The sequence below is a fragment of the Diadema antillarum genome, unplaced genomic scaffold (assembly GCF_040938485.1).
Source record: "Diadema antillarum isolate AM-2024a unplaced genomic scaffold, OU_Dant_1.0 seq00000687_RagTag, whole genome shotgun sequence".
Classification (NCBI taxonomy): Eukaryota; Metazoa; Echinodermata; class Echinoidea; order Diadematoida; family Diadematidae; genus Diadema; species Diadema antillarum.
Window position 1 is genome coordinate 334,922 of NW_027271592.1, and position 57,907 is coordinate 392,828.

The window sequence follows — 57,907 nt, forward strand, 5'->3', positions numbered from 1 at the left end:
ATTTTGTCGTTCATTGCCCAGATTTTGCTTCTAGAGAACATACCCGTGTATACTGTAACTGAGGATGACTAGCCACAACAGTTTATGTGATTTCTGTATTGTATGACAGGTGTCCATTTTCACATATTTGTTAGGAGTTGTACGTGTTATAGAAATTCACCAATATCTTACATATCATTCCTTGGTTTGGATAACATAGAAAGCTGGGATTCATTATCGACTACATGAACAGCTCACAAATTGTTTCGTGTTTCTTGTTTAAGTTGTAAAATTTTGATTGTTGAAGTAATATAAGTTATAATAGCCGTATGATCAATGTTTTATCTCCAAATACATATTTATAGAGTGTGTAGAAAGGCTGATATTAAATAGATTATTTATAATCACACTTTTAAACAGTGTCATAAGTCCTATTTATTTGTTTTTCTTGTCTGCACAGTGAAGATACATACCGGTCTATTAATAATGCGAGTGTGAATGTGTATGTAAGTTATGTGTGTGTTTGCAAATATTTATTTTTTTCCCGCAGCTTTATCTTGTGAAATTCAGGTCTAATTTTGCTGTAGATCTATAATCATTTCTATTGGAGATTACCGTTAATTTAACCGAGTATATTGTGTTTGCAAAAAATAAGATAGAACTGCGTAGAGTCATTAAATATACACAAATCAAAACATACTCAAACATTCGCCAATTTCAGATGGAGACAGAATTTTAATCTTCTTACAAGTGTCACCAATGTAAGGCTATGTTATACCAGTATAAATTAATACATTGTAGTGATGTAGACTAGATGCAGTTGTATAGGACTTTGATATCTCAAACCAAAATAACGCTGCTTTCTGACCTGAATAGGCTTCAAATCAAAGAGTTTCTATTCTACCTCAAATGAAATTGAAAAGATGGAAGACAAGTTAAAGAATAACAAACAAATCCTGTAGTATTGCATAGCACAGTCTTGTTTTTTTTTGTATAATACATGTATCATGATAAAATTTTAGAATACTTTTGCACTTGAAGCTTGACTTTCGCTTTCTTTTCTTGATTTTTTCTTTGTTCATTTTATGGTCACTTACGTAAAACACTTGAAATATTCTTCTTCTTCTTCTTCTTCATCCTCTGGTTAAGCCTGACTCCTTCAATTTAAGATTCTTTATTACCAACATATATAGCGTATTTACCAAAAAATGTTCAAACGCTTTGCGTTGTCGATAACAAAAACTATCGCCGATAATCTCAGCTTTATACAGAAGAGCACTACAGGCACAAAACCAGATACATTGTACATACCAGGTGCCAGGTAAAAATGTCAGAGGTAAAATGTAAGAGGTAAAAATGTAAGAGGTAAAAATATCAGAGGTAAAAATGTAAGAGGTAAAATATCAGAGGTAAAAATGTAAGTGGTAAAAATATCAGAGGTAAAAATGTAAAAGGTAAAAATGTAAGAGGTAAAAATGTAAGAAGTAAAAATGTCAGAGGTAAAATGCCAGAGGTAAAAATGTCTGAAGTAAAAATGTCAATCAGAGGTAAAAATGTCAACCTCTGCATTTTTACCTCTGACATTTTTACCTGTGACATTATTACACGAACCACATACCATACGAGATGTGACGAAGGTGAAATACAATTATTCGTGGTTGGTCCTTTTAAGCTAATGATGTCTGTCACAATTGCAAGATAAACATTAAAATGACGGTAGTATGGCGTAGATAATGATAGTAAAAACAAGAATAATAATGATGATTATTACATGTATAGGCCTACATGTTGTTGCTGAGTAAATGTATAGCCTACATGTTGTTGCTGAGTAAATGTTCTAAACTTGTGTGCATGGCATGTATACCTAGGCAATTCCCTGAATACTGATTGAATCAATACGAAAAAAAAAAAAAAAGGTGGGCGAAAGTAGTAACTCTTTGCATGCCATATTGATTTCCTATCCATTATGCCTGAGATTTGTGCACACAAGACTCGTTGGGACAGGAAAGGTTAAAGTCGCGCTACGGTTGGTTAAGGATGTTCCGGCGCACTTCTCTCACGTACTCCTCGTCGGGCAATGGGAAGCGTCTTGGGCTAGAGAGGTAGTCTCGGATACCAGGCTGCTGGGAAATATGATCGACGAATGCCTAAACCATGGATGTAAATAATACATAGACAGCGGGTGTTTAGCGACGGACAATGAATTTAGAAGAAAAAACAAACACAGAACGAAACACATTTATACAAGCAATCACATAATCATTAAAAAACAGAGCGAAAAAAAATTTTTTTTTGAGTGATTCGGACACGAAATGAGATCTGTATTTCTCCGGTTTCATATGTTTTAGCAAGGCAGTAAAATCGGTCACAACAACTAGTATATAGTATAAATCGAAAGAAATGATGGCGTTATGGTCTCAGAACTCTCCATCGAATTTGATTGATAGATTGATTAATTTTGTCCATGTATTTCTTTTTCATACCTGCATAAGTGTAACACAAAATCTATTGGACGGAGTTCAAGTATTGTTTGATTTTAAGAGTTGAAACCGATAAGCGATGTTACGTACGATTTATTCCACGATAATATACAAAATCAAAACGAGCAGATGTTATCTTATGCATATGCAAACTTAAGAATGACACGCACCTGCCATTCAAAAGACAAAATGAGCAACTCTAAATACAACAAATGCATGAGACCATCATCACACAAATAAAACGCTTGACAAGGATAATGTCCTCAAACATGGTTGAAGGTCAAAATCTACAAGAAGAACAGTAAGTAAGAAACTATTCAAAAAACAATTTTGTATTTTGAAATGACACCCGGAGGTGTTAATCTAACACGATATATGAACACCAGAAATTTAACACCAGCTCGGTGTTTTATATTTAACACCGGACTTTTTTGCAGTGTGTATGTTAAAACTAGTTGTTATGCAACACGACACAACCAGAGACGAGAGTATTATATACGTATACTCTAAACCATAGGACTTTTGAAACGCTTGTCATAAAAGGAATAATTGTCTACAATTCTTAGTTGTATTTACTTTGCACTGAGGAAAATCCGCCAGCACCTCCGTCAGAATGGGTATGTCGTCGAAGTAACTGACCGGATCAAAGAACGCTAGGTCAGCCATGGTCAAGGAATTGCCGACCAAGAAACCGGATTTGTTGGCGGTAAGCGTCTGCAACAAATAATATTGATCGAGCACGAGCATCATTTTTGAGATTTCTTTGAAAGCTCTTTCTTATTTGATTTATAACGCGATACATATTCATAATGTATCTGAATTTATGTTCAACCTGATGATAAACATTTTCCTAACATGCCTAAGCAACTGGATAGTTCAATTGAATCAGCCTCTGATTTACGGAAGTTATTTAGGAAGGTTACACAGCCCAGGGATCCAGATTACACAAAACACGTGAAAGAAACATCCATTTATACAATAGGATACATTCAGCAATCATCATCATCATCTCGTGTCATCACACAACCATTTCCTAATGTCTAGCGCATGCAAGAGCCACGTCATTCGCCACTGCCAGGTCCCTCTCGGTACAAGGTTGTAACATTGTATTGCAGCTGAGAAGATGAGGCATAGTCTCGCTGCCCTGCCCACACTCACACTCTGCAGAGCTATCAGTGTACCCCCACTTCAGCATGTTTGCCTTGCACTTCCCCATGCGCGATCTTAATCTGTTCAAACAACGCCAGGTGATCCATGGCTGTTTGGAACCTGCAGGGAGTGACTCAATTAGATTGATTTGCATGTGATTGTCGTTCAGCAATGGAAGTATGATTATGTTATTATCACGTGAACCCCTGTTCAAGGCATGCAGGCAAAGCTGGTAAATTAGCTTTCGAACTGTCGATATTAAGGAATACAGCTTTGAAATGAAATCATGAAAATTGAGATGCCCAAAGTCATGAATTACATCTCATAGGTCAAGGCGATTAAATTTGCAGCACCGTCAGCCTGTATCTGTGCATTGTATATAAATTCTCTATGATCGTCATTTTTTAAATATTTACTTGAGGGCAGGTATCATTTTCATTCCCAAGTATTTCCGAAAATCTAAGGGTGTGGTAAATGAGAGAAGTACATTTACCTCTTTATTTATTCAGTTTGTTTCACATTAAGATATTGCAGCGACGGAATTGCCTAAAAGCCACCAAAATCTTTTTCGATGAAATCAACACTGGTCGTGATTTTCCTCTTGTTGCGTGCCATTTATCGCTGGTGTTAATTGTGATGGAGAGGGTATCCTAAGGAAAATAAAGGCCAAACGATATTTTGTTCTACTCGGAACGGAAAGTCCCATTTAACTAAAACCCCCTTTTTGTAATTTCATACATTCTCTCCTACTTACAAATCTGAATCGTGTTCGTAAAAAGTAGCATCTTTCGTTAACCGTATAAGCTGGCTTTCTATGGAGGCGTTTTCATGCTTATACTCAATTATCTTAATCTAGTAGTTACATGATTTTAACCTTTTCAAATATAGGGAGATAGCGTTCTCTGCTCTGCTTGGCTATGTTCTGTATGATTTCCTCCTGTTTCTCTGGTGGCGAGAATTTGAAACTTGGGAGCCCGGACTTCAGCAGATCTCGTGCCCCAAGTGTGAGCATCTCAATCCTGGAAAGAAAAGAAAAGCGGAAACAATAGTATTAGTAACGAGCAATTATTGATAATTATGATAAAAGTGATAACAACATGAGGGAGTAAGAACAAGCATTAAAACTGCAGATACGACATGCTTTAAAAAGGTACTCGTGCATCCATTAGTATGTGACTAATAGGGCAAACGGTTTGGACTCGGCTGAAGATATAATATACGAAGAATGTAACATGAAATGATAATAACCATATTGAAATCGTTATGATTTGATTATAATTATTAGGATGATAACAACAATAATGGTGATTTCTTTATCCGGGTAGTATCTTTATATTGTAAGCATTGTCATTCCAGTGGGCTCAGCCATGTTCTTTACCCCAGCATTAAAGGCATTCCAGTCTGTGCACCTGGGTCACATTTATGGGGCATAAATTATAATGGATAAGAATATCTTGTCCATGGATAACGCTCTAGATACACACCAGACAGGAGTTGAATCCAGAACCTCAGAGTCCACAACTATAATCCTCTTCATTTATAGAGTACTCGCACTGCAGATTAAGTGCAGCAAATCTAACTGTATAAATCATAATGTATATGAGTTTACAGGTGAGAAAACTGTAGAGGTCTATGAAAAGCAGCGATCGTCGCACGTCTGTATTTTTTACGCAGAGTATGAAGTATGAGTTTGTGAAACTTAGAGAGCATCTATTATGCAGGTATGCACGTATGTAATACATTGTATATTTTTGACGAAGTCAATGCAGCTATATAACTGATATTAGGCCCTATCATAGTCATGGCGTTCAACTTGATTTTGTTCTTCGGCTTTACGAATTCTTTAAATATGCTTAATTGGTTTATATTTTGTTTTGTTCGTTTGTTTGTTTGTTGTTGTTGATTTTTGTTTTTGTTTTTGTTTTTGTTTTTTGCTAGACATTTTCCTCGAATGCTGTGAGGGAAGTCAAATTTAGGTTCTCACATGGCCTGATCTTTGTCTGTCTTTCCCATGAGACCCGCCTTGTTGCAGACATAGCGTAGGAGGGCGTCACTGCCTACCAAACAAATTCCGTCCATCTCCAGCAAAGGGATTTGGTTGAACAGCAGTTTCCCATCTGAACATTGAAAGACATATGGAATACAAGATATATGGATGACCACGCATGCGAAACGATATGGAGAAACGCATGCACCCATTATCGGTGTTGTCATTACGCCGTATTAACCGTGAATGTTCATCACGAAAAGGGCATTTGCCTCAGTGACTCAGGCGTGATTCTGAGGAAGTGATATAGTTTATTAATGAATATAATACAAACATGCACTCCGACTCTTTCCTTCATCTTGATTCGTTACATTACTGAGGGTTATCTCGTATCAGGATCAGAAGTAGGTGAATTTTGTCATTGTGCAAAGTGTGAAGTCGTTTGCAAAAGTATTCATTACTTGATATTCATTTTTACTTGGTAATTAAAACATGCATACGAAAAAAAAAAAACACATCACAAATGAACAGCTATGACATGACCATACGAAGGGGGAAAAGGTTATTAAGTGAAGGGGTTAATGAGAAGGCACTGCATGTGGCCTTACTATAAAACTAACCAAGGCAAACTAAGTACAGTGTTATGTCTTTTCTTTCTACTGCAGACTGTATGGGGACTGCACTCCCCACCCCACCCCTTTTTTTTAGGGGGAGGGGAACGGGGACAAAATCGGAAAACGCAGTGCAACACTCCTCCCCTCGCTCCTTTCCATCGAAGAGAAGGGGGTGGGGAGGGGAGGGGGGGAAGGAAGGAAGCACTGATCCCTACAAACCCAACCCAACCATTCGGAATCTTTTCCCTGAAAGGTTCACAGCAATACCATGAACTTTGAGATGTACAGGCACTTCTGTTCCCAGGTCCGATGTAGTGTTTTCAAAAAATCGAGAATTCAATAAGATAAGATGTCTAGCTTTCAAAATGCCATCACAGTTAAAAAACGTTGCTTGCCAATTTCTTTTAAAGGTCAAGGCTGCCATGCACGACTCCAATTTACCACACATTCAAAACGTATACACCTGTACTTTGTATCACGGACAATTTGAGCTTTTATCACAACCTTTCAAACGAGGCGAAGGTCTAACTGAGTTTAAAGCCATATGAAGTTCCCCTATATTGCTTTTAGATTGCTAGAATGATCAAATATATTTATCATTAGTATGACAATTAATGAATCAATGAGATATGTACGAGACATTTCAGGATAGCTTACCATTAATCAACTGCAGAAAAGCTTCGCGTGAAGTCAGGTAGATGTCTTCATACTGGTAAAATTTACAAAAAGAAAGAAAAAAAAAAAAGCCCCAGAGATACCCAAGAGTCCTAGTATAGGTCCGAGTATTTAGTTTACAACTTTGGCATAACAAATGCTGGTGATGAAATATTGCCCAACTTTTATGAAAAGGAAAAAAAAAAATACGCAACTATAGGTATTTGGTGTGAGATATATTAACATCCTCATTCTTACAACCTATGCAAAGTAGTTAGTCACAGGTCTTTACTGTTTGTTCAAAACACACCGTGCACCCTCACACACACACACACACACACACATACACAGAAACAGAGAAATGCATTGTGCAATGCATTTCTCTGTTATGTGAGCGAATATAATATAGGTTTTCCCATTCATTTTCAAACTTTTTTCATTCAATTTCACAAATTTTTACTGCAATTTCGTCGCAGGATGTCGGGAATCTTACTTTCAAATTCGTCTTTCGTCCTTCATTTTCAAATAAAGTCCATTCAATTTAGTCATTTGGCATACATTTTCGTCATTTACAGTTCAAATTCGTCAGTCTCACTCGCAGAATTCAAAACAGCAGGATCGATTTCGTCTTTTGTTAATCATTTTCGTTAGATTTTCATTCATATTCGTCTCATATCTCTATCCGGTGTGATTTTCCGGTCATTCATGATTTTTTTTTTCTGTAACCGTTCACATTTTACATTCAAGAGTTAACATACACACAAGTGCCTCCCCCCCCCCCCCCCACACACACAAGCAATCTGAGTACACACTGATACAAACAGACGTATCATCTCGCAAACGAAAACACTGACAAACGATTTCTAGGCAAACATGATTAAAGACAAAATTTAAGTGTAGAATTGTAGCCTGTTTAATGTCAAAGAATGGACAACATAATTATGTAAGCTGCTTTCCATGGTACAAAAATTAAAGTTTGCTTCATGCATTATGATGCGAAAACCTGAACATTACGAGATAAAGTTTAAGGGGTGACACTGACATACTGTCCTGGGTTATGTCTTATGACTGCCGTTTATCCTTCAATCAATTTTGGTTGGCAGTCATCTTTTTCGTATGTATTGTCTAAGCAAGTGGTTAGAGAATAATGTGTAACGATACAATTTACGAGAGAAAGTAAAAATATGTCGGCTTAAAGTTGGTTCACCATCAAAATAAAGAATCGACAACATCTGACTAATTTGAATGAAAAATTCATGAAATTATTGTGTGAACAAAGACGAATTCAATCTTCACATTCTGCGATCCGTCAGCGGGAGGGATGAATTTGAATGACAACTGACGATTCTGAATGCTATGTCTTCGAAAATGTTTGACGAAAAACGAATTACAGTAGGCGTTTTCACATCAGCCCGATAAAAATCCAAGCTCGAGATATTTTTTAATGTCCCAAGTCAGAAAAATAGCGCGCTCTTTCGAAACATCGGGCTGATGTGAAAACGCCCAATGACGATTGACGAAATTGAAGTTAGGATTTGCGTTCCACGTGCTTCTCGGGACGAAATTGAATAATAAATCTTTGAAATTGAATGACAAAAGTGCGAAAATGGACGGGAAAGCCTATACTATTATCCACTGACGTATACGACATATTGCAGGAACGTGCATCATGCTTAATGGCAGGCAAAACTGTACCGACTTGAAGATTTGTACTTTGAGATTATACTGATGATAACATTAAAGTTGTACACATCCCTGCACACATACAGCCCTGCACACACACACATACATACATACATACACAAAATGATAGATAAATGCGTTGTATGTGCGCGAATATCTATACAACGTACACGGCATTTTGCAGGAACGTGCATCATGCTTAATGGCAGGCAAAACTGTACCGACTTGAAGATTTGTACTTTGAGATTATACTGATGATAACATTAAAGATGTACACATCCCTGCACAAGCATAATTGTTATACACACACACATATTCCCTTAACTCAAACAATACAAACACGCACGCACACACACACACATATATACACACACATAGTACATTTACGATATGCGTTACTCATTGGCTGTTACAAAGTTCACTCTTTATCACATTCTTCCCCATCTGTGGCTCAGAAATTTGCTGGACTAGCTGTAGACCCTCACAAGAAAATGTACATAACAACACATTCAATAATTGCAACTGTAACCTCTAACTTCTTTAGATATAATTGCTATTAAATGTCATTAGTTCTCACCGTGACTGCCCTGGGTATAAAGTCTATAAAGGCATGCAATAACTAGGTGTATATTACATCGTACCTCAATACCGCCAGCTACTAGCGCCAGTCGGGTGACTTCAGCGAGTCCGCGCCCGGGAGTGTACGTTAGTCGAGGTTTGCCGTCCGCCATGATATGGAGAGCGGGAAATGTTTCTTCAGGCGTCAAAATCAACTGCTGCCTGAAGTGCGTAATTGATGTTATGTATCAATGTAGATATGATGGCATTAACTTCTTGTCTTTACGACAATCTAAGCAACAGCGATCGTTTCCCAACCCTTGACCGGGGCTACATCAAAAGTCATAAAATTAGCCTTTTGACAAGGCTTCGATTCTCAACATCCTATACTATAATACTCGAAGTTGTTGTTGTTGTCGCGGCCTTATGTATTTCCTGTTTTATTTCGGCGTTGCTGGTTTCTCTATCTCCTCCCGAGCCGTCGGCTCCGGGCAGTTGCGACCGGTGCCGTCGGCCGCAGGAGAGTATCCTACATCGAATGGCGCGGGTTTCGTCCCCTCTCCGCCTCCGTATCGACGTCGAGGACGAAAAAGAAAAATTAATTAGCTACATGCATAATGCATTTTTGTGCGTGACGAAAGAGCCGAGCGTTTCAATATTCACGGTACCTGCGCTGGCCTCCTGCTTTCTCGATCTTCCATCTTTTAGCTTGCAGAGACACTGGGGGATACTAAAGATGATGGTGCAGCGAAATCTCTGACATCTTCCGGCGGACGCGCACGCACACACACAATGTACCTCGCAGAACTCTATACACACTCTACACTGTGTGTATATAGTTCTGTGATGTACCTTTGCCTCCGCCTGTTACGTGTACTGAATGTATTGACGATAGTTACACGAATCTGTGTGTGCGTGATATGGACTACAAGGGCATTTACGTACAGTTCGCCATTATTGGCGTCCCCAAATGAAAACAACGAACGCTGGTTATGTAATTGTATTTTGCACAACTGCAGAATACTATATGCAGCTCAGGTACGTCATTTAGTTTGCTCGCCGTTTGCTCTCAAGTCCGGTGTCATTGTACGCAGACTGTTTAGGACGCGGCTAAATATATTTGCCGATCGTACCCTTACATATCAGATTACACGCGCAGCTGCGTCCATTCGTTTACTGCAGAGCTGCTGTAATCATACATATTCATAAGATGAGCGGACGTAGAGGAAAACCTCGCTTTGCCGACCGCCTATTTTTAAAATTGCAAGTGGAAATAGAATGTGTGGTTCTATGGTCTATCAAACCAAGTTTTGGTGACAAAAAAAAGAGGGAGCAAATGAAGACGAATGCAGTGATGTATATATTCTTCTTTCTTCCATAACATGGGAAAAATATTAAAGAAAAAAAATACGAGGTCGTGAGAACCTACTCACACGGGTGCCTATTAAACCTGATGACTATGATCTCCCCCTCCCCAAATAATAACAATGATGATGATAATAATAATAATAATAATAATAATGATAAGGATAATGATAATAATGATATAATAATAACAATAATAGGAGCAATAATTGTAGGCCTAATATTAATTATGATAATGTACAATCTGAAGCAGATGTAGTTCTATATTAATATGATATATCAAGCCAAGTTTTGGTGATTAAAAACAAAAAGGAGGGAGCAAAATTATGAAGATATATCTTATTTTTCTTTCATAACGTGGGGAAAAGAAACATGAAAAAAAAAACCCACAAAACAAACCGAGGCCTTGAGACCAGCCGTGGATTCCCGCGGGTGCCCGCGTGGATGCAAGAGCAGGGGGTAATCAAAGTCATAGTGTTAATATCTTCCCGTTTCGACGGGAACAACCTGTGGGCAGAACTTTCGGGGAATCTCATTTGCGTTTTTGGTAATTTTTCCCTGAATGTTTTTGTTTTTTGCCCTGCGGAGGTGGAAATGTGTGTGTGCGTGAGGGGGGAGGGGTGAGGGGCAACAAGACAACTGTTGGACTTCAACGGGTGCAAATAACCCCTCGAAACTCAAGTTCTATAATAAAAGCAAGTAGTGGCGGGAATGATCCCTACCAATGGACCGGATCGCCTGGCATTATATACTACAAAAATGTATTATAAAATTTCTGGGAAGGGTGGTCATTTAGAAGACAGCACAATTAACGAAAGAATGAGAAGACTTTTCTTTTTATTTCTTCAATAAAAATGTGCAAAATCGTATTATGAGAAAAAAAAAAATTAAACCCCTCAGACCCGTGGATTTCCACGGGTGCTGCTAGTCCTATACTATAATACTCGAAGTTGTTGTTGTTGTCGCGGCCTTATGTATTTCCTGTTTTATTTCGGCGTTGCTGGTTTCTCTATCTCCTCCCGAGCCGTCGGCTCCGGGCAGTTGCGACCGGTGCCGTCGGCCGCAGGAGAGTATCCTACATCGAATGGCGTGGGTTTCGTCCCCTCTCCGCCTCCGTGTCGACGTCGAGGACGAAAAAGAAAAATTAATTAGCTACATGCATAATGCATTTTTGTGCGTGACGAAAGAGCCGAGCGTTTCAATATTCACGGAACCTGCGCTGGCCTCCTGCTTTCTCGATCTTCCATCTTTTAGCTTGCAGAGACACTGGGGGATACTAAAGATGATGGTGCAGCGAAATCTCTGACATCTTCCGGCGGACGCGCACGCACACACACAATGTACCTCGCAGAACTCTATACACACTCTACACTGTGTGTATATAGTTCTGTGATGTACCTTTGCCTCCGCCTGTTACGTGTACTGAATGTATTGACGATGGTTACACGAATCTGTGTGTGCGTGATATGGACTACAAGGGCATTTACGTACAGTTCGCCATTATTGGCGTCCCCAAATGAAAACAACGAACGTTGGTTAATTATGTAATTGTATTTTGCACAACTGCAGAATACTATATGCAGCAGCTCAGGTACGTCATTTAGTTTGCTCGCCGTTTGCTCTCAAGTCCGGTGTCATTGTACGCAGACTGTTTAGGACGCGGCTAAATATATTTGCCGATCGTACCCTTACATATCAGATTACACGCGCAGCTGTGTCCATTCGTTTACTGCAGAGCTGCTGTAATCATACATATTCATAAGATGAGCGGACGTAGAGGAAAACCTCGCTTTGCCGACCGCCTATTTTTAAAATTGCAAGTGGAAATAGAATGTGTGGTTCTATGGTCTATCAAACCAAGTTTTGGTGACAAAAAAAAGAGGGAGCAAATGAAGACGAATGCAGTGATGTACATATTCTTCTTTCTTCCATAACATGGGAAAAATATGAAAGAAAAAAAATACGAGGTCGTGAGAACCTACTCCCACGGGTGCATATTAAACCTGATGACTATGATCTCCCCCTCCCCAAATAATAACAATGATGATAATAATAATAATAATAATAATAATGATAAGGATAATGATAATAATGATATAATAATAACAATGATAGGAGCAATAATTGTAGGCCTAATATTAATTATGATAATGTACAATCTGAAGCAGATGTAGTTCTATATTAATATGATATATCAAGCCAAGTTTTGGTGATTAAAAACAACAAGGAGGGAGCAAAATTATGAAGACGAAAATATCTTATTTTTCTCTCATAACGTGGGGAAAAGAAACATGAAAAAAAAAACACACAAAACAAACCGAGGCCTTGAGACCAGCCGTGGATTCCCGCGGGTGCCCGCGTGGATGCAAGAGCAGGGGGTAATCAAAGTCATAGTGTTAATATCTTCCCGTTTCGACGGGAACAACCTGTGGGCAGAACTTTCGGGGAATCTCATTTGCGTTTTTGGTAATTTTTCCCTGAATGTTTTTGTTTTTTGCCCTGCGGAGGTGGAAATGTGTGTGTGCGTGAGGGGGGGGGGGGAGGGGTGAGGGGCAACAAGACAACTGTTGGACTTCAACGGGTGCAAATAACCCCTCGAAACTCAAGTTCTATAATAAAAGCAAGTAGTGGCGGGAATGATCCCTACCAATTAATGGACCGGATCGCCTGGCATATACTACAAAAATGTATTATAAAATTTCTGGGAAGGGTGGTCATTTAGAAGACAGCACAATTAACGAAAGAATGAGAAGACTTTTCTTTTTATTTCTTCAATAAAAATGTGCAAAATCGTATTATGAGAAAAAAAAATAAAACCCCTCAGACCCGTGGATTTCCACGGGTGCTGCTAGTCCTATACTATAATACTCGAAGTTGTTGTTGTTGTCGCGGCCTTATGTATTTCCTGTTTTATTCCGGCGTTGCTGGTTTGTCTATCTCCTCCCGAGCCGTCGGCTCCGGGCAGCTGCGACCGGTGCCGTCGGCCGCAGGAGAGTATCCTACATCGAATGGCGCGGGTTTCGTCTCCTCTCCGCCTCCGTGTCGACGTCGAGGACGAAAAAGAAAAATTAATTAGCTATATGCATAATGCATTTTTGTGCGTGACGAAAGAGCCGAGCGTTTCAATATTCACGGAACCTGCGCTGGCCTCCTGCTTTCTCGATCTCCCATCTTTTAGCTTGCAGAGACACTGGGGGATACTAAAGATGATGGTGCAGCGAAATCTCTGACATCTTACGGCGGACGCGCACGCACACACACAATGTACCTCGCAGAACTCTACACACTCTACACTGTGTGTATAGTTCTGTGATGTACCTTTGCCTCCGCCTGTTACGTGTACTGTATGTAATGTCTTGACGATGGTTACACGAATCTGTGTGTGCGTGATATGGACTGCAAGGGCATTTACGTACAGTTCGGCGTCCCCAAATGAAAACAACGAACGTTGTTATTTAATTGTATTTTGCACAACTGCAGAATACTATATGCAGCTCAGGTACGTCATTTAGTTTGCTCGCCGTTTGCTCTCAAGTCCGATGTCATTGTACGCAGACTGTTTAGGACGCGGCTAAATATATTTGCCGATCGTACCCTTCTATATCAGATTACACGCGCAGCTGTGTCCATTCGTTTACTGCAGAGCTGCTGTATAATCATACATATTCATAAGATGAGCGGACGTAGAGGAAAACCTCGCTTTGCCGACCGCCTATTTTTAAAATTGCAAGTGGAAATAGAATGTGTGGTTCTATGGTCTATCAAACCAAGTTTTGGTGACAAAAAAAAGAGGGAGCAAATGAAGACGAATGCAGTGATGTATATATTCGTCTTTCTTCCATAACATGGGAAAAATATTAAAGAAAAAAAATACGAGGTCGTGAGACCCTACTCCCACGGGTACCTATTAAACCTGATGACTATGATCTCCCCCTCCCCAAATAATAACAGTGATAATAATAATAATAATAATAATAATAATAATGATAATGATAGGGGGCCTAATAATAATAATGATAATGATAATGATAATAATAATAATAAGGATAATGATAATAATAATATAATAATAACAATAATAGGAGCAATAATTGTAGGCCTAATATTAATTATGATAATGTACAGTCTGAAGCAGATGTAGTTCTATATGATATATCAAGCCAAGTTTTAGTGATTAAAAACAAAAAGGAGGGAGCAAAATTATGAAGACGAAAATATCTTATTTTTCTCTCATAACGTGGGGAAAAGAAACATGAAAAAAAAAAACACAAAACAAACCGAGGCCTTGAGACCAGCCGTGGATTCCCGCGGGTGCCCGCGTGGATGCAAGAGCAGGGGGTAATCAAAGTCATAGTGTTAATATCTTCCCGTTTCGACGGGAACAACCTGTGGGCAGAACTTTCGGGGAATCTCATTTGCGTTTTTGGTAATTTTCCCTGAATGTTTTTGTTTTTTGCCCTGCGGAGGTGGAAATGTGTGTGTGCGTGAGGGGGGGGGGAGGGGTGAGGGGCAACAAGACAACTGTTGGACTTCAACGGGTGCAAATAACCCCTCGAAACTCAAGTTCTATAATAAAAGCAAGTAGTGGCGGGAATGATCCCTACCAATGGACCGGATCGCCGGGCATATACTACAAAAATGTATTATAAAATTTCTGGGAAGGGTGGTCATTTAGAAGACAGCACATTAACGAAAGAATGAGAAGACTTTTCTTTTTATTTCTTCAATAAAAATGTGCAAAATCGTATTATGAGAAAAAAAAAATAAAACCCCTCAGACCCGTGGATTTCCACGGGTGCTGCTAGTTTTGAAACAAGATTGACAGGAGCGACAAGACTGCACTGAGGGACTACGATGCAGATTTTCGCTTTCAACCAACTCATTCTTTCTCTGATACTAATTGATTCTTTATACATCGGTTTTTGGTTGATAATTTACGTCCGAGGATTTCAAGTACTATGATGTCACCCTTTATTTAAAACATGGTATATACATGTATTGTAATCAAAAATTTCATAATGGTGGCAAGGTGGTGAAAATGATAGCCTCATGTTACTGTATAACTACGTAGGATCTATACTATACACGGACTTAGTCACGGCGGAAGCACACCCTCAATGACGAGAATCCACCAGAGAGGAATGAAATTCTACATGCACAATTGTTCAAGTTGATTTTATCAAACAAACAAACAAACAAAAAAAACATGTAAAATCAGGTAAAGTATTTGATGGAAGTTTAACCTCAACCGGATGAAAAAAGAAAGTGATGGACTTGCTTTCACCGAATATTGCCTACAGTACATGAACTTGAGCCATCACAGCTAGAGTTTGGTGCTGGCGATTATAAGAGAAGAAAATGGCGTGAGAGGATATGATTGTATTACGCCGTAAGTTTATTGCTTGGCTGGTATAGAAATTATCTTTGGGTCAGGAACTTTAAAACTCACGATGAATACGAAAAATGGGGATCCCGATGACAATATCATAATGGTGTTTTCCCTGTTTATTTTGTACTTTCACGAAGAGATGTGCACGAAAGCACTAGCGACCATTCAATCGAATACATAACGCAACAAGATAACGCACTTCAAAGATATAAACGCTTGTCGGAAGTCCACTTTTCACAGTTAGACTACATACGTTCAGGAAAATTGTACATAAAAAAAATCACCTGTATATTAACGGAATGGCTGGTTTCATTATAATGGTAGTTCGTATAGTTCTTAACTTGATCTCTTCACCGGGTGTGGAAAAGATCGACATGTATGGTTTCAATTTAAGCCTCGTTCACATAAGAAATCTCTTGAATATTTTTGTTTTTGTCATTTTTTTAAATTTTTCTTTCTTTGTCATATAAACAATATAAAAATCAATTCATTACAAGATAATACAACTTTCCTTATGACAACATTAATTCCACACTGTTAATATTACGAATGAAAAAGAAAGAATTTTGAATATAAAAAAGGAATCTGCATCTGCATGGTACTTACATACGTACACATACAGACACATGCACACAAACACTGTAATTTTTGTTTGATTACTGGACATGATCTCTGGGTCAAATTGGCCCCATTTTAAGCAGCACGTCTAGTAAAGATATCATGTTTGCGTATCATTGATTTGCAAAACTTCTTGTTTGCACATTCTAAGAATAAATACATAAAGACATATATTTCTACATTTACTCATTTCTATAGAAATTAGAACTTATTGTGCAACGAATGATACATTGGACAAAGTGCATGAACAGATTGACGAAAACACGTTAGCACAGAACAATACTTCTGGGCAATTTCAAAATCTCGGAGTAGTACGTTCACACTTTGAACAGACTAACAAATCATAATCATGGTAATAGCATCGGAAAATCTTTCTCGGCATCTTCAGGCTGACTACAGTACCAGTACGATGGTTCACACTATAAGCAACACAATAAGCAGTGATAACATGAAATGATTCATATCCTTCATTTTACACATACATTAGCCAAACGCAGAGTTTAGACATGTCAGTGACGTGGACAATCTAAAGGTAATCTTGTGTGGTTCAACGGTTACTTAAAGTTTACCCTGGTTATTTGTACTCTTCTCACTACTAGTCAACATGAATATAATTATGGATTTGAGTTTCCGTCAAAGAAAGCGTGTATGTAACAGAATTACAATCTTTTCGAACAAGACTACACCTATACCCAAGAGAAAATGTCCTTCACTACTTGCACGAATTTCTCAGACAAAAGAGGAAAGTTGTGGGGACCAACCATGAACTCCTTCAAACCCGGTTGATTTCGAAAGTGCTCAATAAAAGCCTGCACAGATGCGATGTCAAGGAGAAATAGAACAAACCAAACGCATAGAAGACAATAAGTAACTCTTGTAAAAATGCAGACAAATTGGTTATTAGGGGTTAGCGAGATAAAGTGTTCTTGAGATTTTAAGTTAAATCATAATTATAAGGTTAATAATGTACTTTGAAACAGTCACGTTGATGCCAGTATACAAAAACTGAATTAATCGTTAAAGGTCCTGTTTTCCTTTGGGAACTGAAGTAATTGTAAAAATGTTCGAGATATGACATTTAATGCATGTGTACGTCTCTTGTACCATGCACAAAACATACTACCACATGAAAAAAAAAATCGCGATAAAGCCTAAAATGTAAGGAAATATCTGTATTTTTCTCAATAAACTGTAACCGTATAGACGGTTTAGTCTGGAAACATTTTTATTGTAATTGTTCACATTTTATATTCAACAATTTAGACTTAACATCGATTTTACCGATTCAAATTTTACAGCGGTTGTTTCTATCCTTAACTCACATTTTAGAATTATTTTGAAGCACTAATGCTGAGTTTTTTGTTTCATCTGCAAATGGTAAATTATGCCTGCAAAAAACAATATCACTAACAAGGAGAAGCATGTCAAATATCCCAATCATGTCCAATAGTTCCCACAATGGTATTCTATACTTCATTCAGAAGTCATTTGTTCCACGCTTTACTTTACAAAATCCTTTAAAAATGTCGTCAAATGCCAATGGTTTGTTTGATAAAAACCGAAATGAAACAAACTTGTAATTGAAATTGAATTTGAGCTTACTCTGCACTTGGGGAAGTTGGCGAGCTCTTTCTCCAGGTCGGGATCGTCGCTGATGATGCTCACGGAATCGTAGAACACGATGTCCGCCATGGACAAGCAATCGCCGACCAGGAATCCAGACGAGTTGTCTGTCAATGTCTGGAAGATTTCAATGTATATTATATCATAATATATATATATATATATATATATATATACATATATATATATATATATATATGTGTATATAGGCCTATATATATATATATATATATAGGCCTATATATATATATATATACATATATATATATATACAAAAGTCACAGTTCAGTGTCTCACTGAAATCTAAACAGATTTGAATATGCAAGTGTGAAATTGATTGTATGATACAATCAATTTCACACTTGCATGTTCAAATATATATATATATATACATGTATATATATAGCGAAAACTTCTGACCACACGAGCAAACAGAGTTAAGGGTTTGGGACGAACACCGATCTAGGGCTTTCAATAGCTCAGTCGGTAGAGCACCGGTCTAGTAATCCGGAGGTCTCGGGTTCGAATCCCGATGAAAACCCATTTTCTTTGCTCAAAAAGTTTTCGCTGTTTATTATTACAATTGTTTCTGGTCAGTTTTTCCTTCCTTGTTTCAAAACATGTATATATATATATATATATATATATATATATATATATAATATATATATTTGTGTGTGTGTGTGTGAGTGAGTATCTTTCATCAATGGAAAAACTTACAAATTGCCTGCATCCATTTCGCCTGATTTTAACAAATAAGCTACAATAAGACTATAAACAGTTGATCATTCTGTTGACGACTTCCTTCTATATGTCGGATTATCTCCGAAGTATAATGACGTAAAGAGTCAGCCATGTTCGGTTTCTTGTTTGGTTTGATATAGTACTTCTACATAAAATCATCAATTAAGTAGCCTAACATCCAGCAGCATAACGTAATCAAGTCGACACCAAAACAGAGGGGAAATACAGTAATGCAGGAGTAAGAGTGGGTGTGTGTAACATCTGTAGATAAGGTGGTAGGTCTTAAATGTATCGGGGAAAAAATATGTCTTTCTGCCTGAATCTATGATGGCAAGTATAGAAAACCTCATATGAACGGTGTACAGACAGAGTTTTATGTGACCTTTTCAAAGACGGGAAGATACCGTTCCCTGGCTTCTTTGAGACCGCGCTGCAATTCTTGGTCCTTCCTCTCTGGCTCAAAGAATTTGAACATTACAAGGCCTGCCTTCAGCATGTCTCGGGCTCCATGCGACAACATTTCAATCCTAGAAAAGAAGAGATAACAGCTTTTTTCATGCCACGTCAAGTAACGTGACATTTTTGCATCCCTCTTCAGAAAGACAAAATTTCGCCTGAATAGACATGGCAAGAAGATCATTTTCTCTTTGCCTTTTTACGAGCTTGTATCTGGATAAGTCAAACACAGTTTCCACAACCTTTCACTCTTAAAATGAATGACAATGTATTACTAAATGTATAATTATATACTGTGACATTGCTAAGCGAAAGAAAGTGGACATGAAAGGATAAGATTACACCGGAAAGCATTACTCATGCTTTCCTAAAGTGGAAATAGTCACAATCACTATGCAAATTTATAAGATGAGGCGAGGCTTTAGTTTATCGTCCATTGACTTATATATAGACACGTTAATCAATTTCCATGCTTGAGGTCAACTCATTGCAGGGTACATTATCTTTGCAATGTTGGCTTTATAAGGGGAGAATTGTAGTCGGACCTATATTATGTCAGCTACCAAATACATGTCCTTTGTAACACACTTCTGTATACTATTTTATGAAGCCTGTGAGAAAATTGTGAAAATATTAAAATCAACACATTTTAATTTTTTTTAGCACAATGAAAGGGCACTTGACTCGCTTCTCTTAGAAAGCAGGGTGAACAAGAACCATTTACATAATATGTCAAGAACAATTAAGTCCAGGGAAATTGTACTTTTTGTGACTTTTTTTGTTGTGGGGGGGGGGGGGGTATTGCTCACTTGATCTCTTCGTCAGACGTCTTGCCCATGAGTCCTCCTTTCTTGCAAACATAGCGGATGATGCAATCACTCCCGATCAAATTTTTGCCGTCGATTTCGAGGAGAGGGATCTGTTTAAACATCAGTTTCCCGGCTTGACAAATAAAAGGGACCAGAAAAAGGAGAAAAGAAAGTCATGGCAAGAAGGCAATTTCCGGGACGTCTCCAAACATGGTGACAACTTATTTGACGTCGCCAAAATGCCTCCACGACATCTCTGATACGTCTACTTAGTCGCGGAGACGTCTCCACAACGTCTACACATCCTCGCCGCGTGTATAGGTGTCCATGGGTCTCCGCAAGTCGCGGACAAAATTAGTCTCCGCGACTTGGTCGCAACTAAGGAGACGTCGCGGAGACGTCTACGAGACCAACCGGAGACTATACAGTGCTATAGAAAAAGTCTCTGAAAAAATGGACATGTTCGATTCTCTCGCGATTCCCTGCATGGAGACCAGGCTAGTCCTGTCGCAGGGAACGTCACGGAGACGTCTCCGAGACCAGCGAGACTCGAGTCGCTACCAAATTATCTCCAATTTTTGTAGTCTTACAAACAGCAAGACAACTGAATATCTAGAGCCTTTAATAGTACTCACTCTCGATTAGTTTCAGAAAATCTTCTCTCGTCGCCAGGTAGGCATCCTCGTACTGAAGAGAAAAATACAAGACAGAGAGAGATGACGAAAAGATAAGAAAAAACAAATACACATTCATGAATATTAATCTGCAGCTGGTAGGCACGCAAAAGATAATGGCGCGGTTGGTGCGTTCCCTAATAATATTGAGAGGAGGTCCTGTGGTTCAGTGGATAAGACAAGGGACAATTATCACTTATACAAGGTCCCTGGTTCGAGTCAGCTAGCAACAGCCGTTGTGCCCCACTCTAAGTACGGCACCTTATCCTCACAGACTCGTCATTTAATTCAGTTCAGTTCAAATATATTTTTATTTTTCCACAAAGCATACATTTCTCTTGCTTTTGTCACAGAGAATAAGGAAAAAAGGGGGCAATATGAAATGAAGTGAACAGAGTATACAACAATAGTGAAGCGTTATAGTAATTATACATTGTAATACTGAAATGATCAGGATGAAGTGAACAATATGCAATATGCCCCCTCAAAAAAAAAATGGAGGGAGGGACCCGCTGAAAAAACAATGTTTGTAGAATGTGGGCCTCCGTGGGGAAAAAAAAAGATCAGTATATAAACATAAAAATTTTATGTTTAGTCAAAGAAGAAAACGGGTTTGAACAGCTTACATATTAATCTCCTAGCTCCGTAAGTATTCTATAGTAAACTAGAGAGGGGCCGTCAAAGGCGGCAGACCCACGCCTGAAGTACAAAGTCGGGGTAAACATAATGTGCATTCGGTCATCTACCAGAATTCGGTCACTTAATTGCCAGTGTGCTTTATCACCAGCCAGTGAGTTCTACCAAAGATCGTACACTGACATCGTTGACTGAGGTGTACGATCTTTGGTTCTACAGTCACATCACACGCAAAGTCACATCATTTCACATACGGTAACACTCATTCACAACAGGAAAGTCCTTTAGTCTCCTCCAAAAATCCATCAAATATCCCAAATTCCACCGTCAAAAGTGCAGAATCGGAACTTTTCCAAGCGCGCGCGAATTAAGTCCAGTTTTAAGAGTATTGTCTACGCGACGGGTCGCCGAAAAAGCGCTAAAAATCGAGAAATACGCCGTTTTCTTGCGGGATATTTTGATTATAGCAAGCCGAGAGTGTGATGATATCAAAGGTCGTATGAGTGTACGATCTTTGATGGTATCCACAAAAGCGCAAAAGAAAAACAAAATTTACGTACCCCCTAAGCAATTACCCCTATGATTAGTGTCTACGGGAATTATTCAATGCAAGGGTTGAATGCAAATGTCTACTGCACCAGTATTCGGTCACCAACGAGCGCCGCAACGTCCCCGATGCAATTTTGCACCAACAGTGTAGAGCGCGATGCATTGTCAGCGGCCTTGCACACGCATTGACATTGAGCGCACATATCGTGCAGTGTGACTGCGACCGAGCAAATGCTCCTCCAACGAAAAAAACAATCAATGTTAATTTGAAAAATCATCAAAATACGGGCCAGTTTGTGATGACGGAGAACGAACTTTCATAAATCTAGAAGGACATAGTCCCTCAAATAGGCCTAAACGTAAATTTCGGAATTCTTACGAACATTTGAGCAGCGAAGTCGGATCGTTTGGGAGTTTATGTTTTCGTATGGTAGCGGAAAATCGCAAAGTGAGAAACGGAAAATTTTCGGAGTGGTCACTACTAGTGGGGTCAAAACTTCAAGGTCACACAGAATTTGCAAGGGTCAACCGATTATCACCAAAATCTAATCGATTCTTTCCTACCATTATCCAAACATCCCCTGAACATTTCGTGCAAATCCGTTTACCCGTTCTCTTGTTATCTTGTACACAAACAAACAAACAAACAAACAAACAAACAAAAAACTAGAGAGGGGCCGTCAAAGGCGGCAGACCCACGCCTAAGTACAAAGTCGGGGTAAACATAATGTGCATTCGGTCATCTACCAGAATTCGGCCACTTAATTGCCAGTGTGCTTTATCACCAGCCAGTGAGTTCTACCAAAGATCGTACACTGAAGTGTACGATCTTTGGTTCTACAGTCACATCACACGCAAATCACATCATTACACATACGGTATTAACACTCATTCACGTACAGGAAAGTCCTTAAGTCTCCTCCAAAAATCCATCGAAAATCCCAAATTCCACCGTCAAAAGTGCAGAATCGGAACTTTTCCAAGCGCGCGCGAATTAAGTCCAGTTTTAAGAGTATTGTCTACGCGACGGGTCGCCGAAAAAGCGCTAAAAATCGAGAAATACGCCGTTTTCTTGCGGGATATTTTGATTATAGCAAGCCGAGAGTGTGATGATATCAAAGGTCGTATGAGTGTACGATCTTTGATGGTATCCACAAAAGCAAAAAAGAAAAACAAAATTTACGTACCCCCTAGGCAATTACCCCTATCATTAGTGTCTACGGGAATTATTCAATGCAAGGGTTGAATGCAAATGTCTACTGCACCAGTATTCGGCCACCAACGAGCTTCGCAACGTCCCCGGTGCAATTTTGCACCAACAGTGTAGAGCGCGATGCATTTTCAGCGGCCTTGCACACGCATTGACATTGAGCACGCATATCGTGCAGTGTGACTGCGACCGAGCAAAATGCTCCTCCAACGAAAAAAACAATCAATGTTAATTTGAAAAATCATCAAATATCAAAGGTCGTATGAGTGTACGATCTTTGATGGTATCCACAAAAGCAAAAAAGAAAAACAAAATTTACGTACCCCCTAGGCAATTAACCCTATGATTAGTGTCTACGGGAATTATTCAATGCAAGGGTTGAATGCAAATGTCTACTGCACCAGTATTCGGTCACCAACGAGCGCCGCAACGTCCCCGGTGCAATTTTCAGCGGCCTTGCACACGCATTGACATTGAGCACGCATATCGTGCAGTGTGACTGCGACCGAGCAAAATGCTCCTCCAACGAAAAAAACAATCAATGTTAATTTGAAAAATCATCAAAATACGGGCCAGTTTGTGATGACGGAGAACGAACTTTCATAAATCTAGAAGGACATAGTCCCTCAAATAGGCCTAAACGTAAATTTCGGAATTCTTATGAACATTTGAGCAGCGAAGTCGGATCGTTGGGGAGTTTATGTTTTCGTATGGTAGCGGAAAATCGCAAAGTGAGAAACGGGAAATTTTCGGAATGGTCACTATACCATGGGGTCAAAACTTCAAGGTCACACAGAATTTGCAAGGGCCAACCGATTATCACCAAAATCTAATCGATTCTTTCCTGTCATTATCCAAACATTCCCTGAACATTTCGTGCAAATCCGTTTACCCGTTCTCTTGTTATCTTGTACACAAACAAACAAACAAACAAACAAACAAACATACTGTAGCAGCTCAACTTTTCTCTGCTTCTTTCTCCTCCACAATCTCCTTCTCTCCGCTCCGACCTCTGATCTCCGTCTTCCACACATGCACTCTCACTCTCTCTCCTCCTCTCTCTGTGGGTCATTAATCCTCCCCGCTGGTTCTCTTCAAAACAATTCCAAGGTAACCGCTTGACAACACTGACCACTTGTTTGTTTCACTGTCTGATACCAGAGAGGTGAGTCACCTCCTGTACATGTATAAATATCGACTGCTCTTTGTGTGAAAATGCAGAGTGTATCACAATTTCGTCGTCGCCACATCAGTGACTGGCTCCCACAACTTGGTGCAGAGCCTCTAATAAACCATCCAATCTACAATGTACGCTGGGAGTGCTCGATGTCTTCATTTCCTATAGTGTATTCGACCTTAATTAATTAGTGAGTAGGTGTTGCTACCACTACACAATTATCATCAATACCACTCGCTAAATTGGTGACCCCGTATTACGAACAACAACGCAGCAATCATGACTGACACATCAACTCCAACCACGCCCGAGCTTGCCTCAACAATGGCTGCCGACACTACTGCCTCTCTGCACCTTGAGATGGATATTCCTGATTGCCTAAGTCTATCTCCCCTTTCTCGGAGCCGATTTTCTGCATCACTGTAATTTGCTTTTCGATATGCACCACTCAACTTTGCATCAACGGGATCGCTCCTTTTTCTCATCACCGGCCCGCTGCGGCGCTGCCACATGCACTCGACCAGCACGCGGCCACTCCCTCAATACATTCACCTAAAGGACTTTCCCTCGATCTCGTGCACGCATTTCATCGACACACATATCGACATTTCAACCACGCCTCTCTAGTCATGAGCTACTCCCCTACTCAACTGGTTCTCTGAACCATGTTACGCTTACTGCCGGGGAAATTCATCGCGCCCTGACGAACTGACATTTATTCGACGATTTCGACCTGCCATCACTTACGCCGGCAAATACGCTCATTTTTTGTACGTCACAACGCAGTCGACGACGACATCGCCCGCCACGCCAACGCCAATCGATTTCGAACATGCCATCGCAACGAGCACGCTGCATGTTTTTGCCCGCCATGATGACGCCCGCCGTCTACTCACCCGCCGCACGCCTCGACGGTTCCTTCGGCAGGCACGCACGATCGACATCCACGAACGCCTAATCGCCGCACTGACACCGACACCTGCCAGCATTGTCTCCGCCTTCAACCGCACTACGCCATTCGAATCGCTCGAACTCTCGACACGATATGATACGAATTGCTCAACAGCTGTCGCTTCGACACGGTACGACACACCGCGGTACGAATCGCTCAACTCTCGCAACGCCACGATACGACTCGACGTCGCCGACCGTTGCCGCATCGACCATCACGAACTCTCGATCGCCCTCCGCCTAACTTTGGCTCGACCTCGAACACATCGCGCATCGGCTTCTACCGGCACGACTCGCTGCTGCCGCTGGCCATCTCGCGCTTGCCGACTATCAACACGACATCTCCAGGCGACTCACTGTCCTGTCGAGAGACCGTTGATAGCTGACAATCTGACATCGACATCGCATCCGTTCATCCCGACTCTCGCCCACGCCACGTCCTACTCACTACAGTCTTCGTCAACCGCGATAGCCGGACTTACCCGAGCACGTTATAATCGCAAGCGATAAAAAGACTCAGTCATATTCAGGACATTCGTGTTGGACACTCATTTCACCGTTTGTATCGTGATTACTTTATCATGTCTGTCAAGTAAGCATCACCTTGCACATTTCAATTGTACTATGATCTGATGATCATGCTTTAATTCTCTAAATTTCTATGTTGCCTTTCGATATGCGATAACACGGTTTATAAACACTGCCTGCAACGACACGCGTCAAACTGCCAGTGATTATTTTTGTATCGTCATCTTGAAACGAAAACATGTAAATTGACAGAATTATTGTGTGCAAATTCCAATTGTTCATACGTTTACCAAATCCCATGCATTTTAATTGTAAATGACGCATACAATTTGATAAGTTCATTGCTTTGAAACGATTCAGCATAATTGACATTTGTTCGTTTGCATTTCTCGAACCACGTTCACTTTGGCATTGTCATGTATACGATTACATAGCGCGTTTCATGCCTTACAACGGTTCACGAAATTTAACATTTGAACGAATGTTAGCATGTACGTTTTCCAAACCATTCAGTACGTTTTATAATTTCTACATGTGCTCTAGCCTCGCTGCATACTTTTACATTTTCTATCGTTCACATCTCTCCTTCACCTTTCGAGAAGCTCACTAGGGGGGAGCTACTGTAGCAGCTCAACTTTTCTCTGCTTCTTTCTCCTCCACAATCTCCTTCTCTCCGCTCCGACCTCTGATCTCCGTCTTCCACACATGCACTCTCACTCTCTCTCCTCCTCTCTCTGTGGGTCATTAATCCTCCCCGCTGGTTCTCTTCAAAACAATTCCAAGGTAACCGCTTGACAACACTGACCACTTGTTTGTTTCACTGTCTGATACCAGAGAGGTGAGTCACCTCCTGTACATGTATAAATATCGACTGCTCTTTGTGTGAAAATGCAGAGTGTATCACAATTTCGTCGTCGCCACATCAGTGACTGGCTCCCACAACTTGGTGTAGAGCCTCTAATAAACCATCCAATCTACATGTACGCTGGGAGTGCTCGATGTCTCCATTTCCTATAGTGTATTCGACCTTAATTAATTAGTGAGTAGGTGTTGCTACCACTACACAATTATCATCAATACCACTCGCTAAAATACAAACAAACAAACAAACAAACAAAAAACAAACAAACAAACAAACAAACAAACAAACAAACAAACAAACATACGGAACCCTTTACATAACCCCCTGCCGATTTTCATCGGCGTGGGTAACAAACAAACTAGAGAGGGGCCGTCAAAGGCGGCAGACCCACAAAGTCGGGGTAAACATAATGTGCATTCGGTCAGCTACCAGAATTCGGTCACTTAATTGCCAGTGTGCTTTATCACCAGCCAGTGAGTTCTACCAAAGATCGTACACTTCAGTGTACGATCTTTGGTTCTACAGTCACATCACACGCAAATCACATCATTTCACATACGGTAACACTCATTCACAACAGAAAAGTCCTTTAGTCTCCTCCCAAAATCCATCGAAAATCCCAAATTCCACCGTCAAGTGCAGAATCTGAACTTTTCAAGCGCGCGCGAATTAAGTCCAGTTTTAAGAGTATTGTCTACGCGACGGGTCGCCGAAAAACGCTAAAAATCGAAAAAAAAAAACCGTTTTCTGATATTTTGATTATAGCAAGCTGAGAGTGTGATGATATCAAAGGTCGTATGAGTGTACGATCTTTGATGGTATCCACAAAAGCGCAAAAGAAAAACAAAATTTACGTACCCCCTAGGCAATTACCCCTATGATTAGTGTCTACGGGAATTATTCAATGCATGGGTTGAATGCAAATGTCTACTGCACCAGTATGCGGTCACCAACGAGTGCCGCAACGTCCCCGATGCAATTTTGCACCAACAGTGTAGAGCGCGATGCATTTTCAGCGGCCTTGCACACGCATTGACATTGAGCGCGCATATCGTGCAGTGTGACTGCGACCGAGCAAATGCTCCTCCAACGAAAAAAATAATCAATGTTAATTTGAAAAATCATCAAAATACGGGCCAGTTTGTGACGACGGAGAACGAACTTTCATAAATCTAGAAAGACATACAAGTAGTCCCTCAAACAGGCCTAAACGTAAATTTCGGAATTCTTACGAACATTTGAGCAGCGATCCGAAGTCGGATCGTTTGGAGTTTATGTTTTCGTATGGTAGCGGAAAATCGCAAAGTGAGAAACGGGAAATTTTCGGAGTGGTCACTATACCCATAGGGTCAAAACTTCAAGGTCACACAGAATTTGCAAGGGTCAACCGATTGTCACCAAAATCTAATCGATTCTCAAACAAACAAACAAAAACAAACAAACAAACAAACAAACAAACAAACATACGGAACCCTTTACATAACCACCTGCCGATTTTCATCGGCGTGGGTAACTAGCCACTGCACTGGGCAGCCCTGCGTGACTTATCACCAGCCTGTGAGTTCTACCAAAGATTGTACACTTTTAGTGTACGATCTTTTGTTCTAAAGTCACATCACACGCAAATCACATCATTTCACATACTAGAACACTCATTCACAACACGAAAGTCCTTTAGTCTATTCCAAAAATCCATCGAAAACCCCAAATTCCACTGTCAAAAGTGCAGAATCGGAACTTTTCCAAGCGCGCGTTTTAAGAGTAACATGTTAGGGTCTACGGGTCGCTGAAATAACGCTAAAAATCGAGAAATACGCCGTTTTCTTGCGGGTTATATAGCAAGCCGAGAGTGTGATGGTATCAAACGTCGTATTCAGTGTACGATCTTTGATGGCATCCACAAAAGCGAAAAAGAAAAACAAAATTTACGTACCCCCTGGGCAATTACCCCCCTACGGCAATTATTCAATGCAAGGGTTGAATGCAAATATCTACTGCACCAGTATTCGGTCACCAACGAGCGCCGCAACGTCCCCGATGCAATTTTGCGCCAACAGGGTAGAGCGCGATGCATTTTCACCGGCCTTGAACACGCATTGACAATGCGTGCGCATATCGTGTAGCACAGTGTGACTGGGACCGAGCAAAATTATTTCATGATTGAGGAATGCTCCTCCAACAAACAAACAAAAAAAGAATCAATGTTAATTTGAAAAATCACCAAATACGGGACAGTTTGTGACGACGGAGAGCGAACCCCGAACTTTCATAAATCAAGAAGGACATAGTTCCTCAAATAAACGTAAATTTCGAAATTCTTACGAATGGTGTTGAGCAGCGAAGTTGGATCGTCTTACGAACAGAGTTGCATGCAGCGAAGTCGGATCGTTTGGGAGATACGCTTTTGTATATGGCGCGCCGATCGACCAACAACACTGTTTATCGGCGATAAACACTGTTTATCGAGCGATAAACACTGTTTATCGAGCGATAAACTGTTTATCGAGCGATAAACTCTGTTTATCAAGATGAAGCTCTGTTTATCACACCTTTATCAACTGATAAACAGAATTTTTCTCGATAAACACCGTTTATCGGCGGTCGATAAACAGTGTTTATCACAAAAAACTCTGTTTATCGGTCGATCGATAAACATAGTTTTCGTCGATAAACACTGTTTATCACTTGGTCGATAAACATAGTTTTTCTCGATAAACACTTTATCACTTGGTCGATAAACATAGTTTTTCTCTGTTGATAAACAGTGTTTTTCGTTCGATAAACACTGTTTATCGCCGATAAACAGTGTTTTTTCAGTGTTTATCGCCGATAAACAGTGTTTTTCGGCGATGAACAGTTAATCGGCATTATTGATCAAATGGCGCGCCATATTTGTATGGTAGCGGAAAATCGCAAAGAAACGGAAAATGTTCGGAGTGGTCACTATACCATGGGGTCAAAACTTCAAGGTCACACAGAATTTGCAAGGGTCAACCGATTATCACCAAAATCTAATCGATTCTTTCCTGTCATTATCCAAACATTCCCTGAACATTTCGTGCAAATCCGTTTACCCGTTCTCTTGTTATCTTGTACACAAACAAACAAACAAACAAACAAACATACAAACAAACAAACAAACAAAAAACAAACAAAAAACAAACAAACAAACAAACAAACAAACATACGGAACCCTTTACATAACCCCCTGCCGATTACATCGGCGTGGGTAACAAACAAACAAACAAACAAACATACGGAACCCTTTACATAACCCCCTGCCGATTTTCATCGGCGTGGGTAACAACATAAATATGGCTCTGCTGGCGGGTTTGGAACACGTACCTGTGTTCACAGACCTCACCTCTATTTTGGCGGCAGCCAGTGCGATCCGTATGGCTGACGAAAATCCCCTGCTAGCTGTGTATGTTAACCGTGGTTTCGAGTCCGCCATGACCGTTGCCGATGGTACGAATATGAAGAAAGCAAACACAGCACGCTGAGCACACGACACAACAGGGCAGTCCTATGATCTCACGTTGCCAATTTGATTACACACACCAGCTCCTTTTGGCCCCTTTCTTTATCTTCTTTTTTTCAACATTTGTCACGAGAAAGTCCAGGGGCCTAGTGCATAAAACTTTTTATTTGAGAAAAACTCACTGGTTGATTTTTAACAGAAGTTTTTCATGTGTGAAAGTTAAGGACTATGTAACATCATAATATATAAGCTGAGTTTTAAGTCCTTAGGCCAAAAAAAAAAAATTGTTGTATTGGCGTAACATGAGATTTTCAAATAGGGTCGGTCGGGTGGATTTTTTTTTTTTTTGCTACCTGCATTTTACGTGTAAAACTCGTGCTCAGCTCAGTAAACAGTTACAACTGCTGCACCGAATGTGCTGTGTTCATCTATTCTACAAATCATTTATGAGGCCGATATTACTGGAATTATACCCCTTCACAGAATTTAAAGATGTTGAAATCCCACTTCATTTCATATTTTTCACTTCATATTTTACTATTTTGACTTAGATAAGATAGATGCAAATTGACCCATATGTACGATCTTTTCATCGCACACGGCGATCTCTATTACATTCCCACATATACAGATTCGTGTAAGTTCTCCACACAAGAAACCTATGGCAAAACTGTGCACAATACATCGCAGTCTGAATGCTACGTATACACTGAATAAATCTTGTTAGAGTACGTGTCCGTGTTGGAAACAGATGACGTACTGATCAAGGAAGGCTTAAGCGAGGCGCTAGATCTCTCCCTCGTACATCCGATATCCCCAGAGCCGTTTCCACTTCCGGGTTTGTGCGATCGCGATCGCAATCAACAAGATATTTGATATCGATAGCAAAAAAAAAATAATAAAAAAACATGGGGTCGGCGGAATTTTTAGGGTCGGGCGGGTTACGCCAATGCAACAATTTTTTTTTTTTTTTGGCCTTATCAGAGTTCTTTTTTTTTTTTTTTTTTTTTTTGTAAAGTCATGTGCATTGCACTACACTGGGCGCCCCGTCGCAACATAATTCAGGTCACGCTCCTGCGGAAAAAAAAAAGATCAATTTTCCCTTAGATACGCGTGTTAACAATAATGAAATGAAAAAGAAAATAATGAATGGTTCAATTATGTCGAAATTATATTCTATGATTTTGTTCTGATTGGTCAATGTTTCTAGCATTAAGGGACCGACTTCTTTGACATGTTCCCGTTTCCCCTAAAGGGTAATTCCCGACCAGCTAAATGTTAGTCTGATAACAAAGAGTTTAATTCTAAAACCTTAACAAATGAAAATTTGTTCAAAAATTATCAGTTAAAAGTGACCAGGATTAAGGAACAAGTTCGATGAACGTAACATTGTTGAGTTTCGCCAACTTTCATGAAATCGCTCTTGAATAGTGAGGACATGATTACATGCAAATGAGTGAGTTGACGATATCGTGGCTTCACAACTTCCCTCGTAGTGTGTACACAAATCTTAAAATTTCCAGGGGTTTTGTTGTTGTTGTTGTTGTTGTTTTGTTCAACGCCATACTGCTCCTGTGTCTGATCCTAATTCGTCTAGCTGATCATTTTGAAGTTATTCAACCAGGAATAGCGTGTTTTAAACATTTATAGCACGAACAAATATGGACTTTGATTTTATTTTCGTACACGATTAACAAAAAATTGGGATGACATAAGTAGCTCACTCAATCATTCGCATATTGCTTTACAACAATTCACGAAACTTCACAATTTCCTAATGTTAGTGATATTTATCTACTACGGATTAGATTTTCACTGTTGTGTTTATCAGATATTACTTTTTCCTTCCATACCAACTTTTAACTGGTCTGAAATTCCCCTTTTAGAGCGAGAGAAGGCAGTGTCGTTTATTGGAAACATTGAGAATTTAGGGCTTGAATTTTGAAGAAGTAATCCCTGTTGCAGCTTTTCGTGGGAAGCTATACTGGGATGGTACACGGTGACATCAACGGCCAACGCACAGAGTGTATTTACAGTCTGATGGCAAATATACTAGTAATCAGTTATACAAAATAAAAATTTTGCCATGTGCAAGTAAAAACCAAACCGGTGGATTTATGCATTCTGGATCCTACTGGGGGCTGCATATAATTATGTTCCGAATAGATGGGAGGGCAGCCTCTTGGAAAGCAGTACGTGTTCTTGAAGTAATTGTAGAGTATGGTAGGCGGTTCCACAGTTTTGTTGTTCTTCGGGAGGAATGAATATTTGTATGGATCAATTGTGGCTTCCGGGACTGTGTATTTGAGGAGGCGGTCATTTCTGCCAATATAAGTTGCTGGGATTATGATGGCTGGGAAGGAGATGTTCACCTGTTTATGTTGTATTTTGTAAAACATTGTTGCTTGTGCAAGAAGACGGCGGGTGAGTAACAGGTCCCAGTCTAACTTGGATAGTAATGGTGTGACAGGAGATGAACGTCTGTAGGGGGTGAAGGTGCGGTTTGGGGAAAGTGAAGGGGTTGTGTATATACAGATGGTGCCAAATAGTTGAAAACGTTTACAGTTCGTTATTTCGGAGGTTCCTTTATGATGAAATGAAATGAAAATGAAATAAGGTTCATGAATCCGAAGGTTTGTTAGTAGGACGTATACGCACCGCCTTTCCATTTTCCTGCTGAAAACGGAATGATTTTGGTCTTTCTGACAGTGTATACGGTACAATAAAAAAGGTTTCTGGTGTGTTTGGTTGTGTTTTTTTTTTTCAGTGAAATTGCGGACTACGTCTCAGACCTTTATTTGACGTCAATGCCGATCCACCATATACCAGCGATGCATGATGTCCATTGTGTTGTAAATACTAACAACTACATATTGTTATGTATGATGTCTCCAACTTTCATCTGATATTTCACACAGATCACTCTACAATCTTCTCGTTCCCATGGTTACACTGAGTTACTCTGACACTGTTTTCTTCAGACTTTATCATATAGCACATCGCCATCTCCATCTGCTATAATGGTATAGGCGCCCACTGTTTTGTAAAGGCATAACGTTTATAAACTTCAGCATTTGCACCTCTGCAAAAATGTTACATTGAACCCTTCCGGAACGAATGAAGTGTTATTCTGTTTTTAACTGTACATACGTGCAGATATCTCAAAGCGCTTTTGTATCCATCGCACTAAATCAATATTAATCACACTATGATGATAATGATTACAAGGTTTATAATAACATTTTCACACGCTAGAAAATCTTCTCATGAGGTCAGGCAGACAGCTCCATACTATGGCAGAATTTATTCAGAAACGAAAATGAGAGATGTTCCGAGAGTCAGTTGTATAATGATGACAGTTACCGAGTATTACTTGTTAACAGTTAACCCAAGTATTAATACACTATCACAATATCATATTTATCTACACGATGAGTAAGGCCACTTTTCAACACACACACACACACACACACACACACACACACACACACACAAACACAGACGCACAATTACACACGTATACATAACGCCCTTACACATCTACGCCCACACACACATTCAGATGAACAACGCATTTTGTTAAATACATTGTACAGTGTAACTATATAGACAATGTTCAAGTATGCAGATATCATGATTGCGTATTACTATCAATTTGCAAACACCTTCGCTTGGACCTTCCAAAGGAAACAATGAAAGACATTTTTTCTATACTTGCATTTCATTACTTAAACAACTGTGGAACGATCGATACATTTCACGGTTAGTGAACAGACTGACAAAACATGACATGAACATTTTTTCTCGGCAGCTTCAAATTCCCTGAGTGCCAGTATGATGGTTCACGTTCGATCAGCCACATAACGACAGGAACGGCTGATACATTTCACACATAAGCCAATCACGTAACAGAAGTTTATACACAAGGTCATGTCAGTGACATTAAAAAGGTTTAAAATCAATCTAATAGCGGTTCAAGACCCGTGTTGCTTGAAAAGTTTTTACCAGGTAACAATGATGGTTCGAATCCACTTTAAGTACGATCTTTAGGGCAAACTGCTTTCAAAGACAAAGACATGTCATTGCCCAGCGATGCCAGGAAACATTATACATTGTACCCCTGTAATTGTACAAGAGGGATAGAGACCATAAAATATCTTGCCCGAGGAAGTATACGCATCGGGCGGGTTTGAAACTATAGCTTCTCCTATTCAACAGTGTTTGAGATTTCTACAATGCGTTAAATTATACCAGGTACAAGGCTTAATAATCCATACACTGTACTACGAACACTCTCTTTCTCTTTCACAGAAATACAAAAATAAAATAATTCTTATCTTTTCATAAAGAGTTGTAGTGGAAGATAGAAAATAAGAAAATCATCCTTTGCATCAATTACATTTTGGTAATAAAACAAAATAAAGAGGAAATATTATCTATAGCACAGATTACAGAGATACAATGACTATCATGCTCTAAAAGGAGATGGTTACAGTTGCTTAATCCTAATTTTAACTTAAAGTAAGAGTTTTGAAACGTTATGAGACGATAACATTACTATTAGGGCAGCCTCTTGTAATCTGCATATACCTGGTTGCGAATGGTATGAATGTTTTGTGAAACTTCAGCATTCAACAATCTGCTGTTTTGCTGTCCACCATATCTCTTGAAACCTTGCACTGTCCTGCTGGTTTCATTCTTTACCCTTCTCCCTACCGCCAACGTGCTATAGGAAACATGGACTAAGAGTTTCCGTTAAAGAATGCATGTCCTTAAAGGGATAGTAGAGTTTCAGGTGAGATGGGGCTTCAGGTTTCTAACCTTTTTTGATGATAAGTTTTTGAGATGATGGAAAGCCTCTTATTAGATATGAAAGATCATATAATTCTCAGAGGAATTCAAAGATAATTTGATGAAAATAGGTTTTGAAACGGCTGAGATATAAAAAAGCGATCCTACTATAAAGGTGGGACCCACCTTTTACTAGGATCGCTTTGTTTTTGTTTGTTTTTAGATATCTCGGCCATTTCAAAACCGATTTCCATGAAGTAAACGATGAATTATTCCTCTTAGAATATGTATGCTCTTTTGCATTTCACAAAGTGGTTTCTAAGTATCTTGCAAAAAGTTAGAAGCTGAATCCTCACCTCAACCGACACTATATCATCCCTTTCAAAGAAATACGATCTACTTGAACAGACTATGGTATGAGAAAGACGCCCTTCACTTCTTGCACGTGTTCGTCGGACGGGGGAGGGAAGTTGCGAGGACCAGTCATGAACTCCTTCAAACCCGGTTGACTTCGAAAGTGCTCAATGAAAGCCTGCACAGATGCGATGTGAAAGGGAACAAAGAATAAACCACATGCATATATAAGCAGACAATGATAACTCTGGTCAACAAACAAAAAACACGTTATTAGGGGTGAGTAACATGGAAGAAAGCGCGTGTTCTGTTTATTTCATTTGCATAATATTAATTCATTTTCCTTTTTTGCAGGGGGAAGGTAGATTCTTGAGCTAGAGAGAGCGAGACAATGGCCCCAGGAGACGAAAAGGTAAGCAATAATGACGTGCTATGGTCTTGTGACTGATGTTAATACATCTTGAGCTTATATACTGATGTATCACGCTTAACGCCGGTCCACGAGAACTGAATAATGGTAGAAACAAAGCCAGTTACAAGGAGCAAGTGATCCAATATTCTCACATGTCTTACCATGATGTGTTCTTTATTCAAAACCCATTGTTCAACGCTTTACTTCACAACAAAATTTAAGAATTATTGTCAGTGGTCTCTTCGATGGAAACAAACTTAAAAACCATAACGTCAATTTGAAATTGAAATTGAATTCGAGCTCACTCTGCACTTGGGGAAGTTAGCTAGCTCTTTCTCCAAGGCGGGATCGTCGCTGATAATGCTCACGGAATCGTAGAACACGATGTCCGCCATGGACAAGGAACCACCGACCAGGAATCCAGACGGATTGACTGTTAGGGTCTGGAAGATGCAAAAAAAAAATTACATTACACAAAATATTTTAGTGACAACTAATAACTAGCCGACAGCCATTTCGCCTAATGCCAACAAGTATAAGCCTTACTGCAAATACCATATTATATTCCAGTTGACGACTTTCTGCTTGATAATGTAGTTCTAATCGTCAGATTATATCCGAAGTATGTTCTATCATCAAAATGACATAAGGGTCAACACAATTGCGGCTATGATATGTTACGGTTCAGTTTCACTTTCACTTTTTATTTCTCAACTTGTAAAAATGAAACAGTTATGACAAAATCAACAATTTTCACATCAAAATGGGTTGTACACAATAATACTAAGAAAAATATACAATTACGTATATGACGTATACGCACAAACTACATATCTTTTCAAGGCATGATTACCATTTGCAGATGAAACAAAAACCCAGCATTGGTGCTTCAAAATAGTTTTAAAATGTTAGTTAGGGAAAGAAACAACCAATGTAAAAATTTGAATCAGTATTATCAATGTTAAGTATTGTTAAATAAATGTTAATGTGAACAATAGTTACAATAAAAATGTTTCTAGACCAAACCGTCTGCAGTTATGGTTTATTGAGAAAAACAGTCATATCTCCTTGAAATATAGGCTTTACTGCAAAAACTTTATATGGTAGGATGTTTTTGTGATACCGTTTACTGACCTACACATATGCATCAAATTAATGTGATATCTTTAACATTTTTTACATCACTGCTCCCAAAGGTAAACAGGATCGACCTTTAAGCAAATTAATGTTAAGGTATACAGGTGCATGGAGGAGACTGTCATTCATAAGCAATTCCCTTGACTGGGATTACAGTCTCTTGGGGATATCTTAAAAAATGATAATTCTCACTTAAATTTAACTGCAAGAGCAACACAAATACGCAGATAAACAATCTATAGATACATTACAGAATTACGCCCCAAACCAAGGCAATAACACCAACGTGTCGGAGCAAAGCAAAGGTGTCTTATATGCCCGAATAATTCAATTTGTTCTTCTTCAATTTGACTCAGTCTGTCCTCTTCATAAAGTTATTTGGCAGAATAATTTTAATGCCCACACCAGTCATAGTGCAGCATAATGCAGTGACGCAGAAGTCCTGTAACAAATCACTCGTACCAGAGTGCGAAACAACTGTAAAGAGAAGGCGGTAGTTTTCATGGTAATGGTATAGTAGTAATTTTGCCTTTCTGCATGGATATGTATTTATGGTAGTGCGTTTTTGAGCTCTATAGACCCTGTGTGTGACAAAGAGCGTTGTCTCACCTTTTCAAAGACGGGAAGATACCGCTCCCTGGCTTCTTTGAGACCGCCCTGCAATTCTTGGTCTTGCTTCTGTGGTTCCACGTACTTGTGCATCACGAAACCTGCTTTCAACATGTCTCTTGCTCCCATAGACATCATTTCAATCCTGGGATAAGAAATTAAAAGGTAAAATAACGTTAATTTACACGACATCACGTGACAATGGCGGATCCAGGCGGGGACGCACCAGGCGCACCCCCCCCCCCTTTATCTTTATTTTTTGTTAAAACAAAAAAATAGATAAAAAGAAAAAATGGGAGTGGGGTGCGTGCGCTTCCCTTTAATTTTGCAAAGGCTCCCCTACTTTACGGAATTCCTGGTTCCGCCCCTGCGTGACATGCCATGTTTGCATCCTCTTGTAAGACAGACAAAATATTTGTAAAACTTCCCTGCATTGGTCTTCCCCAGATGTGACAGGTCCAGATGATAATAATAGTTTGCTTTGCGCACTTTTATGAAGTTGTATCTGGATAAATCAGACATATTTTCTTCAACTCCACATTAAAGTGAAATGTTACTTCATGTTCACTCTCACCTCAAATAGAAAATGTAAACGGTATTCTCTGTTTAACTTCATCGAAGCTGGATATAGAATTACACTTTTGCCAACAGAAAATATCACAAAGTATTAACAAGGTAATAGTGGTGACGAGGATATGCAAATTAGAATAGGTTATGTTATATTTTACAAAAGAATACACATGACACAGGGCGTTAGCAAGGATTATCCACCCGATATAGTAACTTTGGATCAGTCGGAAACATATGCGAGGTGAAGGCGAGTGTGTTTTGAACTGGTCAAAATTGTGGAGGATGGACAATTTTACGAATGCCAGACCAACTCAGGTGCATTTTTTACTTTTATAAAATGATGACATGAGTCATTTTCGCAAGATTCTCAGGCGAGCATCAGCTTTCCACGCTAACTCAACCACAGACACAAAAATGCACAGGCAATATAGCTTAACACAAACAAGCGGTCGTCAGTGTCAGTCATTAGTGTACTATTATAAACGCCCAATGAAAAATGAAGTTGTGCCATCAGGCAACATTAAGGACTGGTCACGTGATTGCTCTCAGCCAATCATTAGGATCCACATGTCCATTTTATAACTGTTATTGATCTATAGACAATTTGCAATCAATTCTCTTGCCTGAAGTGTGCCAATCCAAGGAAACATTTTCATTATTTTGTTTTGTTGTGACAAAAGAGCTGTCATCTTACCAAGCATAATTATGCATGTTCATTGTGACGGCCACTGCAACAGTTTTGTTATGAAAGAGAAAATGCAATGATCTGCTGTATCTCGTATCTGAATTACTTGTGGAATGTTTCTAAAATGACATTTTCTTAGAAATCTGAATTTTACTAGAATAATATCCTTATACTATCATCGTTGCATTTTCGTCTGTGCATTTTATTTTTGAAATAAAAAAGCAGAAACAAATTGATATTCAACTTGACACAGACATTGGAATATGGAGTGGTATTTCTGTCGTGTTATAGGACTTGGACAGTATCACCCTGGTTGATCTTGAATGTCTATAACAGCATCCTTTGAAACTTCTTGTCGATGTCTCTGTTATAGGAATCTCCCTATGTACTCACCAAGGTCAAAAGGTCGACCGACTTCCTTTAAAAGCGGCATGACTGCTTCCTTATCGTAGAACAAGGGATGTGTTATAGAAATAACGAGAATTTCTCCTTTTTACTCATGCTCCGTGCCACGGAGGAGTTATGCGTTCTATCGAAGGTGTCACTTCAATACTGAATTATTGCTTTGACAGAATTCCTATTTAAAAACGCATCATAATCACAACACGCCCAACGAGTAGCAGTTCGCTCCAGTGATTCTTTCAATAATCTCATTTATTACGCGTGCAACAACAACAAAAAATGGAAAAATAAGCAAAACTTGTTCTTTAATTGCTATGCTCCTAAATCATAGAAAGACGCGTTAGCCAATCACATAAATCTGAAAGATCTTACATTCGATTGCCACGCTGTATAACCTATTTACACGCATAAATTTGCAAAGAAATTTCACTCGTAAGATATAAACAGTTCCCTGATTCAACGTGACCCATATGAATCCCTTCATTCCTGCATGCACTTGGATAGAGAAAGACCTAAGGTCGAGATTCAGAATGCCCAGCGTTGTCCACTAAAATACAATAACCCTCTCACGTTCATCAAGTCACAATTAAACTGGCATTGCACATCATCAGGTTGACAATGGTTTTGAAGGAGCTATAATAGTGTTTGTTTGCCGTTGTTTTGGGGCGTATCAGGGCAATTACCCCCCGAGGGCAATTATCCCCCCTCCCCTCCCCGGCTAAGTACTGGTTAGTGATAAGGTTAGAGTAAAGATTAGATTTAGGGTTAGGTTTAGGGCTAGAGTTTCGGTTAGGGTTAGGTTTATAGGTTCCGGATTTAGGATTAGGTTTAGGATCAGGGGAAGAGTCCGGGGTAATTTTCCAGGGGGTAATTGCCCTAGACCCGTTCTGGGAATGTGGGGGGGGGGGGGAGGGGAAAGTATTCCTCACTTGATCTCTTCGTTAGCCGTCTTTCCCATGAGTCCTCCTTTCTTGCAAACATAGCGAACGATGCAATCACTCCCGATCAAATTTTTGCCGTCGATTTCAAGAAGAGGGACCTGTTTAAACATCAGCTTCCCGGCTTGAGGAACAAAATGGAGTCAAATGAGAAGAGAAAAAGTCATGACAGTATCAATGCCCCATTCCACTTCCAAAAGAGCCATAATTCATGGTGGACCAAGAGGGAATAATTTTCCTTTTTGAACGCTATAAGAGTGAATTAGTTTTCATACCCATGTTCTATCTGTGAGAAATGCCTATGGAGACGGAAGACGTTAATCGCCCAAGATCAGGTACCTGTTGCCGTGGTATATCATAATAACGTTCCCATGAGTAAATTTGACTCACTCATGAAAGATTACTTAACTGTGGGGCGCGGTTGTGCCCATTTGGACAAATTGAGATCTTATTACCTAGGAGACGCTACCTGCTAAGTTTGGTGAAAATCCGTCATGGGGTTCTCAAGAAAAAGCTGAAGAGCTAGATTATACAGTTTACGCACGAAGACGCACGACGGACGACGCGCGACATGCCGATTGTATAAAAACTTGTAGCACAATTCAGCCTTTGGGTTAGGTGAGCTAAAAATGCGAGGAACAAGCATAATTTACTTCCTCTTTCTATTGCTCTAAACTGATAAACAATATTGTCAAAGACCGACAGTATTCTCGCCAAATGCTTGTGTAAATGATGGCATTATGAACAGAGTAAAAGGAAGGATCATCGCAAGAGCTCCTGCTCATCTCTTCGCCAAAAAATCAACCAAACACAAACCCACAAAACTCTAACAACTAACAAACGCAAACGAAAATTGCAGTAAAAATGCATTTTCATTTACACTCCACTGCCTTCCACACAGCAAGGCAATTTAACATCATTTTATAGCCTTTAAAAACACTCACTTTCGATTAACTTCAGAAAATCTTCTCTCGTCGTCAGGTAGGCATCTTCGTACTGAGAAGAGTAAAACAGAGAGAAGGAAGAAAAGAAAAGAAAAGAAAAGAAAAACAATAAATAAAATATGCTACAGCAGATCAGAGATAATGGTACTGTTATTGTCCTGTGTGGGTATTGAGGAATTTGTTGCTTTGATGCAGTCATAGTGACTTCATTAGCACATTACCCATTACACCATCTGCATATAAAATGTGCATTTGAAAAATACGACATTTCTGGTGACTGCATAAGGGAAATACGAAAATGTGACAGATTTTTCGGAAAATCCTACACTTATCTCAGCTCAAAAGTCTATAAGACATCATAGTCCAGATGTATGGATCTCATTGACTGACGACCTTAGATGCAGACTGTTAGATGCAGTTTTCTCTACAACCATCGTGACAACGTTTTGAATCCCCCTGTTAAAAAAAAAAATCTTCTCGCAAAGTAAACTCGAATTCGAAATTATGCGTTTCATCCTCATCGTTTCTCATTGTTTAGAATATAAATCTTTAGGACAAATTACTTGGTTTCTTTTCCCGCATAAATCTCCTAACTCCTGAACACTGTATAATATCGCTCCTCTTCTGTTCTCATTTCTTCTGTCAGACTGTTCTTTTTCTCTCAACTTTTCACATTATTTTCCTATTCCTTTCTTGTCCCTCAATTTTCGTCCTGTCTCGTTATATCCACCTTGTGTTGTCCTCGGTCGAATGACATTGAAAATACCAGGCAATAAAGCTGAGGAAAACCTATAGTCGTAAGCTTCTACCACCCATAACATCTGGCAATGTGCGACATCATTCTATTGTGATTGTCTTCATTGTTATAACTTTATCATCCTGCCCAAGATTGCAAGAGCGTTAGATATATGATATATATATATATATATATATATATATATATATATATACATATATACATATCATAATGCGCGTGTGAGTGTAGTAACCTCCCTGCTGAGATAAACCCTGCCGTGTGCAACATAGTGTAATGATGACCCGCACTCATACACGCAGAGCAGAAAGAAACAAACAAACTGTCTGGAAACTCGATCAATATCTCATTAAGGATCTCTTACAGAAGAATATATTATGAACTAAGTTTCTGCGCTTTATAAACTGACACATTATTACTGCCATAAATCAATCTTCACAGTTGCTATATATCAAAGAAGAATATATCATGAACTAAGTTTCTGCGCTTTATAAACTGATACATTATTACTGCCATAAATCAATCTTCACAGTTGCTTCGTGAAGATTGATTATTCGTGAACGGTATTAACCCCCACCGCAACACACACACACACACAGACACACAGACACACACACCTACACACACACATTTTCCTCATTCATCTATGAATTACATAAGCCAGTAGAGAGTGTTGAAATACGCGTGTAATGTCAGTAAACTGAGACTTGAACAGGATTATGACCTAAAATTGACCTATAAAAGATCAGGATGTAAGACTGTTCCAAAGGTATTTTATCTTGTAAAGAGTTACGATTGATTAGAGTCAATCGAAAATCCCTAATCAACCACAACTTTGGGATTGATTTCAATTCAATTTTTTTTTTCAAAAAAAAAAAAATCCACAATAGCGTTTCGGAATGAACTGATCGCAAATCTGTCAAAAGTTATTGATTCAAAATCACGAATCAAAATGAATGTCAACCGCACGATTTGTGTCATAAAAAAAAAAAAATCAGTCACAGGAGGTTGCCATGGTATATCATTATGCAACGAATCCATCAACCTTGACATCTAATTTATGAATAGGATATCATTAGATAGTGGGGATAGACGGGTTATTCTTTAACACGAACGTAAATTTCAAAGTCACTGTGCATGGAAATTTGTAATCATACGAACACACCCGAAAATGGTCCTGGCACAAAAATATTATAGGCCGGACATCTGGAATTCCTTACCCGACAAACCTAAACGTATGTAATTGTAAATCTATATAATTTATACTAAAAAAAACCAAACAAACTAATGTTGGAGGTATAGTGTCTTTAGTGTTAAATTAATACCAGGCTGACGATTTGCGCATATGCCTCTTCTCCTGCATTCACTCTCATCATTCAAGAAAGAGCACGAATTTTGGGACTTTGTGTAGCGAGGACCCTATTCAGCATACCATTGACCTTGCTGATCTCTGAATCCCCCCCCCACATCCGCAGAACCCCTCCCCCCCCCCCCCGAAAAAGTTCCAAAGCCCCATGCTCAGTCAATAGAGCAAACATGACATGCAGTGTAGTTTGCATATTATATTCTCCATCGCATATTTGTACACACAACTCTTCACCACACACACTCTCCATACTTTTGCGCTGTATGTTCCACTGCATACACATTGTTTTTCCCGCAGCCCCTGCTATCGACAGAGACATGACATGGTTTGCATAAATATTCTCCGTCGCATATTTCATACACACAACTCTTCACCACAAAAACTCTCCATACTTTTGCGCTATGTTCAACTGCTTGCACATAATATATTATTGCCCCCCCCCCCCAGCGAGTGGTGACTGCATTATCCATGCATAATGATACTTTATTGTATACTGTGTAGTGTGTATTTCCAAGGCCGATCCTCGTCAAGCACCTGCTTAATGATATCAAAAATTAATGGTCTCCCACATTTTCTATTAGAATTTGCTTAAAGGACAAGTTCACCTTCGTAAACACAAGGATTGAGAGAATGTAGCAATATTAGTAGAACACATCATTGAAAGTTTGAGGAAAATCGGACAATCCGTTCAAAAGTTATGAATTTTTGAAGTTTTTGTGCAGTAACCGCTGGATGAGAAGACTACTGCAGTGTGTAATGTCACATGCGTACAACAATATAAGGACAATATAAAGAGAATTTCACAAAATATCATCTTTTGAAAAAAGTACACATTCCCTTGACTCGTTACCGACATATGTTATGGGTAATATTATTCCCCCTGCCTTTAGAAAGCGGCAAGTCAAGCGCTCTTTTATTATGCGAAAAAAGTGAAAATATGTTGAATTTTCTTTACATTTTCTTTATACGGTTGTACGCATATGACATTACAAGCTGTAGTAGTCTCCTCACCCAGCGGCTCCAACGCAAAAATTTTAAAAATTCATAACTTTTGCATCGATTGTCCAATTTTCCTCAAACTTTCACTGATGTGTTCTACTAATATTGCTGCATTCTCTCAATCCTTATGTTTATGAAGGTGAACTTGTCCTTTAATATTTGTCTCAATATTGAACCGCAGGTGTGTGACATCTTTCCCTTATAATAAACATGTTTATCAATAATGCCTCTTCATTAAATCCATTTTGTATCATTGAGAAAAACACTGATGCTTCACAAATAAATCAATTACCAGTTGAAGTATTTCCATCATCTAGATTCAAATATCAATCGATAACTTAACGTCTTTGTATCTGCAGTATTATAAAACTGATACACAGTTCATACAGCCAAATAATGTCTTTCAATTGATCACAATTTGAGTTCAATATTTATACCACGACGAACATTTGGGATGGCTAGAGTAGTTTAAACTGTCTTCAATCGCAAGATTAATAAAACGGGGGCCTCAATCTGTCAACGCAGGACGTACAGTCTTTTATCATAATCATAATTATGATCTATGAGTAGGCCTATATGAAATGTCCGGAAAACACGATTGGGCTGGCACCTTTCACAGTTCACACAAACACAAGACAACGTGGCTATGACTTTGAACACGTGCGTTTATGTACCGACAGAGCTCTAGACCTCACCTCAATTTTGGCGGCAGCCAGTGCAATACGTACGACTGACGCCAGTCCTCTGCCAGCTGTGTATGTTAACCGTGGTTTCGTCGAGTCCGCCATGACCGTTATCTATGGTACGAATAGCAAGCACACACGGCAGGCTGAGCACACGACACAAAGTGGTTGGTGAGACAACCAGGGCAGTCGACATCCCGAGCAGAGAAAAAAAAAAATGTTACGTTGCCAATTTGACCACATTTATTTATCATCTCTCTTCTTTCTTGCCTTTTAAAGGGATGTACAGTATTGGCGGAGGCGAGGATTTGACTTTTAACTTTTTGTGAGATACCAAGAAAAGATGGGTCACATGTTTTATCAGGATTGCTCTATTTTGCGTATCTCGGTCATTTTCAAAACCAATTTATATCAAATAAACATTAAATTCCTCTTGGAATTATATGCTCTTTCATATTTCATAAGAGGTTTCTCATTATCCCACCCAAAAATGTTAGAAACCTGAAGTTAGGTCTCAACAAAACTACACAATCCCTTTAACCCTAAGTTGTAAAAACCCACCAGTTTCTTGGGAGAAAATAGGGCCCTATATGAGTATTATCAATACTGATTATGACGCAAACATATATCATATATGGTTTGACTCACGACAATTCACTTTTTTTTTTCAGATGCAATGTATAGGATCAATGTACCACTGCATGATATCTGTATGAAATATCACCTCCTATTGAGATCACTGGAATACACTGAATACACCGCTGATCTTGTAATTTAAGGGAAAGATATTTTTAGTTGAAATGGGTTTATTCAGATTTTAACTTTTTGCAAGATAATTAGAAACCACCTATTACATAGTGAAGAGCATGCTAAGAGGAATTCAAAGTTTATTAATGAAAATCGGTTTTGAGATGGCTGAGATATCCAAAAACAAAATAGAACAAAGTGGTCCTAATAAAAGGTGCATGGGTCCCAACTTTCATTAGGACCTCTGTTTTTGGATATCTGAGCCATTTCAAAACCAGTTTTCATCAAATAAACTTTGAATTCCTCTTAGAATCATAAATGATAATGCTTTTCATGATTCATAAGAGGTTTCTGATCATCTCACAAAAAAGTTGGAAACCCGAAGCCCCATTTCAGTATACAAATATCGACTGCTACTGAGGGAGATGGTGAAACTATTTGCACCGAGGTGATTTCTCAACAGTGCTATGCCCCGAGATAAAGTCTATGGCAAGAAGCTTTACATCAGGGATATAATAAAAACTATACCACAAAATTATCAGAGGTCAGTGGAGTACCCTGGGCGCCAAATAGACACGCCCCTATGGTCGACGCTATTCATCCAGTTCAGATGTCGCGAGCTCATGTATGACACCTGGGTCCTGTTTCATAAAGCTTGTTATCAGTGACAACTGCCACATTTCTATGACAAATTTGCTCTCAGCCAATCAGATGCAAGGATTTCAGTAAAGTAACAACTAACACGTTAGGTCTATGTCTACATCTATAACAACTTGTCACTGATAAGTTTTATGAAACGGGGCCCAGAACGCATGGGTTTTCCGTATACAGTAAATATGCGTGTTGAATGTAAAAGATACGTGTAGTAAATGGTCATCAAGGAAAGAATATCTATCCCTCACTGTTCCAACATTAACTTAAATGAAATCAAGCAGTCATCACGAATGAACCAATCACAACACTGTATATTGCACCCTTTTTCAGTGTACAGGTATACCGACTAACTTTACTTCAGTCCTTTTAGTCACCAAGATTTCTGTCGACTTCAACTCCGTTCAGGAGGGCTGATGATGGCATGTTAGGTTCTCTCGCCACAAAGGAGCGTCTTTTATAGGGTGCATGTCAAGAGACCGACACCCACGAGTCATACAGCCCACGAGCCAAACAGCCCATGAGTTCAACGCTAAGCAATTAAGGCAGACAAGACGGACACACTATGAAAGCCCCGTGTTGTAGCGTCGAACTCGTGTGCTGTTTTTACCTTTACCTATAAGTGTCAAACTCATGGCTTTATTTGCCTATATAGCGTCGACTCCACGAGCTGTATGACTCGTGGGCTGTATTATGCATGACCCATGGATCTTTTTTAAATGTCAAACTCGTGGGCTGTATATGACTCGTGGGTGTCGGTCTCGTGGCATGACCTCGTTTTTTCGGCATGCCTTCTCTCATTTGATAGAATGAGTAAAAACGCTATCCGATACAGTATTGTTTTCATTGCTGCTGTTGATATTTTGTGGTTATTTACAAGACGCATACCGGGAGAACCTGGAACAGATTATGACAGTGTTCACGGTTTTTCTCTGTTAACCCTTTCTGTGAATAACAAAGAGTCGGAGAATGTGTAGGCCTACATTATGCCATGGGGTTGTTCCAATTGGCTCTCAAAGCACACAAATGAGTTAAGAATAGTAAAAACTATATACGCCATTATACGTCTAAATACTCTATAGTTTGTGTTTGTTTTGTTTCATTTATTTTCCGTATAAAAACAACAACAAAACAGTAATCGTACAGTCAACAGAATGATATCTAAAATACGGCTGGATTGCCCTACTCAGCTGTTACGACACAGCTGTTCTAACGAGGGGTCCAGGAACAGAGTAAATTATAAATGTAATAGAAAACATCGAATGCAAAAAACAAAAACAAACATTACTATAACTTTTAAACAATATCTTTAAAAAAAGAGCAAAAATTAAGTAACACCCCACCCACCCATCCTACTTTATAAACTTAATACTTATCTTAATATGAACATAAAGAAAAAAATACATATAACAAATACAGTTTATCTTATACCACATTTAAATAAAAAATATTTCGAAATAACATCATTTATCATTTTATTAAAACTGGTTACACTTGAACAGCATTTGGGCGCTGAAGGTAATTCATCATAACTGGAAGCTCCTCTGTACGAAAACATTCTTCGACAATATTCGGTCTTGGGTTTTGGCAGTGAAAGGGTACCATTACGGAGAGAGTAATTTCGGGACATAAAATTAAATAATTCTTTAAGATATGGGGCACTGTATTCATGGAGACATTTGAAAACCATGGAATTTAAATGCTTTTTACGCCTTACGTTTAAAGAATCCCAGTTTGGAATTTGATGAATTTCATGATTTGATATGATGAATTTCATGCTTATATGGATTTATCCTAAGAATTATCCTTCCCGCCCTATTTTGTAACTTTTGTAATTGCGAAGTATTTTTCAGCGAGGTCGAGTCATAAATCAAATCGGCATAGTCGAACAGACTATGCCGATAGTATTAGTCTATAGTATATTATTATCATTCTCTGAAATCTACAAACTTAATTCAAATACATGATCAAGTCACAAAGCTCAAACAGAGAGACAGCTCAAAATAATCACTCTGTCAAGAGTTACGGTAGTGATCACATGAATAGTTAGTGATTTCGTTGCCTTTGATCCCTCTTCCCCGTTTGTTTTTCTTGTTGCATGCATGCATTAAGCCTATACGTTTGTACCTGCGACACAATGGCCATCGTCTATTATAAGATCTGGCTCGATTTAATACATCAACATGCCCATTTGTAAATGCACCTATTATTGTGGACAGAGAAATACTGTCAGCTCATGCGTCGCGACGATTATTGTGTTGCAGGTATAAATGGTCGCATCTGTACCTTTACAACCGTTCTGACTTTTTCATAGCACCTCGATACTGATCTCTGCAACCAATTCCGTGCGGAAATATTATGAACAAGATTTATCAAATTCACGGGTGCATGAATGAAGCAATAATGAAAAGTAAAAACAAAAACAAAAAAAAAACAAAAAACAAAATACAGACAAAGCCGTGACGCCGGGTTAGCCTTTCAACCAAGCATGTCATAAACGTTTATACGAGAATGAATTAGGCCTTCGTGCTAAATTTTAGCAATTTTCCTAAAAGGCGACAATAACATTTTTTGAAGCATATCCTAACATACTCTCGTATGATTTTAGATATAAAATGTATATTTGGTTTTAAAAAGAAAATATCAAAACATATCACATTCTGAAATGATAGCACAGTGTAAGTGTTGTATCACGTATTCAGTGTCAAACGGCTGATTAATTTTGACAAACAGGGTGAAATGGCCGCAAACGGCATTCAAGGAACCAGTTCAGGGTGATCTCGACTATCAATTTCAGTGACTTTTGAGTAACCTTTGAACAAAAATTAAGTCTGGGTCGCAAATGTGTATTCTTTGGGTTTTTATTGACGGCGATGTAGATTTCTCCTCTAGGTCCCTATACTGCTCCAGAACTAGGCCTACATGAAACAGGTTCCCCCAAATCTAAAATTTTCATCAAGAGTTGGACAACTCTCAACAAAGTTTGAAGACATTAATTCTGAAACCCAAATGGACCAATTGAACTCGGACTCTCACTGCCCGGTATTTCCTATTACATTTTTACAATGCCGACCAATGTCATTGATGATATCTCCAGTGTTGTTTATGTATTGCGGACAATAATTATACAGGATTGTCAGTCTCAAACTGTCATCTCAATACATTTCACAGGCTGAGATCGCTTTATCTGGTTAGATTTACTAGATCTAATTAGGTATGTATCAGCAAATTAGCAAAGGTAAATCAAATTCCTTGGATGGCGTAGGGAGACACATACGTTTCATGACGAAAATACAGAAGGGTCCTTGTAGAAATTTAAAACGCTTCAGAATTCACACTTCGTTTCGTGACATCAGCGGTAACAGATGTCGCGAAAAACGCTGGAAATTGACACCCCCACCCTATTTTGTTATAGTTTATGTCCTCAAGTGGATGCATATGGAGGCCATATATTTGAAGGCATATATCTCCAAGTTGAACACAAAGGATACAGTGACTCCCGTTATAACGAACACGGATATAACGAAATCCGGGTTGCAAAGAAGTAAAAACTCACGCTGCAACATTATTCGCTGTTTTTTTATTGTTTTTTGTTCGGTTTTAACGAAATTTCGATATAACGAATGAAAACTGCCGGTCCCGAGGACTTATTCGTTATAACGGGAGTCCACTGTAATCGCAATTAAACATCGTGTATTGAATTAACGTCATTATCAAGGAGGTACATGGCGAGCTCGCCTATAGTACATTGTAGGCCTATACCTCCTATAGGTCACGGGGTACGTGTATATATGGTAACTTTCATGTACAGTAACACGTTTTGTCACGCAGTGTGTACTCCTGTCTACAAACAAAATGCGCGTATATGTGAACTTTCTGTAGAAATTACATATCCCAATTAAAAGAAACGTTACCGAGTAACCAAAAAACATGTGTATGTCTTTATCCTGCAAGGCTTATTCCAAAGCAAAGCAATTATTCTACGAATTTCTCTTTCCATGATGTTGGTTATTTTATACCGATCGCCTTTATCCAGATCCAGCATAGATGGGAAAGGCATTTTGATAGGATATCACTGCCCTTTGTCATTTGTTGTTGTTGTTTTTTCCTTGTAAAGTCATTAAAGAGATAGGACAGTAATCGGTGGGCGGATCCAGGTGGGAGAGCACAGGGCGCGCGCCTCCCCTTTATATTTTGTTAAAACGAAAGAAATAAACAGAAATAAATGGGGGCATGCGCCCCCTTTGATTTTGTAAAAGCGCCTCTCCTTAACGGAATTCCTGGATCCCTGCGATTAACAGAAAACATGAATAAAAAAAAACATGTATCTGTCTTTATCTTGCAAGACTTGATAATATTTATATTCCAAGGCAAAGCAATCAATTCTTCTGTGTATTTCTCTTTCCATGACCTTGGTTATTTATACTTGTCGCCTTTTACCCAGATAGCCTATTACTTGGTTTGGACTGGGAAAGTTATTTCAATAAGATGCCAGTGCCCTTTCTCATTTGTTGTTTTTTCTTGTAAAGTCATTAAAGATATAGGGATATAGGGCTTTGATGAGAAAGATAAAACAGCTTGACCTCAGGATGCTCGAGTGGCTGTGTCATGTCCTTTCTTTCCTGTGTGGAGTAAGCAACTTTCTGCGAGAATTTCCGAGTTTCCCCTTAGCGCCCTCTTTTGGCGATACATGTATAATAACCCAGGAGGCATCTGGAAAGAAAATTTACTGATACTAGGCCATCGACGACAGAAGAGGGTGAACCGAAACATGGAAACTTTCGTTGTAAGTCCATGACCAAAAGAAGGGCGGTCTTTGACAGAATAAAGGTCAGTTTCTCACTTTTCAGTCCATCCCGAATTTTCAGTTAATTGAAGGATTTTCAATTAGTTAAAGGGAAATTCCAGTGTGGTTAAAGGTTAGTCTGATTTTTTTTTTTTTTAAGCACAACAATGAAACTTTGATTAAAATCGGCTGAAAAAAGTAAGGAAGTTATGGAATTTTGAAATCTCGCTATATTCTTTTTCGAAACAGTTCTTGAACAGTCAATATGAATATGCAAATAGTGAAGGGAATATTAACATGTCATCCCCTCACAACTTGCCATACACAGTAGTTTGTACATACAATTTTGAAATTTCCAGTTTTTAATGCAAACACAATAACTTTGCCCTAGTCTCAAATCTTGATTTTTTTATCTGACTGATCATTATTTGAAGTTATTCAGCCAGATAGGCTATATACTAGTATTTTACACTATGATTAAAAAAAAATTAATTTTCATCACTTTTTTTTTCACAATCAAAGAAACTTGTGAGGTGATGTCACCATCAGCTCACTCATTTGCATACTAGTATTCATAACAACTGTACGAGAGTTGTTCTACAGAAGTAAGCGAAACTTCACAATTTCGTAACTTCCCTAATATTTATCCGATTCGATCAAATTTCCACAGTTGTACTTGTTTTGTTTTACTCTGTTTTATCAGACTAACATAACTGGCCTGGAATTCCGCTTTAACAGCAAGTACTACATCATACAGTAGATTAGATATTATACGTTTCACTCATTCGGCGCTGAATAGAGACATTTGGTGACATTTAACCTAAAGCTGTATTTAGACTTACTATCTAATGCAGAAAATTTGCCAACTGCGCAGGAGCAAATTATCGCGTGACTCACTGCTTGTGGTCCTCTATATTTTCAACTTTAAAATTTTCAACTTTATTTCAACTTTCAACTTTATTTTCATTTCCATTGAATAAACATGGAAAATTATATACAATGCATTATCAGAACATATTTGTAACAATTTCAAAGAAAACGTACATGGTATTGTGATCACGAGTAACAACATAAATTCATTTTCTAAGGTACATATACACATGCATAATACAAGGATTGGAATGGAAATGGAGGGTCCCACTAAAAAGCAAAGCTTGTAGGGTATGGGACCCTCGGAAAATACATAAGAGAACAAATAATGACTTAATGAAACTACAAACATTACATGAAACATTGTATTTCTAATTATTTGTTTGTTGGAAATGAAATAAATCAACTTGAACTTGAACTTGAAACAAAATCAAAGAAACCAATGTGAAGGACTCGGCAATGCTGACAATTTGTCTTGCCTAAGAATACATCCGCTGCTGGCAGCGGACATGAACCAGCGACCTCACGAATGGGGAAACCATTACAATGTTTATCTTCTAGGCCACAACGGCTTTAACAGACATTTAGAAGGGATACATGTATTAGTGCGCTTTAGATCTGCGACGCGAGCGCTAAGACGACGCTAAATAGGCCAAATATAGTGTTCTGCACATGCGCGGGACAGCTGTTTCCATTGTTCAACCCAAGAGGCTGCGTCACCTTAGCGTTCGCGTCGCTGATCTAAAGCTCACTAATGATCCACTTATGAAATCGCTTGATACTATTCAATTTATTTATTTTATTGCAAACAAACGGACAAATAAATACATAAAACAAATTGAGAAATTGGTAAAACACAATACAAAGCATAATTTCACAAATCGGTATAAGGTTTAACAATTTGTAAGAAATAATGTTTAGCACAACGTGAATCTTAAAGTGCATTACAAAGTAAATGTGCATATGAATATATCACAGTTGTAATAAGAGACACAATGCATACTTTGCAGTACAATGTTCTTTACGTTAATCCTAAATATGTGAAAATAATGGGTGAAAATACCTAAATGAAATTTGAAAACAATATAAAATTACATTTCATGACCCAAATGAGAACTGATTGTCTTCATAAAGATTGTATTTATTATTTATCATTATTATACATGTATCATAAGACTCGATACAGCATCAGCGAAACGCAGAGAATACATAACCGTCATGCACAAATGGCGAGTTAATATGAATGTTGCTTCTTAACACGAAATACAATACATTACATAGATTATAATAAGCAGCATTCAACTATTAAAGCGTATGACAACTCGTATGCACCATCTTAGCATTGGACTTTGCAGTTGTGGTAGGCATCCCCTGTCAACTCAACAAATGAGAAATGGTCAGCAAAGTGTTGTTGAAATCTAAACAATGATACCGTACTTGTCATTCACTCATATAACACTTAGTATAGTTAGCCTTCACATGTAGCTTCAATAAGAAAACAATATTATTTGCAGTGGTGTAACACGAGTGTGTTATGTGTGTCGATTTTTGAATGTACATGGGCATCCTTTACACATCATTGTTTTTTAATTTTTTTTTTAAATTATTCAGTTTGCTGATGACACAAGTGTGTTCCTGTCAAGCTGTAATTCTGATGTTTTACAATATACATTTAATTATGAGATAAGAAAATTGATAGAATGGTTGCAAGTAAATAAGTTGGCATTGAATATAGATAAAACTAATTATTGGTGTATTCAAATAAGCATATAAATAAAGATGATATTGTGATTCATATAAATGAAAATAGAATACTACGTGCCTCTCATGTAAAATTTCTTGGGGTTGAAATTGATGACTGTCTGTCATGGAAGGAACACACTGGTGTCATCTGCAAAAAGATATCACAAAGTATTGGGATTCTAAACCGACTACGGTCCTACTCCAGATCTTTGTTATCATTGTTGTATAACACCCTTATTATACCACATTTGAATTATTGTATTTTAGCATGGGGGAAATCTAGCGTGCATAATATGCAGAGACTGTTTAAATTACAAAAGCGAGCTACATGTATTAGAATAGTCTCGCATTCATTGTATAGGGCGCCCTCCTTGCCATTTTTTCTTCTTTGTCTATTTTAACTGTGTATGATATGTATTTATTACAGAGTGCAATATATATGTACTTATGTTATAATGATATTTTACCTGTATCACAACTTGGGTATTTCAAATTAAACAAAGATAATCATAACTATGGCACAAGAAATTGTAAAATTTTTTACTTGCCTATGATTCGTACATCCTCTTACAAAAAGTCAATATTCTTTCAAGGTCCACAAATCTGGAATTCTATACACTCTGATGTGAAATGTAAGAAGACAGTAACAAGTTTTAAGAAAGCATTCAAGCGTATTTTACTTGAAAAGTATTCTGGAATTACTCAATATCATTCTGAATTAATAGTAGAGGAGCATGACAGGGGTGTGTTTGTGTCAATGGAATCTTGTGTATTGTTAATGTGCACTTGTGTATGTTTTGTGTATGTGTATGTCTATGTATGCGAATTTTTTTTTTTTCAGTTACTGGTTATAGTTTGTAGAAAGAAGAGACAATATACTGTATTTACTTTCCCGGGGTTAGTTTTAAATAAGGCCCAGCGCCTTCTCATTAACCCCTTCACTTGATAACTTTGGTTGTTTGTTTGCTTGTTTGTCTATTTTGTCACTTTTCATGTTATATTTGTTATACTATTGTCACATTTTTTATGTATGCATGTTTTATTAAGTGAAAATAAATGAAATGAAATGAAATGACACATTTCCTTTCCTTTCCTTCTTATTTCATTTAGGTGCTCAGGGTATCTATATGAAATCCAATGGAAAACATCGATTCTGTCGAAGATGAAGAATATGATTAAAGTTCCTCTTTAGGATTATCATCAAGAAAGCAAATATATTACATTCACCTCTAATGATCTAATGAGCGCTCTTATTGAGTCAGTGGTGGATCCAGAGGGGGGCGCCAGAGGGGGGGCGCACCGGGAGCGCGCCCCCTCTTTATTGTTTGCTAAAACAAAAGAAATAAAGAGAAAAAAATGAGGGGAGGGATGCGTGCGCCCCCTTTAATTTTATAAAGGTGCCTCCCCTTTACGGAATTTCCTGGATCCGCCCTCAGTCACTCTGAGAGTCACTCGGTAGGCGAGTGACTATCTTATCAACGTCAGTAGGCGAGATATCTTATCAACGTACTTCCAATTCGAATGCATGGTGTTCGACATCAATACAGAAAACTAACAACATGGACTAGCACCGTAAGGGCTTTACCACAACCCCTTGTGCGTGCTTACTTCCATCTGTCATAAAGTGAATCGCACTACTGAATAAATTAAAAGAAAAGTTACAATTGTTATTAATGTCCATCTGCTGACATTACATGCATGTACTAGATGTTACAAAAAAACATTTCCCACTTTTGATTAGTTCAAAAACTATATAGCAGATAACACAGGCATTGATATGAGCAATAGCTGAATAGTGTAGAATTTTGTTGGAGGTAAATTGAAAATGATAGCATATATCAGTTTCATTAAATTCAAGATTTATTTTCAAGTTAGGTTTCAGATTTTGCTCTATTTTATAACCCTCTGTACAAAACTTTGATTTTGCACAAGGGTCAATTGGTGTGTATGGGAGTGTGTGGTTAACACCCAGACAATGAATCTGACCAATGGCCAGGGTTTGAATGCTCTATTACATATTCATGAGAAATTCCACTATCACAGCTAGTCTTTATTCATTCTGAAATTAAGTGTATGCAAGCACATGAAAACATGTGTTTATTTCTTTCATGCGCATGCATTTTACCCTTTACCGTGAATTCAGACTAGCGGTGCTCAGGGCAATTAATCATGAATTATTGATAAAGCATTCATATGCTTTGGAGCAAGAGTCCAGAAGCCTAGTCAGCGGAGCTCTGAAAAGGTGGTATTCGTGGTATTCATGTCTATTGTTCAGCATCATTGTAAGCACACACTCAGATACACATTGGTTCTTGTGCAAAGTTAAATTTTTTACAGAGGGTTCAAATTTGTCCAAAATCTGGAACTTTGCTTTAAAATTAATCATGGATCTAACGAAACGGATTCATGCTCTCATATTCAAATCACCTCCAACTAAATTGTACACTATTCAGCTATTACTCATATCAATGACAGTGTTATCTGACGTATAGTTTCCGGACTATTAAGGATCAAACGTGGGAAATATACTTTTTTTTTTTGGTAGCACCTAGCATAAAAAGAGAAAAGACGGACATTTTGAAATAGTATCATTACGACACATCGATACAGACATAATCGATAAGATCACATATAGCAACTAAATCCGCACTGGTGCGAATTCTATTGTGTAAATGAACGAGTCAATAACGTTACTTTGTGCACGGTTTTGCCAGTTGCTTTGGATTTATGAAAAAAACTTCCCTTACCCTTGTAGCGAATATGCAGTGTGAAATATTATGACTTGACGCAAAACAGAAAGACAGTCGAAAGGGGAGAGACAAAAGCACTCTAAGCAATGACGTCACGAACTTCATCTGAGCACGGTGGTATTCAGTTGACAAGGTAACTGACTTTTAAACAGCATCTAATTTAGGTTCGAATCCAGCTAGCCTATCGTCTAGAAGTCTGTATTAACATCTTGAGACAAGATAGTTTACCTCAATTGTCTCTCCTGACCAAGATGCAAACATGAGTATGCCTGAGTATCAATCATGACAAGAATGTCTTAAAATAAAAAATGCTGGCATGAGGGTGCTTATATTCGTTGTTTAGGAAGACCATACCAATTATCATGATTATTATGATCTCATTCTCCAAGTGTCATGGGCTCGGCACACCAAGCACGGTAAGGGCAGTGGTCCGGTTATTTTGCTATGGTGCGCCAAAATGAACCATGTCTGGTTCTGTTTAAAAAAAAAATCAATAAGTCGGTACAAAATCACCCCAAATCTTATTCTCATGTCAAAATCAAGTGCAATAAAGCAATTGAAGATTTATCTTGTAACAAAATTATTAGCGGGGAAGTGATACTGTAATAGAACCAGACATGGCTCCGTTTGGCGCACCACAACAAAAAACCTTGACTGTTGCCGTTACCGTGCTCGGTGTCCCGATGCCTTTATCATCATCATCATCATGATAAAACCGTCTTTGTCTTCGCGGAGCTGATGGGCAAACAAGGCAGCCAACGCCTCAGACGACTGTTCCAAGACCACTTCCAGATTCCACGGCCTTGGATGCCTTTCCCTTCTGGTATCTTTTGAGAGACACGAGAGCTACCGTTAAAAGAACCGTGACTGCACACATCCCGCCAACGATGCGGAAGACAACGTCAAGGGAGCCTGTGACGTCATAAAGCTTCCCTGTAAGATGGCGGAGATCAGGGGAGGCGGTTTGAAAGTTCGACTTTAAGTTTTCAGAACATCAAATTACTATATTGATTATACACTAATTCAAAAAAAAAAAAACAGATTTACACACAGCTTAGATAAAAATTATCGCTGCAATGAAGCGCCATTTTTACATCCCGTTGTTTCTCTCTTCGTTATATTGGCAACGTGGGTGCACATGAAATTACGCATTGTATAACGACGAACAGGCACACTGCACATAATTATACATTCAGTCATTATTTATTAAGTTTCCACACAAATTGCGTGAGTGACCTACACCTAGAAATCACTGAATACTACTTTTTTTTTTTTTTTTGGGGGGGGGGGGGGGCAATTCAACGTTTACAGACTGAGCCTATTTCGTGATACATTCTGGAGTACGACATATTCAAATTGGAAAATAAAAAAGAAAGTGCGGGGGAACCGACAGAAAGATAGATGCTTGTGGGGGTAAGTCCCCATTACAGAAGTCGCACACACTCATTCACACACACACTGAACACATGCAAGTACACCTGCACGAACATGTGTACACACACACACACACACACACACACAACGCACACAACAAAGACAA

The 57,907-nt window shown here is 38.8% G+C and overlaps 5 protein-coding genes across 5 annotated transcripts in view; all 5 read right to left on the reverse strand.

The window, feature by feature from the left end:
• Positions 1-4,467: 4,467 nt before the first annotated feature.
• Positions 4,468-9,314, reverse strand: LOC139737235 (glutathione S-transferase A3-like). The gene is made up of 4 exons (XM_071647911.1): positions 9,188-9,314; positions 6,867-6,918; positions 5,593-5,725; positions 4,468-4,627 (listed from the first exon to the last, which is right to left on the reverse strand). Exons 1-4 carry the CDS (start codon positions 9,275-9,277, stop codon positions 4,468-4,470), a joined length of 435 nt encoding a protein of 144 aa, XP_071504012.1. The 5' UTR covers positions 9,278-9,314.
• Positions 9,315-16,148: 6,834 nt separating this feature from the next.
• Positions 16,149-30,155, reverse strand: LOC139737253 (glutathione S-transferase alpha-4-like). The gene is made up of 6 exons (XM_071647929.1): positions 30,060-30,155; positions 20,744-20,795; positions 20,109-20,241; positions 19,226-19,370; positions 18,079-18,216; positions 16,149-17,285 (listed from the first exon to the last, which is right to left on the reverse strand). The coding sequence occupies exons 1-6, from the start codon at positions 30,147-30,149 to the stop codon at positions 17,163-17,165; spliced, it is 681 nt and encodes a 226-aa protein (XP_071504030.1). The 5' UTR covers positions 30,150-30,155; the 3' UTR covers positions 16,149-17,162.
• A 5,091-nt stretch (positions 30,156-35,246) lies between these two features.
• Positions 35,247-38,766, reverse strand: LOC139737236 (glutathione S-transferase A4-like). Its single transcript, XM_071647912.1, has 4 exons — positions 38,744-38,766; positions 37,480-37,624; positions 36,039-36,176; positions 35,247-35,499 (listed from the first exon to the last, which is right to left on the reverse strand). The coding sequence occupies exons 1-4, from the start codon at positions 38,764-38,766 to the stop codon at positions 35,377-35,379; spliced, it is 429 nt and encodes a 142-aa protein (XP_071504013.1). The 3' UTR covers positions 35,247-35,376.
• Positions 38,767-40,061: 1,295 nt separating this feature from the next.
• LOC139737237 (glutathione S-transferase 3-like) lies at positions 40,062-44,955 on the reverse strand. Its single transcript, XM_071647913.1, has 3 exons — positions 44,833-44,955; positions 41,019-41,070; positions 40,062-40,198 (listed from the first exon to the last, which is right to left on the reverse strand). The coding sequence occupies exons 1-3, from the start codon at positions 44,923-44,925 to the stop codon at positions 40,062-40,064; spliced, it is 282 nt and encodes a 93-aa protein (XP_071504014.1). The 5' UTR covers positions 44,926-44,955.
• Positions 44,956-56,646: 11,691 nt separating this feature from the next.
• Positions 56,647-57,907, reverse strand: part of LOC139737254 (monocarboxylate transporter 3-like) — a 7,031-nt gene continuing 5,770 nt past the window's right edge. Inside the window, exon 4 of the mRNA XM_071647930.1 lies at positions 56,647-57,300. Coding sequence (XP_071504031.1) covers positions 57,131-57,300 — 170 coding nt within the window. The 3' untranslated portion in view covers positions 56,647-57,130. The remainder of the gene's footprint in view (positions 57,301-57,907) is intronic.

Bases quoted from the DNA above. Each gene is read 5' to 3' on its own strand.
- LOC139737235 (XM_071647911.1), bottom strand. From the start codon at position 9,277: ATGGCGGACGGCAAACCTCGACTAACGTACACTCCCGGGCGCGGACTC. The intron at 6,919-9,187 runs GTACGATGTAAT...AAATTTTACCAG, and splicing joins TAGTAGCTGGCGGTATTGAG to TATGAAGACATCTACCTGAC. The intron at 5,726-6,866 runs GTAAGCTATCCT...TTCAATGTTCAG, and splicing joins TTTTCTGCAGTTGATTAATG to ATGGGAAACTGCTGTTCAAC.
- LOC139737237 (XM_071647913.1), bottom strand. From the start codon at position 44,925: ATGGCGGACTCGACGAAACCACGGTTAACATACACAGCTGGCAGAGGA. The intron at 41,071-44,832 runs GTGAGGTCTAGA...TACTCTTCTCAG, and splicing joins TGGCTGCCGCCAAAATTGAG to TACGAAGATGCCTACCTGAC. The intron at 40,199-41,018 runs GTGAGTGTTTTT...TTGTTCCTCAAG, and splicing joins TTTTCTGAAGTTAATCGAAA to CCGGGAAGCTGATGTTTAAA.
- LOC139737253 (XM_071647929.1), bottom strand. From the start codon at position 30,149: ATGGCGGACTCGAAACCACGGTTAACATACACAGCTAGCAGGGGATTT. The intron at 19,371-20,108 runs GTGAGCAATACC...CTTCTTTTCTAG, and splicing joins ACGTCTGACGAAGAGATCAA to GATTGAAATGTTGTCGCATG. The intron at 18,217-19,225 runs GTCACATAAAAC...GAAATCTTCCAG, and splicing joins ATCTTCCCGTCTTTGAAAAG to ACATTGACAGACAACTCGTC.
- LOC139737236 (XM_071647912.1), bottom strand. From the start codon at position 38,766: ATGAACATGCATAATTATGCTTG. The intron at 37,625-38,743 runs GTAAGATGACAG...TTCTTATCCCAG, and splicing joins AACATGCATAATTATGCTTG to GATTGAAATGATGTCTATGG. The intron at 36,177-37,479 runs GTGAGACAACGC...TGCATCTTCCAG, and splicing joins ATCTTCCCGTCTTTGAAAAG to ACCCTAACAGTCAATCCGTC.